This window comes from Vicia villosa, linkage group LG6 (assembly GCF_029867415.1).
Source record: "Vicia villosa cultivar HV-30 ecotype Madison, WI linkage group LG6, Vvil1.0, whole genome shotgun sequence".
In the NCBI taxonomy this organism is placed as follows: Eukaryota; Viridiplantae; Streptophyta; class Magnoliopsida; order Fabales; family Fabaceae; genus Vicia; species Vicia villosa.
In genome coordinates, this window is record NC_081185.1 from 34918057 (window position 1) to 34990145 (window position 72089).

Below are 72089 nucleotides of genomic sequence, written 5' to 3' on the forward strand. Positions count from 1 at the left end.
TAACCTCTAGTGTTGCAACAAATAGGTTGCTTAAATGGGATGAAATTAATTTTCCAGATACCTGGAACCTCCCTCGGGCCATTGAACTGGAACCTATCCTTAATAAGGATGTTGATCAAATAATCCAATCTAGTGATGGAGATCTAGAGATAAATTTTAGCTCTAAAAGAATTATTACAATACCTAGATCTATGTCTGGAAGTGCATATCTGAGGGAGTATGTGATTTTATTCTAGGAGGATTTGTTTTTTGATATATACCATGGGGAAAAACAATGAATAAAAGAAAACACTAAAAAACATCTTTAGTTTTGAAAAAACCCTCATAACTTGTTGGCATGATATAAATATACTAATATCAAGAGAAGAACCTACATACTTAGTTTCTTCTAAGTTATCTAACCTTCCACAACAAAAAATTTAGCCACTAATTGTCATAGACAAATAGTTGGATTAAGAAATATACCTTAGTTTTGTAACCAGGTGATGATACCCTTCTGCTGAAGATTTTTGGGATGCAATGATTCAATCTATGGCTCAGAAAGCAAAAGACAAAGCAAAGAGATAATAGAATCTCAAGACAAAGAGAAATGGACAAGAGAGAATATTATCTTGTCTACCATTTCAAAAAACAATAAATAATTCCAAAAGAGAAGAATCTTATCTTATTGGAAAAAACGATGCCAAAGACAAAAGCAAAGATAAGAAAGAATCTTATCTTGGAAGAAGGCCCATGCAAGCATCTTTTATTGGAATAGTGAAAGAATATTTTCTGCTTTTTGTAAGAAAGTTCGTATTATTGTGAATTATTATTGTCACGACGGGGCCCAATGTGTACCCGCCATTAATAATTCATCTTTGTTTGTTGTAACCGGCTATCATAGGTAACTCTTACCGGCTTAAATAGTAAGCCTTTGTATCCCTATATAAAGGGAATTTATTTTCTTTTGTAAGCACGCAATTTTAATAATATAACAAAGTTTTTATATACTCTAGCTTCTCTACACCCAATTCCACTAAAATACTTAAATTTCTGATCCTGCCTCCGCTGTTGTACATTTCAAGTTTCCGATGTTGTACATTTCTGGTATCAGAGCCTGGTTACAAAACTAAGGTATATTTCTTAATCCAACTATTTGTCTATGACAATTAGTGGCTAAATTTATTGTTGTGGAAGGTTAGATAGCATAGAATAAACTAAGTATGTAGGTTCTTCTCTTGATATTAGTATATTTATATCATGGCAACAAGTTATAAGGGTTTTTTCAAAACTAAATAAGTTTTTTAGTGTTTTCTTATATTCATCGTTTTTTACCATGGAAGGGAGTGTTAAGAAGATTTTAAAAAAGAAATTTTTTGCTAAAAAACATTGGACATCTTTGATTTAGGAGATATCCTTCTTTCCCTTAGGGTTGATAGTTAAACAGCGTTTTTGTTTGCAAAGATGACTTATCAGTTGTTGCCTAGATATATTTGTACTGAGAGCAAGAGTTATATTTACATACTTAATTTTACCTAAGGTAGCTAATCGTCCACAACATCCTTAGCCAGCCATATTTATGGATTCTGATGATGATAATCATCAAAATAATTTGATTAAACATGCAGAACTTATAGAATATCCAAAAAATTTGGATAAACTTAATAAATGGACAATTCCATCAGTACCTTCAAATCATATTTATAAATTTGGCAAAATAGATATATTATCTCGTTTTGCTGTAAAAAGTTTAGAGCAAACTATTCAAATTTCTGAAAGTAATCAGACAATCAAACTTTTAACAAAAAAGGATTTACTTCCTTTTAAAAATTATAATTATATCCATGTTAGTTAAATACAAGTTGCTGTTAAACCTTTGACTTTTGTAGGATTAAATACTAGCATCCTTGGATATATCAGAGATGGTAGATGTAAAGATTTTAAACAATCTTTAGCTGCTTTTATTGAGACAAGTCTGTGTCATGGACCGGTTTATTTTGATGTCTCTCCTAATATAAGCTTATCCATGTCTGATAAATATTTATTAGATGCTCTCCAATTAACCATTCATAATAATGGTTACAATTTTATACCTGGTAGTGAAATTATTGCTATATGTTATAGGGTTTATTTCAAAGTTCTTACCACTTTAAACCCCAAAGCTAAACAAATATTGTTTCCAGGAACTACTACTTTAGTTCAAACTAATCTGCTAACCTCTAGTGTTGCAACAAATAGGTTGCTTAAATGGGATGAAATTAATTTTCCAGATACCTGGAACCTCCCTCGGGCCATTGAACTGGAACCTATCCTTAATAAGGATGTTGATCAAATAATCCAATCTAGTGATGGAGATCTAGAGATAAATTTTAGCTCTAAAAGAATTATTACAATACCTAGATCTATGTCTGGAAGTGCATATCTGAGGGAGTATGTGATTTTATTCTAGGAGGATTTGTTTTTTGATATATACCATGGGGAAAAACAATGAATAAAAGAAAACACTAAAAAACATCTTTAGTTTTGAAAAAACCCTCATAACTTGTTGGCATGATATAAATATACTAATATCAAGAGAAGAACCTACATACTTAGTTTCTTCTAAGTTATCTAACCTTCCACAACAAAAAATTTAGCCACTAATTGTCATAGACAAATAGTTGGATTAAGAAATATACCTTAGTTTTGTAACCAGGTGATGATACCCTTCTGCTGAAGATTTTTGGGATGCAATGATTCAATCTATGGCTCAGAAAGCAAAAGACAAAGCAAAGAGATAATAGAATCTCAAGACAAAGAGAAATGGACAAGAGAGAATATTATCTTGTCTACCATTTCAAAAAACAATAAATAATTCCAAAAGAGAAGAATCTTATCTTATTGGAAAAAACGATGCCAAAGACAAAAGCAAAGATAAGAAAGAATCTTATCTTGGAAGAAGGCCCATGCAAGCATCTTTTATTGGAATAGTGAAAGAATATTTTCTGCTTTTTGTAAGAAAGTTCGTATTATTGTGAATTATTATTGTCACGACGGGGCCCAATGTGTACCCGCCATTAATAATTCATCTTTGTTTGTTGTAACCGGCTATCATAGGTAACTCTTACCGGCTTAAATAGTAAGCCTTTGTATCCCTATATAAAGGGAATTTATTTTCTTTTGTAAGCACGCAATTTTAATAATATAACAAAGTTTTTATATACTCTAGCTTCTCTACACCCAATTCCACTAAAATACTTAAATTTCTGATCCTGCCTCCGCTGTTGTACATTTCAAGTTTCCGATGTTGTACATTTCTGGTATCAGAGCCTGGTTACAAAACTAAGGTATATTTCTTAATCCAACTATTTGTCTATGACAATTAGTGGCTAAATTTATTGTTGTGGAAGGTTAGATAGCATAGAATAAACTAAGTATGTAGGTTCTTCTCTTGATATTAGTATATTTATATCATGGCAACAAGTTATAAGGGTTTTTTCAAAACTAAATAAGTTTTTTAGTGTTTTCTTATATTCATCGTTTTTTACCATGGAAGGGAGTGTTAAGAAGATTTTAAAAAAGAAATTTTTTGCTAAAAAACATTGGACATCTTTGATTTAGGAGATATCCTTCTTTCCCTTAGGGTTGATAGTTAAACAGCGTTTTTGTTTGCAAAGATGACTTATCAGTTGTTGCCTAGATATATTTGTACTGAGAGCAAGAGTTATATTTACATACTTAATTTTACCTAAGGTAGCTAATCGTCCACAACATCCTTAGCCAGCCATATTTATGGATTCTGATGATGATAATCATCAAAATAATTTGATTAAACATGCAGAACTTATAGAATATCCAAAAAATTTGGATAAACTTAATAAATGGACAATTCCATCAGTACCTTCAAATCATATTTATAAATTTGGCAAAATAGATATATTATCTCGTTTTGCTGTAAAAAGTTTAGAGCAAACTATTCAAATTTCTGAAAGTAATCAGACAATCAAACTTTTAACAAAAAAGGATTTACTTCCTTTTAAAAATTATAATTATATCCATGTTAGTTAAATACAAGTTGCTGTTAAACCTTTGACTTTTGTAGGATTAAATACTAGCATCCTTGGATATATCAGAGATGGTAGATGTAAAGATTTTAAACAATCTTTAGCTGCTTTTATTGAGACAAGTCTGTGTCATGGACCGGTTTATTTTGATGTCTCTCCTAATATAAGCTTATCCATGTCTGATAAATATTTATTAGATGCTCTCCAATTAACCATTCATAATAATGGTTACAATTTTATACCTGGTAGTGAAATTATTGCTATATGTTATAGGGTTTATTTCAAAGTTCTTACCACTTTAAACCCCAAAGCTAAACAAATATTGTTTCCAGGAACTACTACTTTAGTTCAAACTAATCTGCTAACCTCTAGTGTTGCAACAAATAGGTTGCTTAAATGGGATGAAATTAATTTTCCAGATACCTGGAACCTCCCTCGGGCCATTGAACTGGAACCTATCCTTAATAAGGATGTTGATCAAATAATCCAATCTAGTGATGGAGATCTAGAGATAAATTTTAGCTCTAAAAGAATTATTACAATACCTAGATCTATGTCTGGAAGTGCATATCTGAGGGAGTATGTGATTTTATTCTAGGAGGATTTGTTTTTTGATATATACCATGGGGAAAAACAATGAATAAAAGAAAACACTAAAAAACATCTTTAGTTTTGAAAAAACCCTCATAACTTGTTGGCATGATATAAATATACTAATATCAAGAGAAGAACCTACATACTTAGTTTCTTCTAAGTTATCTAACCTTCCACAACAAAAAATTTAGCCACTAATTGTCATAGACAAATAGTTGGATTAAGAAATATACCTTAGTTTTGTAACCAGGTGATGATACCCTTCTGCTGAAGATTTTTGGGATGCAATGATTCAATCTATGGCTCAGAAAGCAAAAGACAAAGCAAAGAGATAATAGAATCTCAAGACAAAGAGAAATGGACAAGAGAGAATATTATCTTGTCTACCATTTCAAAAAACAATAAATAATTCCAAAAGAGAAGAATCTTATCTTATTGGAAAAAACGATGCCAAAGACAAAAGCAAAGATAAGAAAGAATCTTATCTTGGAAGAAGGCCCATGCAAGCATCTTTTATTGGAATAGTGAAAGAATATTTTCTGCTTTTTGTAAGAAAGTTCGTATTATTGTGAATTATTATTGTCACGACGGGGCCCAATGTGTACCCGCCATTAATAATTCATCTTTGTTTGTTGTAACCGGCTATCATAGGTAACTCTTACCGGCTTAAATAGTAAGCCTTTGTATCCCTATATAAAGGGAATTTATTTTCTTTTGTAAGCACGCAATTTTAATAATATAACAAAGTTTTTATATACTCTAGCTTCTCTACACCCAATTCCACTAAAATACTTAAATTTCTGATCCTGCCTCCGCTGTTGTACATTTCAAGTTTCCGATGTTGTACATTTCTGGTATCAGAGCCTGGTTACAAAACTAAGGTATATTTCTTAATCCAACTATTTGTCTATGACAATTAGTGGCTAAATTTATTGTTGTGGAAGGTTAGATAGCATAGAATAAACTAAGTATGTAGGTTCTTCTCTTGATATTAGTATATTTATATCATGGCAACAAGTTATAAGGGTTTTTTCAAAACTAAATAAGTTTTTTAGTGTTTTCTTATATTCATCGTTTTTTACCATGGAAGGGAGTGTTAAGAAGATTTTAAAAAAGAAATTTTTTGCTAAAAAACATTGGACATCTTTGATTTAGGAGATATCCTTCTTTCCCTTAGGGTTGATAGTTAAACAGCGTTTTTGTTTGCAAAGATGACTTATCAGTTGTTGCCTAGATATATTTGTACTGAGAGCAAGAGTTATATTTACATACTTAATTTTACCTAAGGTAGCTAATCGTCCACAACATCCTTAGCCAGCCATATTTATGGATTCTGATGATGATAATCATCAAAATAATTTGATTAAACATGCAGAACTTATAGAATATCCAAAAAATTTGGATAAACTTAATAAATGGACAATTCCATCAGTACCTTCAAATCATATTTATAAATTTGGCAAAATAGATATATTATCTCGTTTTGCTGTAAAAAGTTTAGAGCAAACTATTCAAATTTCTGAAAGTAATCAGACAATCAAACTTTTAACAAAAAAGGATTTACTTCCTTTTAAAAATTATAATTATATCCATGTTAGTTAAATACAAGTTGCTGTTAAACCTTTGACTTTTGTAGGATTAAATACTAGCATCCTTGGATATATCAGAGATGGTAGATGTAAAGATTTTAAACAATCTTTAGCTGCTTTTATTGAGACAAGTCTGTGTCATGGACCGGTTTATTTTGATGTCTCTCCTAATATAAGCTTATCCATGTCTGATAAATATTTATTAGATGCTCTCCAATTAACCATTCATAATAATGGTTACAATTTTAAACCTGGTAGTGAAATTATTGCTATATGTTATAGGGTTTATTTCAAAGTTCTTACCACTTTAAACCCCAAAGCTAAACAAATATTGTTTCCAGGAACTACTACTTTAGTTCAAACTAATCTGCTAACCTCTAGTGTTGCAACAAATAGGTTGCTTAAATGGGATGAAATTAATTTTCCAGATACCTGGAACCTCCCTCGGGCCATTGAACTGGAACCTATCCTTAATAAGGATGTTGATCAAATAATCCAATCTAGTGATGGAGATCTAGAGATAAATTTTAGCTCTAAAAGAATTATTACAATACCTAGATCTATGTCTGGAAGTCCATATCTGAGGGAGTATGTGATTTTATTCTAGGAGGATTTGTTTTTTGATATATACCATGGGGAAAAACAATGAATAAAAGAAAACACTAAAAAACATCTTTAGTTTTGAAAAAACCCTCATAACTTGTTGGCATGATATAAATATACTAATATCAAGAGAAGAACCTACATACTTAGTTTCTTCTAAGTTATCTAACCTTCCACAACAAAAAATTTAGCCACTAATTGTCATAGACAAATAGTTGGATTAAGAAATATACCTTAGTTTTGTAACCAGGTGATGATACCCTTCTGCTGAAGATTTTTGGGATGCAATGATTCAATCTATGGCTCAGAAAGCAAAAGACAAAGCAAAGAGATAATAGAATCTCAAGACAAAGAGAAATGGACAAGAGAGAATATTATCTTGTCTACCATTTCAAAAAACAATAAATAATTCCAAAAGAGAAGAATCTTATCTTATTGGAAAAAACGATGCCAAAGACAAAAGCAAAGATAAGAAAGAATCTTATCTTGGAAGAAGGCCCATGCAAGCATCTTTTATTGGAATAGTGAAAGAATATTTTCTGCTTTTTGTAAGAAAGTTCGTATTATTGTGAATTATTATTGTCACGACGGGGCCCAATGTGTACCCGCCATTAATAATTCATCTTTGTTTGTTGTAACCGGCTATCATAGGTAACTCTTACCGGCTTAAATAGTAAGCCTTTGTATCCCTATATAAAGGGAATTTATTTTCTTTTGTAAGCACGCAATTTTAATAATATAACAAAGTTTTTATATACTCTAGCTTCTCTACACCCAATTCCACTAAAATACTTAAATTTCCGATCCTGCCTCCGCTGTTGTACATTTCAAGTTTCCGATGTTGTACATTTCTGGTATCAGAGCCTGGTTACAAAACTAAGGTATATTTCTTAATCCAACTATTTGTCTATGACAATTAGTGGCTAAATTTATTGTTGTGGAAGGTTAGATAACATAGAATAAACTAAGTATGTAGGTTCTTCTCTTGATATTAGTATATTTATATCATGGCAACAAGTTATAAGGGTTTTTTCAAAACTAAATAAGTTTTTTAGTGTTTTCTTATATTCATCATTTTTTCCATGGAAGGGAGTGTTAAGAAGATTTTAAAAAAGAAATTTTTGCTAAAAAACATTGGACATCTTTGATTTAGGAGATATCCTTCTTTCCCTTAGGGTTGATAGTTAAACAACATTTTTGTTTGCAAAGATGACTTATCAGTTGTTGCCTAGATATATTTGTACTGAGAGCAAGAGTTATATTTACATACTTAATTTTACCTAAGGTAGCTAATCGTCCACAACATCCTTAGCCAGCCATATTTATGGATTCTGATGATGATAATCATCAATATAATTTGATTAAACATGAAGAACTTTTGGAATATCCAAAAAAATTGGATAAACTTAATAAATGGACAATTCCATCAGTACCTTCTAATCAAATTTATAAATTTGGCAAAATAGATATATTATCTCATTTTGGTGTAAAAAGCTTAAAACAAACTATTCAAATTTCTGAAATTACTCAGACAATCAAACTTTTAACAAAAAAGGATTTACTACCTATTAAAAATTATAATTATATCCATGTTGGTTTAATACATGTTGTTGTTCAACCTTTGAATTGGTAGGATTAAATACTCGCATCCTGGGATATATCAGAGATGGTAGATGTAAATATTTTAAACAATCTTTAGCTGCTTTCATTAAGACAAGTTTGTGTCATGGACCAGTTTATTTTGATGTCTCTCCTAATATAAGCTTATCCATGTCTGATAAAAATTTATTAGACGCTCTTCAATTAACCATTCATATTAATGGTTACAATTTCAAACCTAGTAGTGAAATTATGGCTATATGTTATAGGATTTATTACAAAGTTCTTACCACTTTAAACCCCAAACCTAAACAAATATTGTTTCCAAGAACTACTACTTTAGTTCAAACTAATCTGCTAATCTCTAATGTTGCAACTAATAGGTTGCTTAAATGGGATGAAATTAATTTTCCAGAAACCTGGAACCTCCCTATGGCCATTGAACCGGAACCTATCCTTAATAAGGATGTTGATAAAATAATCCAATCTAGTGAAGGTGATCTAGAGATAAATTTTAGATCTAAAAGAATTATTAGAATACCTAGATCTATGTCTGGAAGACATTTAGTGAATTCTATAAATGAATTTTACTCTGCTCCTAGTCAATTAGCTAGACCCTCAACTTCTCGATTTAGAGAAGAAATAGAAGTCGTTGAAAATATAAGACTTAGCGAAAACAAACTTCCCCATGGTATATATCAAAAAACAATATTATTAGTCCAATGGCCAGGATTTTTTCTAAGCCTAGCATGTAATATGGCAGTGTCTTTAGCAAGATTTACATAATAATCTGCTATGTAATTAAGATTACCAAGAAATCTTTGTAATTTCTTTTTATCTGTAATAATATTGGGGAATTTTGAAGCAAATTCATATACTTCTTTGTATAGGAATTATTGTTCCTTGGTCAATTTCATGACCTAAAAATCTAACTTTTGTCTGAAAAAGTTTCATTTTAGGAGCATATATAACTAATCCATTATGTTTAATTAATACTTTAAATATTTTCAAATATTTAACATGTTGATCTATAGTTTTAGAAAAATCTAAGACATCATCAATATAAACAATTATAAATTCTGTATAAGGATTAAAAATATCATTCATAATATTTTGAAATTCAGAAGGGGCATTTTTAAGGCCAAAAGGAAGGACATTCCATTCATAATGTCCAAAAGGCACAGTAAAGGCTGTTTTATACTTATCAGATTCATTAATCTGAATTTGCCAATAACCAGATTTCATATCAAACTTAGAGAATATTAAAGCATTGTTTAATCTATCTAAAAGGTCTTTTTTATTAGGAATAGGATACCTAAACCATCTTAACACCTTATTAAGAGGCTTGTAATTAATAAAAAGTCTAGGGACCCCACGTTCCTTTTTAGCAGCATTGTTGACATAAAAAGCTGTGCAACTCCAATGAGATTTGGATTTTCTTATAAATTTTTTCTCTAAAAGATATTCTATCTCTTTTTTGCATAGCTCCAAATACTCATGGTTCATTTGAGCTGGCCTAGCTTTAGTGGGAATCTGACTTTCATTAAAGTCATCAAGATAAGGTAAAGAAATAACATGTTTCTTTCTATCCCAAAAAGCATTTGGTAAATCATTGCACACTTCTTTTTTAAATTGTTGCTCAATCAATTTGATTTGTTCTTTTATCTCATTTTAATTAAGTTGTTCATTAATATTTAATAAACTAACTTCCTCCTTAAGAAAACCTAATTGTTTTTCTTTATTTAAGAGAATACTTTTAACTTCATTAAGCATTTTAATATGAGGGTCAGTAATAAATTCAAAAGTGACCGTTTTACCATTAATCATGGTAGTGATGCCTTTAGTGTTAACATTAGTTAAAAGCATAATGCTATTTAAAAAAGGAGTTCCAAGAATAACTCTATTGTGAGATATTGGATCGAACTCTAGTATTGTCGAAGGGTAGCTTCTTGGTTCGACAGTTCGACAGAGTTAAGCATGAAGTCGAAGGATTGTTCACATGCTGGTGTCGAAGTGTGCATGCTGTAGTCGAAGATGGGTCTAGCATGCAGATGTCGAAGATGCTAGGGTTGTTAGCATGTTAAATTAGGTTTTAGTGTTTAAACCCTAATTTGTTAAGTTAGCTTGTTTATTAAGTTGGCTTGTGTAATGGGCCTTGCTGAAAAAGCCCATTAGTTAGTATGTTAGGTTTTATTATAAATAGCATACTAGTCTCTCATCATTGCTAAGCTGCAAATCCTAATTTAGGGTGAGAGAGGTTATTTGTTATTCTTGTAAACTTGTAATCTTGTTTTAAGAGAAAGTGAAAGAATAGCAGTTATAACCAATTCTTGTGTTCTTCTTATCCTCTCTAATTCCCTATTATACTTTGTTATTGGTATCGTTTTTCACAACAAATTGGTGCGGTGAGCGTGGAGAAGATGCCTTCAACAAAGTATGAGATTGAAAAGTTCACTGGAGTGAATGATTTCGGTCTGTGGCGCTTGAAGATGAAAGCCCTACTGGTTCAGCAGGGTTGTTTGGAAGCGTTGAAGGGAGAGGCAGCCATGAATGCTGCATTAACGGCAGTGGAGAAGACAACTATGATCGAGAAAGCACACAGCGCAATTCTGTTGAGCCTTGGTGATAAGGTTCTACGACAGGTATCAAAGGAGACGACAGCATCAGGGTTATGGGCGAAACTTGAAAGTTTGTATATGACCAAATCGCTGGTAAATCGACTCTACCTGAAGCAGGCTTTGTATTCATTCAAGATGGTTGAAGACAAAGTGTTGGCTGAGCAGTTGGATATGTTCAATAAGCTGATTCTTGATCTTGAAAATATCGATGTAAAGATTAATGATGAAGATCAAGCGCTGTTACTATTGTGCGCTTTGCCTCGATCACATGCTCACTTCAAAGAAACTCTCTTGTATGGAAGGGAGTCCCTGACCTTTGAAGAAGTTCAATCAGCCCTATATTCAAAGGACCTGAACGAACGAAAGGAGCATAAACCTTCGACTGTTGGTGAAGGTTTGGCCGTTAAAGGAAAATTCTTGCGAAAGAATGGTAAGTTCGACAAGAAGGGCAAAAGCCAGTCGAAGTCTTACAATGGCGAAGCATCTGGCATTCGATGCTATCATTGTAAGAAGGAGGGTCACACAAGAAAGGTGTGCCCTGAACGCCTGAAAGATCATGGAGGTAAGGATAATGGCAATGCAGCCATTGTTCAAGATGATTTCGAATCATCTGATGTTCTTGTGGTTTCAAGCAGTGACTCGAAAAGAGAGTGGATTATGGATTCAGGTTGCACTTGGCACATGACTCCAAACAAAGACTTGTTCGAGGAATTATGTGATCAAGATGGTGGATCAGTATTGCTGGGAAACAACAAGGCTTGCAAGATTGCAGGTGTTTGATCTGTGAGATTCAAGCTCCATGATGAGTCAATAAGGTTGTTGACTGAAGTCAGGTATGTTCCTGATTTGAAGAGAAATTTGTTTTCTCTTGGTGAATTCGACAAGAAAGGATATGTTTTCCAAGGAGAGAAAAGTATCCTAAGAGTCATGAAGGGGTCGAAGGAAGTCTTGAGAGGCGTGAAGAAACAAGGCTTGTATACCCTTGAGGCTGAAGTTGTAAGTGGTTCGACAAATGTTGTATCCACGAAACCTTTGTCGAAGACAGAAATCTGGCACATGAGATTGGGCCATGTCAGTGAAAGGGGTCTGGTCGAATTAGGGAAACAAAATCTGCTTGGTGGAGACAAAGTCGAAAAGCTGAAGTTTTGTGAACCCTGTGTACTTGGAAAATCTTGCAGAGTGAAGTTCAACAAAGGCAAACAAAGAACACATGGATCCCTTGATTACATCCATGCTGATCTTTGGGGGCCTGCAAGGTGTTCATCACATTCAGGAGCAAGGTATTTTCTATCCATAGTAGATGATTATTCCAGAAAATTATGGGTATTCATCCAAAAGACTAAGGATGAAACTTTTGAGAATTTCAAAGGTTGGAAGACTCTGGTTGAAAATCAGACTGGCAGGAAGGTCAAGAGGTTGAGAACCGACAATGGCCTTGAATTTTGCAATGAGGCATTCGACAGTTTTTGTGCTGCCTTTGGTATTGCAAGGCACAGAACTACTGCAGGTACTCCACAGCAAAATGGTTTGGCTGAAAGATTTAATCGAACTATTTTGGAGAGAGTCAGATGCATGTTGACTAGTGCGGGGTTAAAGAAGGTGTTCTGGGCTGAGGCTGTTTCGACAGCAACATATCTGATAAACAGATGTCCTTCGACAGTGTTAGATATGAAGACACCTAAAGAAGTTTGGTCGGGACATCCACCAGATCTCGACAAACTGAGAGTATTTGGCTGCGTAGCCTATGCTCACATTAGGCAAGACAAGGTCGAACCTAAAGCTCTGAAATGCATGTTCATGGGATACCCTGAAGGAGTCAAAGCTTATAGGCTATGGTGCCTAGAGCCTGGTCACAGGAGGTGTATCACCAGTCGAGATGTAGTTTTCAATGAAATTGAAATGGCTTTTAAGAAAACTGATGATGTTGGTCGAAGTACAGAAACATCTGACGAAGAGCTGGAACAGGTAGAGATTCCTGTTGAGGTGGAGCATGTTGACGCTGAATTGCATATCCCAGATGAAGTCGAACAAGAAGCAGAAGATGCTGAAGTTGAGGAAACTGACGATGACTACCTATTGTCGAGAGATAGGTCGAGAAGAGTCATCAATCCACCTCAGAGACTTGGATATGCAGATCTTATAGCTTATGCCTTAATCTCTGTAAGTGAGGTTCTAGACGAAGAACCTAGAGACTATAAGGAAGTTATGAGGAGTCGAAATAAGACTGAATGGCTGAAGGCCATGGATGATGAGATGAAATCTCTTCATGATAATCATACTTGGGAACTGATCAAGAAACCTGTTGGGGCAAGGTTAGTCAGCTGTAAATGGATTTTCAAAGTTAAGGAAGGAATTGAAGGAGTGACGTCGAAAAGATACAAGGCAAGGTTAGTTGCAAGGGGTTTCACTCAGAAAGAAGGTGTCGACTTCAATGATGTGTTTTCTCCTGTTGTGAAGCATAGGTCCATTCGAATGTTGCTTGCCATGGTGGCACAGTTCGATCTTGAACTGGAACAGATGGATGTGAAGACTGCGTTCTTGTATGGTGATCTAGATGAAACGATCCTGATGAGGCAACCTGAAGGGTATGTCGAAAAGGGGAAGGAAGATTATGTGTGCAAGTTAAAGAGATCTTTGTATGGGCTGAAACAATCTCCTCGACAGTGGAATAAGAGATTCGACAAGTTCATGGCACGCATAAGTTTCATTAGAAGTCAGTTCGACCACTGCGTTTACTTCAGATTTCGACCTGGTAATTCATTTGTTATTTTGTTGCTTTATGTGGATGATATTCTCATAGCAAGCAACAGTGTCGAAGATGTGATGAGGGTGAAGGATGAACTCAATAAGGAGTTCGATATGAAGGATCTGGGAGCTGCTTCCAGGATTCTTGGAATTGACATTCGAAGAGATAGAAAGAAGTCGAAGTTATGCCTATCTCAAGAGGCATATCTACGGAAGATTCTTGAAAAGTTTGGTATGTCGAATTCGAAGCCAGTTGTGACTCCAACAAACCCTCAATTCAAGCTGAGTATTGATTAGTGTCCCAGTACTGATGTCGAAAGAGCCTATATGAATAGCATCCCATATGCTAATATAGTTGGTTCTTTGGTGTATGCCATGGTCTGTACTAGACCCGACATAGCATACGCAGTAAGTCTTGTAAGCAGGTACATGGCGAATCCTGGAAAGGCTCACTGGCAAGCATTGAAGTGGATTTTAAGGTACATAAATGGATCTCTAAACAGAGTCTTAATTTATGGTGGAGCCTTGGGTGAAGATAGTAAAGCAGCAATAGAAGGATATGTCGACTCTGATTATGCAGGCTGTATGGATTCTAGAAAGTCTATTTCTGGATATGTTTTCACTATGTTTGGCACAGCAATTAGTTGGAAAGCAACTCTTTAGAAGGTTGTTGCTCTATCAACCACTGAAGCGGAATATATTGCTCTCACTGAAGCTGTGAAAGAAGCATTGTGGCTTGAAGGTTTTGCGAAGGAGCTGAAACTTCAAGGTCGAGGTATCACTGTTAAATGTGATAGTCAAAGTGCAATACACCTGTCAAAGAATTCAGCCTATCATGAGCGAACTAAGCACATTGATGTGAGGCTGCATTTCGTCAGAGGAGTAATCGAGCGTGGAGAAGTCCAAGTGCTGAAGGTTTCGACTGAAGACAATGCTGCTGATATGATCACCAAGACATTGCCGAGTTGCAAGTTTTTCCACTGTATGCAGTTGATAAAGCTGCATGAAGAAAGCTAGTCTGTTCCTTGACGTTGTAGAGTTAGGTCCAAGGTGGAGATTTGTGAGATATTGGATCGAACTCTAGTATTGTCGAAGGGTAGCTTCTTGGTTCGACAGTTCGACAGAGTTAAGCATGAAGTCGAAGGATTGTTCACATGCTGGTGTCGAAGTGTGCATGCTTTAGTCGAAGATGGGTCTAGCATGCAGATGTCGAAGATGCTAGGGTTGTTAGCATGTTAAATTAGGTTTTAGTGTTTAAACCCTAATTTGTTAAGTTAGCTTGTTTATTAAGTTGGCTTGTGTGATGGGCCTTGCTGAAAAAGCCCATTAGTTAGTATGTTAGGTTTTATTATAAATAGCATACTAGTCTCTCATCATTGCTAAGCTGCAAATCCTAATTTAGGGTGAGAGAGGTTATTTGTTATTCTTGTAAACTTGTAATCTTGTTTTAAGAGAAAGTGAAAGAATAGCAGTTATAACCAATTCTTGTGTTCTTCTTATCCTCTCTAATTCCCTATTATACTTTGTTATTGGTATCGTTTTTCACAACATCTATGAGTCATATTTTTAACTAAGATGAAATGGGTAGGTAAACAAATATCTTGATTACAAACATATGTATTAGGTAATTTATAATTAACCGTTAATTTGTCACCACTAGCCTGAGCAAGGGTTTGAGTGGTTTTGCTATAATACTTGGTAGGAACAATTCCTTCCTAAAGATAATTATGGTCAGCGCCACTATCAATATGGGAACTTCATTTTCTAAAATAAACGTTCTATTAATAACTAAAGTTATTTTAACAAACCATTTTTGAGAAATTACTCTATCAATAAGAGTAAGAAACCTATCATTAGTAGAAGGACTGCTAGAAGAAGATATTTATTCAACTTTAAGGTTACCTTTTTCAAGTAAGGATACCCTTTGAGATAATTTTTTATTATCATTCTTTATCTGAGTAATTTCATATTTCAAAAGATTAATTTCTCTATGTCAATCAGCAAGGGAAACAGGAGTTTCACGAATATTGGATTGTTGAAATCTGGATAAAACCTCACTTAATTGGTAAGGGGCTTCAATAATAATATGAGATTCTTTTTTAGAATTTTCTTGAATTAAAACTTCAAGCATTTTTCTATTAAGCTTATTATCAGAGATAGACTCAATAGCCTTTATGGCTTCATCTTGTTATGTAGTAAGAACACTAAGACCATTCATGTCAACAATAGACTTCCAGTAATAAATTTGATTACATTGACAATTATTATTGTCAGAATTATCAAAGGAATAATCTGATGATGATTCATAGATCTTAACAATATCTTCATTAGAAGAGTTAGTCTCTGAGTCAGACTTAAGTAAACACACTTTCTCAAGTTGAGAGCGTAATCTTCCTTTTCTTATTCTTTCTATAAGAATTTTTATAAATATCCTTATTATTTTTATGAGGTTTATTTCTGAGTATTTTTCCTTTCTTTCTTTTATTCTTCGAAGATCTTCCAAGATCAAAGGCAAATTGGTCGCTAAATTCACCCATTTGGTGTTTTTCATGATGTTTCTGTTTCTTAAGCTGATTTCTAAGATTAATATCATTACATAAGGTTAATCCTTCATTAACACAAGTGCTAATCATTTGACCATAAGTAAGATCAGGTTAATTAATATTTATCATATCATTTTTACTTCTTAAAGAATGTCTAACCTTTTCAGAAAAGAAATGGGCTGTACCATCAATAAATTTGGCTTTCTAGTGAATAGAATTAGGGGTTTTTAATTGGTAAACTCTAGACAAAAAGGTATCTTTATACCATCAAAAATGTGTAAGAGAAGGACATCTTAGATTCTAAAGTAGAGTTTGAAGTTTTTCTCCAATCGGGATATGGGTTTCAACAAAATGTTGAAGGATAGAGAGACACAGTGTATAAACCGCATCTTCTTCACCTGTGGTGGCAATACCACCTGCTCCGATTCCAGGAGTTTCAGACTTAACTAACTTCTTATGGTGAAGAATATCTTTTTTCTGACTTTCAGTGAGATAATGATCCCACCAGCCTCTTAATTGACCAACAAATCCAGTTGATATGAAGGAGGCAATATCGCTATCATAATTTCCGTGTTGTTTATAAACAGTTGAATACATAATTATTCTATGTATTGTATATAGGATTTGCTTGTCATTTAATCCATCAATATTCCATTCATAAATGGCTTTTCTAGAATATGAATTTTGGAAGGGTTCAGGTTCCTCAAAAAGTAAGTCTTGTGGAGAGGGACGCTAATAATAGTATTTTTCTAAGGGTTTAGAGTTATAAACAGGGTTTATCTCATTAGTATTTTGATTACTAATGTCTAAATCAGCAAACATATTTGCTAAATCATTAATGTCTTTTTCATTGGAAGAGTCTTGATTAGACATAACAGTTAGATGTAAATATTTAAGCTTTTTCTCAAGAATACGGACAAACTCATCACCATTGGTTTCCATTTTAAATCCTTCTATAGGAATAGGAGGTTAAATTATAGGAACATATAAAATATTAGATGTAGAAGCTTGTTCCTGAGGATTAGGCTTATTAATAAGGTCAATAATAATTTTTTGACGCGCTATTTGTTTGTTTAAAAGGTCTTTAATGCACAAAAGTAATTTTTCTAGAGAAATAAATTATTCTCCTAGAAAGACAAGGTAGGCATTAGTATAATTATTGGATCTAATTATGGAATTTAACTCCTTTAGAGTAATCTGATTTTGTTCAACCCTTTTGTAATTGAAGGGTAAGATAAGGTGTAGCTTCAGTATGAGAACTCAAACTTATTATTTGTTTTAGGGGAAAAGGAGATTCCATTTTTTCTCCTTGGATACTTTCCCAAGGCTTTTGTAGGACTAACAACACGTCTTATTTCATGAAAACCAATTCTTCTTTTTGCTTACTTATAAAGTAACTAATGAACCATTTGACAAAGGGAATGAAATCTTGGTTCATAGACATTTGAGTATAGTACTCATCTTTAAAACTTGCTAACATAGGATCCGAAAAAGTTTTAAAAAACCATTCTCTAAATTGGGTGTATCTTGCATGTTGAAACTCGTCATTGACAAGGTTTCTTGGACTACTATCTGGAGAATAATCTAACATTATAACGGGAAGTCCATATCTGAGGGAGTAGGTGATTCTACTCTAGGAGGATTTGTTTGTTTATATATACCATGTGGAATTTTGTTTTCACTAAGTCTTATATTTTCAACGACTTATATTTCTTCTCTTAATTGAGAAGTTGAGGGTCTAGCTAATTGACTAGGAGCCGAGTAAAATTCATTTATAGAATTCACTGAATGTTTTCCAGACATAGATATAGGTATTCTAATAATTCTTTTAGAGCTAAAACTAATTTCTAGATCTCCTTCACTAGATTGGATTATTTGACCAACATCCTTATTAAGGATAGGTTCCGGTTCAATGGCCTGAGGGAGGTTCCAGGTTTCTGGAAAATTAATTTCATCCCATTTAAGCAACCTATTAGTTGCAACATTAGAGGTTAGCAGATTAGTTTGAACTAAAGTAGTAGTTCCTTGAAACAATATTTGTTTAGCTTTGGGGTTTAAAGTGGTAGGAACTTTGTAATAAACCCTATAACATATAGCCATAATTTCACTACCAGGTTTGAAATTGTAACCAATAGTGTGAATGGTTAATTGGAGAGCGTCTAATAAATTTTTATCAGACATGGATAAGCTTATATTAGGAGAGACATCAAAAAAAACTGGTCCATGACACAGACTTGTCTCAATTAAAGCAGCTAAAGATTGTTTAAAATCTTTACATCTACCATCTCTGATATATCCCAAGATGGTAGTATTTAATCCTAGCAAAGTCAAAGGTTTAACAACAACTTGTATTAAACCAACATGGATATAATTATAATTTTTAGAAGGAAGTAAATCCTTTTTTGTAAAAAGTTTGATTGTCTGAGTACTTTTAGAAATTTGAATAGTTTGTTCTAAACTTTTAACAGCAAAACGAGATAATATATCTATTGTGCCAAATTTATAAATTTGATTTGAAGGTACTGATGGAATTGTCCATTTATTAAGTTTATCCAAATTTTTTGGATATTCCATAAGTTCTTCATGTTTAATCAAATTATTTTGATGATTATCATCATCAGAATCCATAAATATGGTTGGCTAAGGATGTTGTGGATGATTAGCTACCTTAGGTAAAACTAAGTAGGTAAATATAACTCTTGCTCTCAGTACAAATATATCTAGGCAACAATTGATAAGTCATCTTTGCAAACAAAAACGTTGTTTAACTATCAACCCTAAGGGATAGAAGGATATCTCCTAAATCAAAGATGTCCAATGTTTTTTAGAAATTTTTTTTTTAAAATCATCATAACACTCTCTTCCATGGAAAAAAACGATGAATATAAGAAAACACTATAAAACATCTTTAGTTTTGAAAAAACCCTTATAACTTGTTGCCATGATATAAATATACTAATATCAAGAGAAGAACCTACATACTTAGTTTCTTCTAAGTTATCTAACCTTCCACAAAAAAAAAATTTAGCCACTAATTGTTATAGACAAATAGTTGGATTAAGAAATATACCTTAGTTTTGTAACTAGGTGATGATACCAGAATGTACAACAGCGGAAGCAGGATCGGAAATTTAAGTATTTTAGTGGAATTGGGTAGATAGAAGGCAGAGTGTATAAAAAATTTGTTATATTATTAAAATTACGTGCTTACTAAAGAAACGAAATTTCCTTTATATAGGGATACAAAGGCTTACTATTTAAGCCGGTAAGAGCTACCTATGATAGCCGGTTACAATAAACAAAGATGAATTATTAATGTCGGATACACATTGGGCACCATCGTCACAATAATAATTTACAATAATATAAACTTTCTTACAAAAAGCAGAAAATATTCTTTCATTATTCCAAAAAAAGATGCTTGCGTGGGCCTTCTTCTAAGAAAGATTCTTTCTTATCTTTGTTTTTGTCTTTGGCATTGATTTTTCCAATAAGAAAAGATTCTTATCTTTTGGAATTATTTATTGTTTTTTGAAATGGTAGACAAGATATGATTCTCTCTTGTCCATTTCTCTTTGTCTTTAGATTCTATATCTCTTTGCTTTGTCTTTTGCTTTCTGAGCCATAGATTGAATCATTGCATCCCAAAAATCTTCAGAAGTATGGTCCTCTACTTGGGCTTCTCCAGCTAAACAATCAAAGTTGTTAAAATCCATTGATCCCAGAGAAGAGCTAGTCTTCATAGATGAATTCTCATCTTTTGATGCTTTAGTTGGAAAAGTGGAGAAGAATTGGTTTTTCATATGGTCCAAAGTTCTAACCATAATTTCTTCTTCCGATTCATTGGAATATTTTCTCTGGAAGAAGTTCTTTAAATTTCCCATAGACATTTGTTGGGAGCTTTTCTCTTTGACTTTATTATTTTGATCTTCACCTATAGCTGCTTGAATCAGAATAATTTTATTATGGATTTCTTCAGAGCTCATCTTGTTCCACCATTTATAGAAGAAATTTCTTTCTAAAATGGGTATGTTGAATTTATCTTGAGATATGGTGATAGACCATCTCCATATCCAAGGAATCTGAAATTTGGTAAAGAACCAAAAAGAACATTGTCTTGTGATTAAATTATCAGATAAAATATTTACAATAAGTGGACTATTATCACACCCGAGATTGTATAAATCAAGTAATTCTTTGTGTAATATTTCCAAAGACGGACCAAATTTAGTCCACCATTCGTAAAACCAATTTGGTACAGGTTTATTAATCATTTCTGGATTAATAGAGAAAAACCAAAAATGCTTGCTCTTAGGATTTTGATAATAAAAAGATTGAGTAAAAGCTTGGACATAGTCCTAGTAATTAAAGTAGATATACTTTCCTTCAGCAATTCTTATTGCTTTTTCACCATTTGGGTTGAGACCCCATTCTATTGGTAACAAGATTTTATTAGTATGGCATTTACTGAAGTTTATAAAACTTTCAGAATTATTGTTCTGGTAGTGGTGAGTAATTGTTACCAATTTGGTAACAGTCAAAAGAATCTCTAGGTGAGGCCTAGATTTTCCATGAAGACCTGGATATCCTCTCGATTCAAGGTATCTCGTTTTTGATAGACCATCCATCATTTGGATTTATCTTAATATCTTCTTCATCAACATACATGATTTTTTCTGTTACTAGATTTTCAAAATAATCCAGTTGTTCTTGAGATGGGTTATTAACCGCAACTTGTATTTTTATTAGAGGAGGAAGCAATATCTTCCTTTTTTGATGAAGATGCAGGTAATTGCTGCATTTTTCTCCCTTTGTAAACTGTAGTCCAATCCCCTATTAGAGGAATGTTTGGTTTGGGTTAGGGTAACATATTGTTACTTCCTCTTCAACCACGGCCTCTTCCCCTATATGGAGTCATCATTTTATCCCTCAAAAATTCATGAGTTAGGTAGTCAACAAGTGAACTATTTTCACCTTTAATGTGTTGAATATCAAATTCAAACATAGATAATTGAGATTTCCAGCTAGCAAAAATTTGCTTAGCAACAAGATTTTTAACATATTTTTCAATAATTGATTTAGCTGAGCTGCAATCAATTTTTAATAAGAATTTCTTATTAAGAAGATCAACTTGAAATTTTGAAATACATTTTATAATAGAAAACATTTCTTTCTTGATAGTAGAATATTTAGATTGAGTAGGATTCCATTTTCCCTAAGTAAATCTAACCAAAACTTCTTTTGATGTATCAGGTATAACCTGTTTAAGGATTCCTCCATAGCCTAAGTGTGAAGCATCAGTTTCAACAATTTTAAAATACTTAGGGTTAGCAAGAGATAAACAAGGCAAACATTTAACCTTAATTTTAATTCCTTGGACTGCCTGAGAATGTTCATTAGTCCAAGGGCCAGGATTTTTTCTAAGCCTAGCATGTAATATGGCAGTATCTTTAGCAAGATTTTCATAATAATCTGCTATGTAATTAAGACTACCAAGAAATCTATGTAATTGTTTTTTATCTGTAATAATATTGGGGAATTTTGAAGCAAATTCAATACTTCTTTGTATAGGAATTATTGTTCCTTGGTCAATTTCATGACCTAAAAATCTAACTTTTGTCTGAAAAAACTTCATTTTATGAGCAAATATAACTAACCCATTATGTTTAATTAATCCTTTAAATTTTTCAAATGCTTAACATGTTGATATATAGTTTTAGAAAAAACTAAGACATCATCAATATAAACAATTATAAATTATGTATAAGGATTAAAAATATCATTCATAATATTTTGAAATTCAGAAGGGGCATTTTTAAGGCCAAAAGGAAGGACATTCCATTCATAATGTCCAAAAGGCACAGTAGAGGCTATTTTATACTTATCAGATTCATTAATTTGAATTTGCTAATAACCAGATTTCATATCAAACTTAGAAAAGATTAAAGCATTGTTTAATCAATCTAAAAGGTCTCTTTTATCAAGAATTATAACAAAACCACTCAAACCCTTGTTTAGGCTAGTGGTGAAAAATTAACGGTTAATTATAAATTACCTAATACATATGTTTGTAATCAAGATATTCGTTTACCTACCCATTTCATCTTAGTTAAAAATATGACTCATAGAGTTATTCTTGGAACTCCTTTTTTAAAAATATGACTCATAGAGTTATTCTTGGAACTCCTTTAGTGTCAACATTAGTTAAAGGCATAATGCTATTTAAAAAAGGAGTTCCAAGAATAACTCTATGAGTCATATTTTTAACTAAGATGAAATGGGTAGGTAAACGAATATCTTGATTACAAACATATGTATTAGGTAATTTATAATTAACCGTTAATTTGTCACCACTAGCCTAAACAAGGGTTTGAGTGGTTTTGTTATAATTCTTGGTAGCAGAATTCCTTTCTTACTTTTATTCTCCGAAGATCTTCCAAGATCAAAGACAAATTGGTCGCAGAATTCACCCTTTTGGTGTTTTTCAGAAAGTTTCTGTTTCTTAAGCTGATTTCTAAGGTTAATATCATTACATAAGGTTAATCATTCATTAACACATGTGCTAATAATTTGACCATAAGTAATATCATGGTAATTAATATTTATCCCATCATTTTTACTTCTTAAAGAATGTCTAACCTTTTCAGAAAAGAAATGGGGTAAACCATCAATAAATTTGGCGTTCCAGTGAATAGAATTAGGGGTTTTTAATTGGTAAACTCTAGACAAAGAGGTTTCTTTATACCATCTAAAATGTGTAAGAGAATGACATCTTAGATTCTGAAATAGAGTTTGAAGTTTTTCTCCAATAGGGATATCGGTTCCAACAAAATGTTGAAGGATAGAGAGACATAGTGTATAAACCGCATCTTCTTCACCTGTGGTGGCAATACCACTTGCTCAGATTCCAGGAGTTTCGAACTTAACTAATTTCTTATGGTGAAGCATATCTTTTTTCTAAAATATTAGATGTCGGTATTCTTCTACATCTAATATTTTAGATGTTCCTATAATAGATGTTACTATTTTTATCACTCTTTCGGATTTCGTAGGTGACTACTTTCTCTCCCCCCTTGAAGCAAAACAATACTTCCCAGATACCCAACAGCTCTTGTTGATTCGTTCTTTCCATAAACCTGAAGTTCCTTGTCATTCTTAGGCTCATACAATACCAACCTTCCAGTCTCATTTTTCCATAGAAATCAATTTCTCCTTTAAAACCCGACAAACTTTGAAATCATAGGCACAGGTCCAGCGCTATATAGCTTAATCCAAGACCCTTCATCATTGTAATCTTTCATCATCCAAACATCAAAACGTTTATCTATTTCCCTTACATGATAAACAATAACACCAATAATATCAGATTCATGAAAAGGTGCTAGAGTTTTAAAATATTTTGCTCAAAAACAAGAATACTCTATTTTGGGAACTTTTATTTTCCTAAATGATTCATCAGCCATGTTGAATGCTAAAACAACATCTTCTATTCTACCACCACACTTATAAACATAACACCACCAATGACAGCAATTGTTCACATAAGTATAAACCCGAGACGACAAACCCAAAATTTCAATTGGATGAGGGAAACCTTCAGCATCAAGCTTTCTCCAAGAGTTGGAATTAAGACTGTATAACTCAGCATTCCAATATCCTCTTTGTCTCTCCTCTGTTGAATTCAACCAAAGTTCTTTTAGAACAACAATTTTATAGTCATTAGATTTATGATCAAATCCAAATCCAGCAAAATTATTGAGAGAAAGAAGTTTTATTTGAATATATTAATTATTAAATGAGATTTAGGCAAAGGGTTCATAATGAGATTTGGATTTCCTTGTAGAAAGTAAAGACCATTACATGGACCCATTATTTCAGTCCAATATTGGTGATCTGAATTGTACTCATCAGAAAGGTTTAAAAGAAGAAGAAGAAACATGTTTTTCGGGATCATTCAAATTCCAAGAAAGAAGAGAAATATAAATTTTGACACCGGAAATAAAGGGTCTGTTAATAACCAAAAGATTCTCCTCTTGATTTTGAGAGTAAATAAAATTGTCATAGAAAACATATTAATTACTAATAAAATGAGGCTGAGTTATGAGATTGAACCATGATTTGCAAACAAACTTGCATCTTAATAATTCTCTAGCCGGTAACCTGGAAAAGAATGTTGGGTAGTGATTCTTGTGGAAGATGTTATGTCCTTGTAAGTTGTAACCATAATCTCCCTTCTAGATCTTTGAATTATGCATGATAATAACAATTTGGAAAGCTGTATAAAAAATACAAAGAAGAAAACAAAGCCAAAAGCAAGCATGATTTTGTGTCTGGAGCATATGACTACCTCTTGGTTTTCACATGCCTTTATAATCAAAGTACTGTTGCTTGTATGTTTTAGTTTAATACTATTATTAGTAATAATGTTGTTTCGCATGTTAGTATATAGGAATACTTTATTAGGAATTATTACATTTTAAATTTGCGATCTTATCTCAATATTTAGTGCAAATAAACCTTATTTTTGGCACATGGTGTTTTTTTAAAATTATACTAGTCAAATATCCGTACGTTCGCATGGGGTAAAATTATTTTGTACCGCATAATTATATTTAAATGAAGATTAGTAATATTTAATTAATTTTTTTCCATAAATAACTCTTGAATTAAAAGAGAGTACTAGGGATACTCAACCCTTACAAGAGATAAGAGGTATAACCTGAACATCAACAGAAAATCAACTACATAAAAAAGGGTTTTTAAACCACTCATAGAAGTTAAGTACATTTAATTCTATCCTTGGCTACAATTGCAAGCCACCACCAAGTATACCAAAGAATCGAGTAAAAAACTTCGTCGCTGTCAAATACCGCATTATTGAATATCATGTCATTTCTCAACTTCTAAATGCACCACTAAATAGTCAACCATATGGCTGACGCCGTTTTGATTGGAAATTTGGCCGACAACAAGTTCACGTTCATCAGAAATTGACTGCAACAATCAGCAGCAAAATGGTTATCTAGCTCCAACCATAGAGTAATGTTTCGCCAAAGTGTTTGAATCTTTAGACAGCGAATGAAGAGATGATTTCGATCCACCCTATGTTGAGCACAAAAAGGGCACTGGGCTTCATGATTATGCAGAATAATTCTTCGTCGTATTAAATGGTTTCTTGTTGGCAATCTATCCAATATCAATCTCCAGCCAAAAATCTTCAATTTAGATGGCACCTGAGCCTCCCAAATCGCCTTCAGCCCTTGTAAGCTACTAGCCTCCAACTCTGCAACATCGTTTTTCTGCATAAGAAGTTTATAACAAGATCGAACCGTAAAGCTCTTTGACGTGTCAAACGGCCAAATGAGAACATCTTCAGAATTAGGATTTAGAGTAATGTCCCTCAACAGAACATGTAGCTCTTCCAATTCTGCTGTTGCCTCCAAGCCAAGCACCTCTTCCGCTCTTATAACAGTCCAGCACCATAAATCATGACGCCAATAACCCGTGTTCCTAGCCGTGTCTTCTTTGAAGGCAGTTTCCTGATACAAGCATGGGAAAAGAGCAGCCATAGGAACACTGCCCAGCCAGCAAGAGGATCAGAATTTAGCTATATTGCCATTATCAATCTGAACTTTAATATTATGACCGATACCGCGAGTAATAACACATAGAGCCAATAAGTCCCTCCACCAAAATGATTCTTTTGTGGAATATCTTCCACCATCAGTAATATAATATATAACTCCGAAAAGCAACTTTATATAATATGCATAAACAAAATCTCCCAATCAAAACAAACCCAGCCAATTACAACACTAATACAACCTCTGTATAGACAATAAAATAAAGGCCATATCTGGGGTGCCCTTGACTTACACTCACAATAGACAATAAATTGCAGGTGTTTCAGAGTTATGACATGCCAAAGTTACTATGAAGAGAGCAAGCTAACCAATATATGATAAAATTATTAACATTTGATCAATGCTATTACAAAATTTGGCTCATCTTACTAATAATTTTATGGCAAGTAACAGAAACATTGTGACTTCTGTAAATGATATTTCTTGTTTTTCATGATATAGGCACAACGGTTTGAAAAAAATGGCAACTATCTAAAAGAAGTACAAGCAATTTAAGCCTGTTAGAAACTATCCGATACTCGTATCGTGTCCGTGCTTCATAGGATTTCTTCCATCACACAGTTGACATTTAAGGGTGAAGATTTGTCGTAAAGAAAGGAAGGAGATTTGGGAACATGATAGAAAAATATTAAGGTTATGTTTGAGAGTTTGGAGGAGGAGGGAGGGGAGAACTTTAGAAAATAGAAAAAATTGGGTGAAAAGAATAAAAAGATTTTGGGTGAGAGGGTTTTGGAGGAATATGATTTTATTCACTAACACCAAAAACCCCATAAAATAGGGGAACTCAAAAATTGTATTGAAGAATGGTTTTGGAGGGCTTACATAAATTTTTCAAATATCTTTTAGATTGTTATACTATTTTGAAAATTAAAAATTTTGTAATGATAATGGCTCTTTTATAATTCTAAACAAAATCATTTTTTCAAAAAATGTCAAATATTACAATATCTTGGTATTGTTTACCAGGCCAACAGATCAATCTACAGGCTTATCTTACTATTACAATATTGGTGTTATAATTCACCCTCTTTCTGTTTGAAATCTTTCCAATTTCACTTTCTATTTCATTTCTTTTCCAATTTCATCATTTTCCTTTTAAGTTATGTCTCTAACCATGAGCTGGTGAAAACATGTTCAATATCAACTCTGCTTGAGCCATTGAATTACCACTCATTGAAACTTGCTCAAAACAATTTCTTGCAACTGGTTCACTTTTCCAAAGCTTAAACTTTTCTTCATCACTCCTCTTAGATCCACCTATAGCCAATATATTGTTAATCTCTTTAGATATCATACAAGGTCATGTTAAACTATGTTCCTATTAGAATCATCACTATGCAAATATGATCCAAGAGAATAAAAATGAGTAGAATAGTAATGTAAATGTAATGAACGAGTAAATTTATATATTTAGGATGCGTAATATAAAAAGAGGCTTAGAATTTAGATATTTATACTCTCTCTTTCTTATCTCTTCCGTTCAATCACCGTAATTCACTCTCTTTCCCTTGCCTTCTTTTTCTTTCCAAAAAGTCAACAACAAAAAAAATTAAACTACCAACTTTCACAAACTCATTCAATCAAAAACTGACATGAAGCAACCCAAAGAATATTTCTCTTCTCATTTTGGGCTTCTCCCATGAAAGATCATAGGAAACAGAAAGATCATAGGAAACAAAACCGTGTCGTTTCATGGAGCACGTTCTTTTTGTTCACCATCGTTCTTGTCTTGTCTTCCATTATCTTCACCTCTCTCATTTTCTCTTCCCTCTATTCCTCTTACATCCCTCCTTTCCACTTCCCAAAAACAGTTTTCAAATGGCGAACCCCACCGCCGCCACAAATCACAATCCGAGAAACCGTTACGATTTCGGACGAGGTTTTGATTTTCCTAAATTACCCTTTATCTTTTCGCCATCATTCCAAAAATGACCTTCAATGTGTTTACCTATCGGCTGACTTGAAGCCACGGCTTCATGAGCCGATTCAGCTTCACTCCGTTAGGCCTCATGAACAAATCGTACGGTGTCCGATGCCTCCACGTGGCGAGATTGTATCTCTTCAAATAAAATCTAACGGAACTCTTCAAATAAAAAACTCTTCAATCCATAGTTGGGACCCACTTGTTTATGAAGCTTTATTCGATCGTGATAACACCACAATAGTATTTGTTAAAGGACTTAATCTTCGACCAGAGAAACTGGCTGAACCGTCTAGATTACAATGTGTGTACGGTTGGGATTTCACAAAGCCCAAATTCTTATTTAAATCTGATGTTTTATCAGCTGCTCAAGAGATTATAAGATGCAAAACACCCGCCAGCATTTTAGCCCAAACCCAACCGGATTCTTTTATTAAAGTATCTATTCAAGTTGAAGGTAAGAAAATATTTCCCTCCATAGCAAGGCCCGGGCTTATCTCATTGCAAAAATCACCAAACCGAAAACCGCACGAGTTATGCATATGCACGATGCTCCGAAACCAAGCCCGATTCATTAAAGAATGGGTAATGTACCACTCAAAAATCGGAGTTGAAAGATGGTTTATTTACGACAACAACAGCGATGACGATATAGAGAATGTCATTGCTTTCTTGCAAAGTGCGGGTTACAACATCACGTGGCACCTATGGGCCTGGGTAAAAACACAAGAAGCAGGGTTTGCTCACTGTGCTCTACGGGCCCGGGCCTCGTGCGAGTGGGTTGGGTTTATTGACGTGGATGAATTTTTCAACGTAAAGATAAAAGTAGATTTACGACATGTGATTTGGCATTATTCGAAGCCCAAAAATAATGTTGCTGAAATAAGAACACCGTGTTACAGTTTTGGGCCTTCGGGTCTAAAGGATGTGCCAAGTGAAGGTGTGATGATGGGGTACACGTGTCGGTTGGCAGGACGTGAAAGACATAAGAGTATTGTGAGACCCGATGCACTGAATCAAACCCTTATTAATGTGGTGCATCATTTTCATCTAAGGGCACCATTTGTGGCCGTTGATGTGGATAATGGTGCGATGATGATTAATCATTATAAATATCAAGTATGGAAAGTGTTTAAAGAGAAATTTTATAGGAGGGTTGCAACATATGTGGCAGATTGGCAAAAAGAAGAAAATGTGGGGTCTAAAGATAGAGTGCCTGGTTTGGGAACTAAGGCGGTCGAACCAGCTGATTGGTCACATCGATATTGCGAGGTTAAAGATACGAGTTTGAGAAATTGGGTTTTGATACATTTTAAAGATAAAAAGACCCATCTTTTTCCATGGCAACCAGAATTTGAGCCTCACATAAAAAAGAGACTAAGGAAAAAACAAAAAGGAATTTTATGAAAGTATTTTTTACTCTCTAGAATATTCTTTTTTTCATTACTTTTTTTAATACATTATATATTTGTAGATTATAGATGGTTTTTTATTTTTATGTACATAAAATAGTCCTATCGTAAATTATTGAATTTAGAGTTATTAATATACATATTTTTGATTGCGGTGCAACATGAGATGTAAGGTTTTTTTTTTTTGATAGAAAAACAAGCTTCATTAATATTCAATCAAGCAAGAATTACAAATGTTAGGACACAATTGAAATGGAACATACTCCATACATAACCTAAAAGCACTTCTAACATAAAACACTACATAGTCATAAGAGACATTATACATATAATTTTCAAAAGCTAACGCACAACCAAACCAAATCCAACGACATATCAACGAGCAATCCACTCTCTTGCAAACACCATCAATGGCAATGTAGAAGCGAGAATCCATAGTCTTTTTCCAAATCCAATTAAGGATGATTTCTTTGACTTGTGTTTGCACATTTCGACTTTCTTTGGTCTCAAAATTGCCCCAATTTTTTAAGTGTTCACAAATTAATAGATGACTAGAGATAGTTATGGAATAGATGTTGAACTCATAAGCTTCCTCAATCACTATGAAATGCCAATAGACACACATAAACATGCTATAAGACACAAAACTCTTTTGAGGCATTTTGTCAAACGCCAAGAGTGCATCATTTACCACTAAAACACAAAAACACAAAACATAAATTAATAAACCGAAGTTAAACATCCCTGTTAGAATTTGCATATTGTATAACCATAGCGGCTTCGGTGGTGGACGACAAATTTTGGACAACAGAGTTGTATGAGCAGCTCCTTGAAGGAGAGGAGCATCCATTGTTGTTGTGTTTGAGGTGTGTAGAAAAATCACAACTAACTTGTCGTTTCTTCTTGGCGGTGGTTGTAACACCCCGTTAATTCTTGTTTATTAATTTAATTATTTTTAATTAAATTATAAGAATTAATAATTTTTGGGAATTATTTGGAAAATGATGAAATATTGGTTTGGGCTAGAGTGGTGGTTAGCAAAAGGGGGGGGTGTTAACTAAGCAAGCCCATTATAATATTTTATTTTATTTTTCATAAAATAAAAGGATTTGGGAAAAGAGGAAGTAGAAGCAAAGGAGACAGAGTCTGAGAAAGGAAGAACACGTGAAAGTGAGAAGAGCCAAAGGAGAAGAAGACCTTCGAAGATTCAACTCTGAGGTAAGGGGGGATTCTTCGGGTTAGTAATCCTTATGCGATTGTAGGTAGTAGGATTGATTAGGATTGTTATCTAGTTCAATCGTACGTGTCGGGTTTGGGAATTTGTTAGGTTTTGATGAATTTGTATTAATTACATGATTCTGTTAATACTCATGATATATGCTGTTAATACTTGGATAAAACTTGTCTGAAATGTGTGATTATGTGAAAATTGATGGTATTTGTGTGCTATGTTCGTATGTACCTGAAATTGGGGAAATGGGATAGGGTAAATGCTGTTAAAATGGTGAATTTGGTTGTGCAGGTACGTAGGAACCGGTTCCCATGTGGGACGAACCGGTTCCCCCTTATAAAAACAGAGAGGTGTGAATTCTGGGTTGCTGGGAACCGGTTCCCAGATAGGGACAACCCGGTTCCCCATAGTAAAAATCAGAGGCGTGTTTTTGGAAGCAGCCAGGAACCGGTTCCCATGTGGGACGAACCGGGTTCTGCAGCATTTTTCTAAAAAATGTTTTATTTTAAAAAACCCATAACTTTTGATCCGAGTATCCGATTTATGTGCCGTTTTGGGCGTTGTGAAGCTAATGAGATGCTTTACCTGATGAAGTAATAATACGGGCAGTGGCCGACCTTATTTTATTTGTTCGATTAAATTATTGTTGAATTGGATTATGGTGGCAATTAACATTGATATGATGTGTATGTTATTGTGTTGATGCGGTGTACATATGTGAATGATTGAATGATGCTTATACATGTACATACTTGTTGTGACGTTATTGGTAAGAGGTGATAAGCGATGTTAAGCATCGGATTGATGATGATATATGATGATATAAGTATGTGTCATGTGTGCATTATTCATAAATCATTTGCATTGGAAGGCTAATTCCCATTGTGCGGAGATTAGCGGGAAGTCATCGTGTGCCCATGTGGGGTGTGAGCGATGAGGCAGTAGTCGTGTGCCCATGTGGGGTGTGAGCGACTAGAGGGCAGTATCAAAGAGAGAAGTCCTGTGAATATGATTTCACGAATTTTGGTACCACATGCATTAGTGTCAGTCCATTCATTGCATTATAACTTGATATAACTGGATGATTGTGTGGTGTGATAGATGATGCTTATGTACTGAGGCTTGGTGGTTATAATAATTTCCGCTTATATGTATGTTGAATGGATGATGATTGCTATGAGATCTTATTGCTTATGATTGTATAATGGTTATTAATTCGAATGAAACTCACCCTTACTTTGATGATTTCAGATTAAGGATGTAGCGGCGTCTTGATTGGGTGAAGATAGCTTGTAGGCTAGCCCGTAGTTCGTGTCGAGTCATGCTCTGATTGTAACACTAGGATCGATTAGTCTTAGCGTTACTTGTTATACTTTGTTGCCATTTTGGCTATGGATTATGTATTGAGTATTTGTGTGGAGTTGTTTCCTAATACTGTTGAATTAAGTTCCGCTGTGCTAAACACATGTTTGATATTGGTTAATTTCTAATAAAGCATGACAATCGACTTGATGTTTTGTTTATTTAATAATTGTAGCATCCTTGCTGTTTATTTACTCTGATTATAATATATTTCCGCGGGGGTTTAGAAGGGTGTTACAATAGTGGTATCAGAGCATAGTCGGTCGTTAGAGTCAGAGTCTTAGTGTCAGTGTTCCCTTGTATGCGACTAGTGTAAGGTAAACACTGTCGATACTTCTATTCTGATGAGATTGTTTTGTGATTTAGCAGAACAATGGCTGGAAGAGGTGGAAGGAACGATGACGCTATTGCAGAGGCTCTAGGCATGATAGCTGGTGTGCTTGGAGGGAATGCTAATGGAGCTGTGATTGGTGCTGACAGGCAGTTGAACAGCTTTCAGAGGAACAATCCTCCACTGTTCAAAGGCACTCATGACCCTGATGGTGCTCAGAAATGGTTGAAAGAGATCGAGAGGATCTTCCGAGTGATCGATTGTGCAGAAAATCTGAAGGTGAGGTACGATACTCACATGCTATCAGAAGAAGCTGATGACTGGTGGGTTACTACTAGGACGGAGTTGGATTCTGATGGGATTGCGATTACTTGGGCCATATTCAAGAGAGAATTTCTGAGGAAGTACTTTCCTGAAGATGTGCGGGGAAGGAAGGAAATTGAGTTCTTGGAGCTGAAACAGGGTAGTATGACAGTGCCGAAATATGCTTCCAAATTTGTGGAATTGGCTAAGCATTACATACACTACACCAACGATGCAGCTGGAGAATTCTCTAAGTGTATCAAGTTTGAGAATGGTCTTCGTGATGAGATCAAGCAGGGTATCAGGTATCAAAGAATTCGCCGATTTGCTGATTTAGTGGACTGTAGCAGAATCTTTGAGGAAGACAGTCTTAAGCTGAAATCATCTCACTCTCGCGAGTTAGTTGATAAGAAGGGTAAGAAGCCTATGGACAGAGGTACACCATATGGTAGGGGAAACCCAAGAGCTGGTAATTGGAAAAGGCCTAGTGGGGGAGATTCTGGTGCTCCCTTTAGGTGCTTCAACTGTGGTGAAACAGGACATAAGAGGAATGAGTGCAAGAAAGAAGAGAAGAAGTGCTTCAAGTGTAACAGAATGGGTCATATTGTTGCTGACTGCAAAATGAGAACAGTAACTTGTTATAACTGTGGCGAAGAGGGTCATATCAGTCTGCAGTGCACCAAGCCAAAGAAGGACCAAGCTGGAGGGAAAGTCTTTGCTTTGTCCGGATCAGAAACTACTCTGGAGGATAGACTGATTAAAGGTACGTGTTTCATACATAACACACCTTTAATTGCGATTATTGATACTGGTGCGACTCACTCATTTATTTCATTGGATTGTGCTAAGAGGCTAAATTTAGAGACATCAAAGATTAGTGGAAGTATGGTTATTGACACTCCTGCGTCGGGTTCAGTGACCACTTCATCTGCATGTTTGAACTGTCCTGTTGATATATTTGGTAGGAAGTTTGGAATGGACTTAGTGTGCCTTCCGCTCAAACAACTTGACGTTATTTTGGGGATGAACTGGTTGCAATTTAACCGAGTTCATATCAACTGTTTTACGAAGACGGTCATCTTTCCTGAAGATGTTAATGTCGATGAGTTGGCAATGACTACAAGACAAGTGGGTGAAGCAATTCAAGACGGGGCAGCCGTGTTTATGCTTTTTGCGTCGATGGAAGTGAAAGGAAGAGTAGTGAGTAATGAACTACCAGTGGTACGAGAATTTCCAGAAGTTTTTCCAGAAGATGTTAGAGAGCTACCACCTGAAAGGGAAGTAGAGTTTGCCATTGAGTTAGTTCCTGGAACCAGTCCTATATCGATGGCACCTTATAGAATGTCAGCATCTGAATTGACCAAAATGAAGAGTCAATTAGAAGAATTTTTGGAGAAGGAGTTCATTCGTCCGAGCGTGTCACCGTGGGGTGCACCGGTGTTATTGGTAAAGAAGAAGGAAGGATCTATGAGGTTGTGTGTAGACTACAAACAACTGAATAAAGTTACCATCAAGAATCGGTATCCATTGCCGAGGATTGATGATTTGATGGATCAGTTGGTCGGAGCTAGTATATTCAGTAAAATTGATTTGAGGTCTGGGTATCATCAGATTCGTGTGAAGACGGACGATATTCAGAAGACTGCGTTCAGAACGAGGTATGGTCATTATGAATACACTGTGATGCCGTTTGGAGTTACTAACGCTCCTGGTGTTTTCATGGAATATATGAATAGAATTTTTCATCCTTATCTTGATAAGTTCGTCGTGGTGTTCATTGACGACATTCTGATATATTCCAAAAGTGAAGAAGAACATGCAGAGCATCTCAGAATTGTACTGGGAGTGTTGAAAGAGAAGAAGCTTTATGCCAAACTGTCGAAATGTGATTTCTGGTTAAGTGAAGTGAGTTTCCTGGGTCATGTAATCTCCAAGAACGGTATTGTCGTAGATCCAGCAAAGGTAGAAGCCGTGTCTCAGTGGGAAGCTCCGAAGTCCGTTACTGAAATTTGTAGCTTTCTGGGTCTTGCAGGTTACTATCGGAAGTTTATAGAAGGATTTTCAAAGTTAGCTCTACCATTGACGAAGTTGACTAGGAAGGGTCAAGCATTCGTTTGGGACTCGAAATGCGAAGAAGGATTCCAAGAATTAAAGAAGAGGCTGACTAGTGCTCCTATTTTAATTTTGCCGAATCCGGCAGAATCTTTTGTTGTGTATTGTGACGCTTCATTGATGGGACTTGGAGGTGTACTAATGCAGAACCAACAAGTAGTCGCTTATGCGTCGAGACAACTTAAAGTGCATGAGAAGAATTACCCAACTCATGACTTAGAGTTGGCAGCAGTGGTGTTTGTGTTGAAATTATGGAGACATTACCTTTATGGTTCACGATTCGAGGTGTTTAGTGATCATAAGAGTCTGAAGTACTTATTTGATCAGAAAGAGCTTAATATGAGACAGAGGAGGTGGTTAGAGTTCCTTAAAGATTATGATTTTGAGCTGAATTACCATCCGGGTAAGGCGAATGTTGTTGCTGACGCTTTGAGTAGGAAGTCCTTGCATATGTCGATGTTGATGGTGCGAGAACTAGATTTGATTGAGCAATTCCGGGATTTAAGTTTGGTATGTGAAGGCACTTCGAATAGTATCAAGTTAGGTATGTTAAGGTTGACAAGTGGAATTCTTGATGAAATCAGAGAAAGGCAGAAGGAAGATGTGGGACTAGTTGACAGATTGACTTTGATTAACCAAGGAAAAGGAGGTGAGTTCAGAATTGATGAGAATGGCATAATGAGATTTGGCGACCGTGTTTGTATTCCTGACGTTACTGAACTAAAGAAGAGTATCTTGGAAGAAGGACATCGTAGTGGATTGAGTATTCACCCTGGTGCTACTAAGATGTACCATGATTTGAAGAAGTTATTCTGGTGGCCTGGAATGAAAAAGGAAATAGCTGAATTTGTTTATTCTTGTTTGACTTGTCAGAAGTCAAAAATCAAACATCAGAAGCCGTATGGGACTATGCAGCCTTTATTTATTCCTGAATGGAAGTGGGATAGCATATCCATGGACTTTGTATCTGGATTGCCAAGAACAGCTAAGAACTATGAAGCCATTTGGGTTATTGTGGATAGACTGACGAAGTCTGCTCACTTCATACCGATGAGGATGGATTATTCGATGGAAAGGTTGGCACAGTTGTACATTGAGAAAATAGTAAGTTTGCATGGTATTCCTTCGAGTATCATATCAGATAGAGATCCAAGATTTACGTCCAGATTCTGGGAAGGGTTACAGAAGGCCTTGGGTACTAAATTGAGGTTGAGTTCTGCTTATCATCCACAGACTGATGGTCAGACTGAAAGGACGATTCAATCATTGGAAGATCTATTGCGTGCTTGTGTATTGGAAAAAGGTGGTACATGGGATAGTTACTTGCCGTTGATTGAATTTACTTACAACAACAGCTACCATTCGAGTATTGGTATGGCTCCATTTGAAGCTTTGTATGGTAGGAGGTGTAGGACACCACTGTGTTGGTATGAATCTGGTGAAGGTACAGTGATTGGACCAGAAATTGTTCAAGAGACGACGGAAAAGATTAAGATGATTCAAGAGAAGATGAAGGCTTCTCAAAGTCGTCAGAAGAGCTATCATGACAAGAGAAGAAGAACACTTGAATTTCAAGAGGGAGATCATGTGTTTCTGAGAGTAACTCCTACGACGGGTGTTGGTCGAGCACTGAAGTCAAAGAAGTTGACGCCGCGTTTTATTGGTCCGTTTCAGATTACGGAAAGAGTAGGAGAGGTGGCTTATCGTATTGCTTTACCAACAACACTTGCAAACCTACATGACGTATTCCATATATCTCAATTGAGGAAATATATCGCGGATCCGTCTCATGTAATCCAAGTGGATGACGTGCAAGTGAGAGATAATATGACGGTTGAGGCGTTGCCAATGAGAATTGAAGATCGGAAGTTAAGGCAACTACGTGGTAAAGAGATAGCTTTAGTCCGAGTAGCTTGGGGAGTAGCTGCAGGTGGAAATGTTACGTGGGAACTGGAGAGTCAGATGAAGGACTCCTATCCCGAACTCTTCGTTTGAGGTATGTTTTCGACGAAGAAAACTCTTTTAGTGGGGGAGAGTTGTAACACCCCATTAATTCTTGTTTATTAATTTAATTATTTTTAATTAAATTATAAGAATTAATAATTTTTGGGAATTATTTGGAAAATGATGAAATATTGGTTTGGGCTAGAGTGGTGGTTAGCAAAAGGGGGAGTGTTAACTAAGCAAGCCCATTATAATATTTTATTTTATTTTTCATAAAATAAAAGGATTTGGGAAAAGAGGAAGTAGAAGCAAAGGAGACAGAGTCTGAGAAAGGAAGAACACGTGAAAGTGAGAAGAGCCAAAGGGGAAGAAGACCTTCGAAGATTCAACTCTGAGGTAAGGGGGGATTCTTCGGGTTAGTAATCCTTATGCGATTGTAGGTAGTAGGATTGATTAGGATTGTTATCTAGTTCAATCGTACGTGTCGGGTTTGGGAATTTGTTAGGTTTTGATGAATTTGTATTAATTACATGATTCTGTTAATACTCGTGATATATGCTGTTAATACTTGGATAAAACTTGTCTGAAATGTGTGATTATGTGAAAATTGATGGTATTTGTGTGCTATGTTCGTATGTACCTGAAATTGGGGAAATGGGATAGGGTAAATGCTGTTAAAATGGTGAATTTGGTTGTGCAGGTACGTAGGAACCGGTTCCCATGTGGGACGAACCGGTTCCCCCTTATAAAAACAGAGAGGTGTGAATTCTGGGTTGCTGGGAACCGGTTCCCAGATAGGGACAACCCGGTTCCCCATAGTAAAAATCAGAGGCGTGTTTTTGGAAGCAGCCAGGAACCGGTTCCCATGTGGGACGAACCGGGTTCTGCAGCATTTTTCTAAAAAATGTTTTATTTTAAAAAACCCATAACTTTTGATCCGAGTATCCGATTTATGTGCCGTTTTGGGCGTTGTGAAGCTAATGAGATGCTTTACCAGATGAAGTAATAATACGGGTAGTGGCCGAACTTATTTTATTTGTTCGATTAAATTATTGTTGAATTGGATTATGGTGGCAATTAACATTGATATGATGTGTATGTTATTGTGTTGATGCGGTGTACATATGTGAATGATTGAATGATGCTTATACATGTACATACTTGTTGTGACGTTATTGGTAAGAGGTGATAAGCGATGTTAAGCATCAGATTGATGATGATATATGATGATATAAGTATGTGTCATGTGTGCATTATTCATAAATCATTTGCATTGGAAGGCTAATTCCCATTGTGCGGAGATTAGCGGGAAGTCATCGTGTGCCCATGTGGGGTGTGAGCGATGAGGCAGTAGTCGTGTGCCCATGTGGGGTGTGAGCGACTAGAGGGCAGTATCAAAGAGAGAAGTCCTGTGAATATGATTTCACGAATTTTGGTACCATATGCATTAGTGTCAGTCCATTCATTGCATTATAACTTGATATAACTGGATGATTGTGTGGTGTGATAGATGATGCTTATGTACTGATGCTTGGTGGTTATAATAATTTCCGCTTATATGTATGTTGAATGGATGATGATTGCTATGAGATCTTATTGCTTATGATTGTATAATGGTTATTAATTCGAATGAAACTCACCCTTACTTTGATGATTTCAGATTAAGGATGTAGCGGCGTCTTGATTGGGTGAAGATAGCTTGTAGGCTAGCCCGTAGTTCGTGTCGAGTCATGCTCTGATTGTAACACTGGGATCGATTAGTCTTAGCGTTACTTGTTATACTTTGTTGCCATTTTGGCTATGGATTATGTATTGAGTATTTGTGTGGAGTTGTTTCCTAATACTGTTGAATTAAGTTCCGCTGTGCTAAACACATGTTTGATATTGGTTAATTTCTAATAAAGCATGACAATCGACTTGATGTTTTGTTTATTTAATAATTGTAGCATCCTTGCTGTTTATTTACTCTGATTATAATATATTTCCGCGGGGGTTTAGAAGGGTGTTACAGTGGTGGTTCCGGCGGCAGCCTTAAAAGAAGAGAAGAAAACTTGGCGGTTGGTAGTGGTTGAGAGAGGGAGATTCCGGTGAAAAGTTTGGCTATGGTGAGGGAATGAGAAGGAAGAGGGATGGAGAAGAAAGTTCTCTCAAAAGAGAGGCAGGGTGCCACCATAGAGGTGGAAGGAGAGGACCACCATGGAGGTGGAGAAGAGCCACCAAACCCTAAAGGGTTGGGGAAAAATTTTCTAGAGAGAAGGAGGAGCATCTCTCTCTAGAAATTTGCCTAATAAACACCTTGGAGATGTAAGGTTAATAGAAGGTTTAGATCGTAATCTTATTTGCTCTTATTTACAAACTCGTCAAAATGTTTTCAATTCGATTTAGGTTGAAATTCTATATATGATTTTGAAAACATTCAAGCAAATGTTAAAGAACATTTGATGACACATCTTTAAGTCAACTACCAATGTCTTGTTTCAAAGGGAATGTAGTAACCATAATATGTTGATGGTCTTGATAGCTTGATAGCTTGATAGCTGACAAAATTTATTTCATGAAAGGATATTGTTGAACATTAGAGACCACAAAATCTTTTTCAAGGTATTGGTGTCTCTCTTGCTTTAAAAGAACCAACGACCACTAAATTGTTTGGATACTACGCAAGAATTTTGGTAGATTTGTATTTGTTAGAATTCTTGCTCAATTTCCTTCTTGTTGAAAATAGGGGTTTTGCTTTTAATGTTGATGTTGAGTACTAAAAACTTCCTTCATTATGTTCTTTTTGCCATCTTATTAGTTACTCATTAAAACAGTGTTAAATTAACGTGACTAAGCCAAGGAAGGAAGAGATAATAACTATTAACATTTTATGTTCCAAAAAATTTTAATCAAGTGTATAGAAAAAGTTACTACAACAATAGTATATGAGCTCTAATGTAAAGATACAATTATTATGTACAAAGATCTGCTTGTGGATGAGTTTATATAAAAAAAAATTAGATGATACTTGATGAGAACCAAAGAGAAATAGATGGAAAACAAGATAAAGGAGATGTCACATTTCTAATCTAAGAAGATGATAAATCTTATGAAAGGAAGATTACCACAAAAATATGAATTCTCTGTAAGATTAAAGTCGTTTCAATTCAGAACCAAAAAGAACAATTCTAGTAATAACTCTAAGATTGTATTTGGTTGGAGGTAAGTGGAGGGGAGGGGAAGGGAGGAAATGTTTATAATAAAATGTGTTTGGTTCAATTTTTAGGAGGGGAGATGAGGGAAGGGAAGAGGAGCAAAATCCCCCCAAATCACAATTTTTGCATCCCCGAATCGGGGGATTCATAGGGGAGGCGAGAGAATGACTATTAATATTTAATAAATTAATATATTTACTAAAATACCCTCAATTTTATTTTATTATTTCAAAATTATTATTTTCTTTCGCCTGCTTCTTCTTTTTTTTTGATTTTTCTATATTGTTTATATCGATTTATTATAATTATTTTTTACCTTTAAATTTTTATTTTTGTTTAATAAAAATTATAATCACTACAATTTTTTATTTTTTATTATTTTTTTTATATTTATTTGTATTAATTTTTTTTCTAATTTTGTTATGTATTATATATTTTTTTTATACAAAGTTTTAAACCATTCATTTATTTCATTTTTTATATATATATATATATATATATATATATATATATATATATATATATATATTTATATATATATATATATATATATATATATATATATATATATATATTATAGAGTTGACAATAAATTATTTTATGTATTCAAAAGTTCTTATCAACGGATCTATAATTTTGCGTCGAAAGTTATACTATGTATGTATTCAATTTTTTTAACGTTATGGGTTAGATGTAAATTTTTAATCACTCAATATTACAAATATTATCTCCAAAAAGTTATTTATAAAATTTTCACATTTTAATATCATATCAGTTATATAAAATCATAAAAATAAAAATGTAAATTATTAATAAAACATCTCTCCTCCCTTTCCAATGCATTAAAGACCGTGTCAATCGAACTTCTAGAACTTGTGGATATAATCAAAACAAGGCAAATTGACAAGCACGTACAAAAAATAACATTTTAAACCAAAAATAATTTCATTAACCAAAAATAATCAACTCTTTTTTATATCGAGTATATATTACAAAATAAAAACAAAAATAAAAATATTTATTTTATTTGTAGAATTTTTTTATTTTATTTCCACATGTTTAATGAATTTATGATCTCATCAATACTAATGAACATACACGGATTACTTTAATGGATTCGTGATAAAATGTTGTGAAAAATGACTATCATGAGATAGAAGGAAATTTTTTTTTGAGATTCATACTCATGAGTAACAAATTTAGAGCAAATAATCAATACAAGAAACAAGCATACTTTCAAGTTATCAATGAAGCTATCAAAACCGAAGAGATCAAGCTAGCATATTGTTATTTTGTTCTACAACTATCTAATTTACTAACTAATACTCTTTTAGGCTTTGTCAGAAAATCCAGCATTCTCTTAAGAACTGAGTTTCAAAATGAATAGAAGATTATCAAGTGTCCATGAAAAATCTAACATTTATGAAACAGAACAAAAACTTTGTTATCTTTCATTTCATTTTCTGTTTTACATAGGTTTTTGATGCACTACTAAAGTATGCAGCCATGCATCTTCATAAGAAGAATTGAGATAGAAAAACAACATTATACAAATAATCTGAAACTAAGCTACTCATCTAAAAGAACAGAAAACTACTCCCCCAAATTCAGTAGAGGATCTGGAACCAAACTACATGAAAAACATTGTCGATTTCCTCTTCGAAGCGAAACAAGACTTTCCATGTATCTAGCACCTCTTATTGAATCATACTTTCCATAAACCTCAAGACACATCATATTCCCCTTCTCAGATTCATACAACACCAACCTCTCATTGCTATCTTTCCAAAGAAACCGATTACCTCCATAAAACCCAACAAGCTTATGAATCACAGGCACAGGTCCAACACTATACACCTTAATCCAAGACCCTTCATCCCAATAATCCTTCATCAACCAAACATCAAAACATTTCTCTATTCCTTTCACAGGATAAACAATAACACCAATAGTATCAGATTCATGAAAAGGCACCAATGTTTTAAAACATTCAACTGAAAAATCAGAATCATAATACTCTATTCTAGGCACTTTTATCTTCCTAAACATTTCATCAAACATGTTGAATGCTAAAACAACATCTCCTATATTCCCATCAACAAAACCCCACCAATGACAACAGTTTCTCACAAAAGTGAAAACTCTAGAAGAGCCCCAAATATCAAACTGTAGAGGCAAATCTCCAGCTTCAATCTTCCTCCAAGAATTCGAATTCAAACTATACAACTCAACATTCCAAAACCCATTTTGTCTCTCATCTGTTTCCTTCACCCAAAGATCCTTCAACACCACAACTTTATAATCATCACTTTTAGAATCAAATCCAAAACCATAATACTCAGTGAAAGAATAAAAACCCTGAGGAGCTACAAAATGGGATTGAGGCAAAACCATGAATTCTCTCAAAGAAGGATTCATCAACACATTTGGATTACCTTCTAGAAAGTATATACCATTACAAGGACCCATTATTTCAGTCCAATATTTATGGTCAGAACTGAATTCATACGGTGGACTCAAAATCTCAGACAAAACATGTTTTTTTGGATCATCAAAATTCCATGAAAGACGAGAAATATATGTTTTGAGACCACATAGAAAAGGTCTACGAATGACTAAAAGATGTTCTTGTTCATTGTTGTGGACAACATAGTAATTTGTAATAAATTGAGGATTAGTTATGAGATCTAACCATGATTTGCAAATGCATTTGCATTTTGATAACTCTATTGCTGGTAGCTTTAAGAGGATTTTGGAGACTAAATCTTGTGGCAAACGCTCCATTTTTTTCTGAAATCTTTTGATAGTTTGTTGAGAGGGTTTTATATTTTATACATGGAAATGGAATAATTGAAGAAAATAAGAATGAAATGATGAGATAAAAAAACAAAAAGATATTGTTGTTTTTTTGTTGGTGTTGTTTATTGGAAATCGAATTTGTGGTCAAATTTGGCGATAAAGACAAGTCTTGTTTGAAAATTCTAAATCATATTTTCTAACAAGAATTTGTTATGATCACAAGAAATAATAGAAATACTAGTATAAGATAAGGATGATTACGGACTTTTCAACTCTTCCTACGTAACTAGATTGATAGCGAATGGGGTAAGAAGACCGGTGAGAACGGTGAATGAACATTTTGCGGTGGAGTCTACCAGTTGAACAAGACTTGTATTAGTTATTAGAAAATTTCTCATCCCCCTTAGAACATTCTCAAAAGATATTGAATTATGATGATAAAAAATATGTATTTTTATTTTATACATCTGAAATAATTTTTCTGAATATACTTTAAATCAGTATATAACATCAAACCAAAAAACAACACATAAATAGAAATAAAATGTTTTATGGATTTAATGAATATACACTCGTAATATAAAACAGTTTTATAATGTCAGTAAAATTATAACCCTTAATTTTTGTATAAGTTTGAATTTCTCTTTAAATCACATATAAAATATTTCTTTTTAAGAGTTGTGATGCACTGTGAAGAATTGATAAATTGGCTGGTTTATTATCAATCACATGTAACCATATTTATAATACCAGTACATCAAATATCATATCTTTAGAGATTTAAAAATTAGGAAACAATTAGACAAATATGTAAAGATACATCCTAGCGATTATTTTCCTAAATATATCTTTTCCTAAATATATCTCAATACCCCACTCAAGTTGGAGCATGGGATTCAAAAATGCCCAACTTTTCTACATATTTAGATTATTATTTTTTCACGTGTACCAGACATTTTTATAACCATTCAATTATTATTTTTTCACAGGTACCGAATATTTTTCTATATATTCAATTATTATTTTTTTCACAGGTACCATACATTTTTCTAAACATTAAATTATTATTTTTTTCACGGGTACCAGACATTTTTCTATACATTCAATTATTATTTTTTCACAGGTACCATACATTTTTCTAAACATTAAATTATTATTTTTTTCACGGGTACCAGACATTTTTCTATACATTCAATTATTATTTTTAAACAGGTACGGAAATTTTTTCTATGCATTCAATTAATATTTTTTTCACAAGTACTAGACATTTTTCTATACATTCAATTATTTTTTTTTCACGGGTACCAGACATTTTTTTAAACATTCAACTATTATTTTTTCACGGGTACCAGACATTTTTCTAAACATTCAATTATTATTATTTCACAGGTACCGAAATTTTTTCTATGCATTCAATTATTTTTTTTTTACGGGTACCAGACATTTTTCTATACATTCAATTATTATTTTTTCACGGATACCAGATATTTTTCTATACATTCAATTATTAGTTTTTCACAGGTATCGGATATTTTTATATTAAAAAATATACATCTGAAACAAATGCGCGTCCCGTAACAGAACTCGTGCGAACGCACGAGTTTGTTACTAGTTTTTGTATAAGTTTGAATTTCTCTTTAAATCACATATAAAATATTTCTTTTTAAGAGTTGTGATGCACTGTGAAGAATTGGTAAATTGGCTGGTTTATTATCAATCACAGGTAACCATATTTATAATACCAGTACATCAAATATCATATCTTTAGAGATCTAAAAATTAGGAAACAACTAGACAAATATGTAAAGATACATCCTAGCTATTTTTTTCCTAAATATATCTCAATACCCCCCTCAAGATGGAGCATGGGATTCAAAAGTGTCCAACTTTTCTATATATTTAGATTATTATTTTTTCACGTGTACCAGACATTTTTATAAACATTCAATTATAATTTTTTCACGGGTACTGAACATTTTTCTATATATTCAATTATTATTTTTTCACGGGTACCAGACATTTTTCTAAACATTCAATTATTATTTTTTTCACGGGTACCAGACATTTTACTATACATTCAATTATTATTTTTTCACGGGTACTAGAAATTTTTTTAAACATTCAATTATTATTTTTCACGGGTACCAGACATTTTTCTAAACATTCAATTATTTTTTCATAGGTACCAAAATTTTTTCTATGCATTTAATTATTATTTTTTTCAGAGGTACTAGACATTTTTCTATACATTCAATTATTATTTTTTCACGGGTACCAGACATTTTTTTAAACATTCAACTATTATTTTTTCACAGGTACCAGACATTTTTCTAAACATTCAATTATTATTTTTTCACATGCACCGAAATTTTTTGTATGCATTCAATTATTATTTTTTTCACAGGTACTAGACATTTTTCTATATATTTAATTATTATTTTTTCACAGATACCAGACATTTTTCTATACATTCAATTATTAGTTTTTCACAGGTATCAGATATTTTTATATTAAAAAATATACATCTGAAAAAAATGTGCGTCCCATAACAGAACCCGTGCGAACGCACGAGTTTGTTACTAGTTTTTGTATAAGTTTGAATTTCTCTTTAAATCACATATAAAATATTTATTTTTAAGAGTTGTGATGCACTGTGAAGAATTGGTAAATTGTCTGGTTTATTATCAATCACAGGTAACCATATTTATAATACATGTACATCAAATATCATATCTTTAGAGATCTAAAAATTAGGAAACAACTAGACAAATATGTAAAGATACATCCTAGCAATTATTTTCCTAAATATATCTTTTCCTAAAATATCTTTTCCTAAATATATCTCAATACCCCTCTCAAGTTGAAGCATGGAATTCAAAAATGCCCAACTTGGAAAGAAGAAAATCAAACTGAGCCTTCCCGAGAGCTTTTGTGAAAAGGTCCACCAATTGAGACGATGTGGAGACAAGAGATGGTGAAATCAAACCCTCATTTATTGCATCCCGAACAAAATGACAATCTATTTCAATATGTTTTGTTCGCTCGTAAAAAATTGGATTTTTCGCAATATGCAACGCAAATTCACTATCAGAAAATAATTTAATTGCCTTAGGATGATGAACACCCAAACTCAACAACAGTCCTTTTAGCCATTTTAATTCACTAGTGACCGCGGCCATAGACCTGTACTCCACTTCGGCAGAGGACCGGGAAACCGTATTTTGTTTCTTCGTCTTCCAAGAAATCAGAGACTGGCCTAAAAATACTATCCATCTAGTCAGAGAACGGCGAGTTAGGGGACAAGTTGTAACACCCCCAAATCTATACTACTCAATTAAGCATACATAAATCATAATCAGAGTAACTAATCATGCATCACATGGAGTTATTACACACTTCTTCCAAATAACATGCAATGGTCAACACTTTGCAACATGGATTAAAGAATTATCAACGCATGCAAATACCACAGCGGAATAAAAACATCTCATCAACATAAATGGCCAAACATGAATGATTCCCATAAATCATTCGCCATACCTCAACAGCTTGGCACTAAGGCTTCTCAACAACATCATCATATAAATATCATGTATCAACTCAAATATGAATATAAACGAGGCATACATAAATCCTCAAACATAAATCCAAACAAACGGATAAAAAAGCTAACCCCAACCCAAGTGTTACGTTGACCAGAGCACATGACCGACTACCTAGTCAAAGACACAAAAAGGAGAAACGCAACTCCAAGCTACTCCTCACAAAAAGCACCGCTATCCTCGGTACCTGAGCGATGTCGCATAAGAACATTATTCCAACAGAAGGGTGAAAATTCAAGTTATAATAAATAAGCATGAAATAGGAAATGCATAAGAAACATATACAGTCCCAAGAATTCTCCAAATAGCATAAACATGTATCACATCTAACACATCAAGGATCACATGTTATGGAATACGACCTAGCTCATCACATAAGTCATGTATAACATACTTATTCATCACCATCCAAATAATACACAAGTATACACATTTCAAGTATACATGATACCCACATCTATACAATTACACAAGTGTTTCCATATACAATTCATGTATAATAACTATAAACACGTCACAATTATGTACACATTACAACAAATGTACATATTCACATCACATCATCAAATTCCACATATATGCATATCATCATCAATAATCATCCACACAATCATATCACACAAATCACACAATATAAACATTCACACCGACACGTGCGACTTAAGTGTGACTCAATGCGATATGCATGTGGATCCCGTCCGTTATCATTTCCGGTCATGCCGACTGTCTTTCCTCTATAGAATAAATAACCACCTCAAAGCTCCATACGGCGTTAAGCTTTCAAACAACATTCGGCGCTAGGTTTGGGACAAGTAAATAATCTCCACGAGATTACCCAACATTGCCTCTTCCATAGACTCATGCTAGTGTAAGTGTGCAACCAAACAAGACTCATGCATATAAGACCACATATCTTACCATACTGTTTACGGTGATTTCCGGTAAACAACCGCTAGTCTTCCAAACTATAATAAATATGATTTGGTTACTCGCAGGATCGACTAGATTGATCCTAGGACATAGTCAAAAAGGTTGTTATTCATGATAGTTCGAATTATGTCTATGGTTGGCTTGTCTCGAAATAAGAAATACTTAATCAAAGAATAAAGATTAGCAATCACCTTGTTATACACGTAAATATAACATCAGCGAAGGGTAAGATAAAGATAAAATATAAGACAAAACGGTAAAGTGCAAGAATCTTAAAGTGTAGAAACTGTGAATACAAGATTACACTCAAAGATGTTTTTGATTCATGGCAAACTCAAATAAGCATTCAAACAACAAGACGGAAGCAGAAAACTTAAAGAAAAGCAAGCATTGATCACTCATAGGTCAACCCATTATGTTTATATGTTTAAAGGTTGACTCAACACAAGCAAAACAAGAAGAATGCAGAAAAGCAGCAGTTAGGTCGACCTACCATCAACCCAGGTCGACCTAAAATGGAGAAAAATTCATATACTCCTGCTAGGTCGACTCACACATCATTTAGGTCGACCTAAATTGATGAATTTTACAAACCAGCCTGTTAGGTCGACCTACACAACAACTAGGTCGACCTAATCTGTGAAAATGTCCCCAGAACGCATCAGAAGAGGATTCTGGTCGACCTACTCCTTCAACAGGTCGACCTAACTGGGAGCAAAATTCTGCAAGCTCTGCTAGGTCGACCTAAGCACTACAAGTGGTCGACCTAACTGATCAAGAATGCCAAAAATTCTGTTTCTCTCATCTCCAACTGTTATGCAATCATATATATTGTGCAAGGGTAATTATTCAAGGCAACACCAACGACTGAAAGATACACAAACGCTTCTCATCTTCGTTCTTCATCATCTCCAACACAATTACACATAATCATTCTTGCGTTGCGGGTTAGTGATGAGTTCGATAACGTCCATGGAACGGAATTGAAGATTCCTAGTGGGTGAAGGTTTGTGGGGTTTGTTGGTGAATAAAATCTGCGGGTTTTGTCCTCCACGACGGGTGGTTCTTGGGGGTTTTTATCAAGAGGCGTTCATTGAGGATTCGGCTGAGTGTAACGATTGAGGAACGGGGAGTTCAAGGAATCAAGACACTGCAGAAGGGAATCAAAGTGAAGCTCTTGGATAACCTTGATCTTGCTCAAGATTAAGGGGGAAGAAGATTCAAAGGATCGACATAATTGGTTTATCGTTTATCGCTTTGTTATCTTCTTTGTATATACTACTTTCAACATTAATGAAAGATTACCCAATTTCAATTTGGAATTGGGGGCAGACGTAGTCGTAGCGAGGACGATCGACGAACTGCCTAAACAAATATCGTGTTCTTGTCGCTTTTACTTTTTCATTTACATTCTGTTCATATTTGGTTATAATAGCAAATTGATCAACGATTCGAGTGTTAAGATTGTGAACTAAGAACGTTCATAAACATCACAATCCATCACACATTGAATTACCTTCAATTTGATCATTATCACCAAGTGTTTGTATATTTGTTTCTATCACTCTTACTGCATTGCAAACATTGTCCATCATACAAAAAGTTAATCTGGTTTTCAATAAGAGAAACGCCTTGATTCTGCAACATATACTCTTATCATTCAATTCAAGTCCTTGACTGGTTTTTTAAATACATATATAATCGTTCCGATAGTGGTTCGGAATAGACGTGAGTCGATTCAGAATCACTTCCGCTGAAAAGTCGTTTAAATCCGTAAAACTGTGAACGATCTATTCACCCCCCCCTTTAGATCCTAAGGCCAGCGTCTAACAAGTGGCATCAAGAGCTCTGGTTTATTCCGTGCTACGTGAAACACTTATTGGAAAGATGGCTTCCGGACCTAAAGGGGCTCATAATAGAGCTCCAGTTTTCAACGGCGAAAACTACGGCTATTGGAAGGATTGTATGTGTGTCCATATCAATGCAATTGATAGGAACATCTGGACAGCTATTGTCAATGGTCCATTTCAGATCACCATGACAAATGCAGCTGGTGCAGTTGTTCCAAAACCAGAAGATACTTGGAATGCTGAAGATGAAAAGAGATATGCATACGATTGGAAAGCGAGAAACATTCTAATCTCAGCTCTAGGAATTGATGAATACTATCGCATTTCCCATTGTAGATCAGCTAAAGCTATGTGGGACACATTGCAAGTTGCCCACGAGGGAACGGATGATGTCAAACTAGCTAGGATCAATACGTTAACTCAAGAGTTCGAACTCTTCCACATGGAAGATGGTGAATCCATCGAAAACATGCAGAAGAGATTCGTTCATCTGAAAAATCGATTAAATTCTCTTGATAGACCTGTTTCCAATGCAGTTGCTACTAACAAAATCTTAAGGTGTTTGAACAGGGAATGGCAACCCAAAGTTACAGCAATTAAGGAAGCAAATGATCTCAACACTTTAGACATTACCACCCTTTTTGGTAAACTAGAGGAACATGAACAGCATCTTAAATGCCTTGACATGCATGAGAAAAGGACAAAGAAAGAAAAGAACATGGAGAAAGAGGTAGAGAAGAAGTCAATAGCTCTAAAAGCTTCGAGCTCCAAGACCTCAAAACGAGAGCCAAAGGATAGTGACACAAGTGATGACGAAGACTCCGATGATGAGGAAATGGGACTGTTTGTGCAAAGATACAACAAATATCTAAAGAAAAATGGAGCAAAACATTCCGACAAAGGCTTGATCATCTATAGAAAGCAATCAAACATGTTCAAACAAGATGACGACAGCAAAGGAAAGATCAAAGGTCTTTGCTTCAATTGTGGGAAAGCCGGTCACTACAAACCGGATTGTCCATACCTTAAGAAAGAGAAGGAGAAGAACCAAAGCAAAGGTCATAACAAATCTAAAAGAGCCTACATAGCATGGGAAAGTGATTCATCTAGTGAAAGCTCATCAAGCGATGAAGAAGAATCAGCAAATCTTTGTTTCATGGCTCATCAAAACAAGAAAAAGAATGCTGTAAGTCATCTTAAACCTGAACTCGTAGATAAGGTATCTCATTCTCAACTAAAACTTGCTTTTGAAGAATTACATAGAGATGCAATTAAAGCTTTCAAACTTTTGGCCTCAAATAAGAAAATATTTTCATATCTTGAATCAAAAGTTGAGAAAACCGAAAGGGATATGGAAGCTTTAAAACAATCTATGCTAGACATTCAAAAGGACAAAGTTGAAATAGATCCTACATCATGGTTTGGTTGTGAGACATGTCACATTTGGCAAAAAGAAGTAAGAGATCTAAAAGCCAAGTTAGACAAGGCTCTACAACCAAAAGTGACTTTTGCGGTTGATCCAAATAAGTTCAAAAGATCGTATACTCCTTTATATAGCAAATACACTTTTGTACCAAAAGCATCAACTAGCAAAACTCCATATTCTCATCATATTACCTGTCATTATTGTTGCAAAAAGGGACATACCATTGAAAAATGCAAATTTAGGAGAATTTTGGTTCCTAAAGGAGTATTTCAATGGTTGCCTAAGTGCAACAAATTGTGTACTCACCATCCAGGACCCAATGAAGATTGGGGACCTTCCACTCTAATTTAATTTCGCAGGAAATGTGTCTTGACATCGCCGAAAGATGGTGGTTCCTTGACAGCTAGTGCTCAAGACACATAAAGGAAGACATACCACTCTTGGTATGTCATCTATGAAGAAAGATTGAAGAACCATACTTGGCAAAGGAAATGAGTATGGCAAACTGACAAGAAGACTCCACACAATGATGACAAAACACCTACATATTGAGAAAGCGGTAACATGTTTATTGTTCACTTCCAAAAATTTTATTGATGCTATAATATGCTATCAATTAACATGCTTATAGTGACTTCATGTGCTCTTATCTACTCTTCTCAAATACTTATGTATATGTGTTCATCATTTTCATTCATAACATACAATGGTTGTGCATTCAAGCAAATGACAAAACAAAAATACATCATATAGAAACATTTCTAAGGCATTTTCATCATTGAAGGAAACTTAGGTCGACCTACTCTGTATTTGAGTCGACCTACATAAGAAGCTTCTTTAGAAAAACTAAAAAGGTCCAGTTGCGTCGACCTACTCACAATTTAGGTCGACCTAATTTGGTCATTTGTTTTGTTACTTCTGTTAGGTCGACCCAGCTTCTCTTTAGGTCGACCTACTGCGTTAATTTTTCCATATTTGGGTCTGTTAGGTCGACCCGACCCACTCTCATTCATTCAAAACATTCCATTCTTGCATTCCCTCTCATTCTCATCTCTTTTGGTACGGCTAACCCTAATTCCTCAAACTCAAAATTGTCCAAATATCATCCCTCTCTCACTCAAAGCATCTCCAACCATGCCTCCAAAATCAAGAAAAGGAAAGGAAATTGCTTCCAGTTCATCATCTCAACCGGTAAGTGCTCTTGTTCATCCTGATTGTAGAGAAAACTTTGAGAAGTGGCAGATGAAAAGAAAAATTGTTAAGCAATATACTTATGATCCAAATCTTGTCGAAAACATGCATATCCCTGATGTCGCTGCGTTAATTGAACATCAAAATATTCATCCCTTAGTGCAATGTGATACCCCGTACTGTGAAAATACCGTTAGGGCTTTCTATGCAGGATTTACGAAAGGGGACGGTTGTAATTTCTGTTTCAAAATGGGATCTAGGTCGCATGTTGTTGACAAACGGGTCTGGATTAGTATCTTTGGTCTGACAATCGTAGGTGATGAACTCCGTATGGTAGACGGGGATGTACCGAGAAACTATGATCATGAGGCCTACATGAAGTCAATCCTCAAAGACCCTTCCGTATTTGACAGATCAAATGAAACAATAACAGCCGGTCATTTGAAGCGAGATCCTAGGCTCTTGAATTGGGTAATCTCAAGAATCATTCGACCAAGGGCAGGAGGATATTCGAGAATTGAAAGGAATGAAGTGGTGCTCATGTATCTGCTGCAAAATAGAACGCGTTTACACTGGCCTCACTTCCTAGCTGCTAAGTTTCATGAGGTCAAACAGAAAACTACAGCCCTGTGTTATGGATCAATCATTCAAACAATTGTCAATCACTTTGGTATGCGACTTGATCACTTACACTACACTCGCATACATCAATCCCAAGAATTCTCACAAACCACCTTGACTCTTATGGGATATCATTGGAATCCTGTTAGGAAAACCTATTATCTCATTCAAAAAGGAACAGGGAAGGTTATCTACAACTATGATGATCCTACGGAGTTTGGAAACAATGTAGGAAATGAGGAAGAGGGAAACGATCAAGAAATAGCAAATGATGAGGATCAAACTATGGAAGACATAGCTCATGACACGGATCCAAATTGGCAATATGTTCCGTCTCAAGAGGAAGAAATTCCTTGGGGTTACACTGCTCCACCTCCTCCTGATCAATCCAACATAATATCTATGCTTGAAGCTATGCAACTTCAACAACAGCAGAACTTTGAAACTCAACAGCTTCAATTTCAAACAATGCAGCAGCTTCAACAAGATAGATATGAGGAACAACAACGTCAATACCAATCGTTGTACGGCTTGGTTCAGGAACAAAGGAACGATTTTGAGACGTTTGCATCCAACTCCGTATTGAGGCAGAATCAGTTTGAGGAAACGGCATTGCATCGCCATGCTAACATAAGCCAAAGCTTCAACACTCTTAACATGTCTGTGCTGGATTTGTTGGAACAGGTTGAAGAAGATCGACCTCATACATTTCAAAGAGGAAGAGGAAGAAGGGGCAGGCGTTAGGACATATTGTTTATCATATCATCATTTCATTGCATTTCATGTCATTAAGCTTTTTTTTGTTAAAAACATTATATGATGTAGTACTCTCTGTTTTCTTTTATTAATCTCTTGAACTACTATGTATGGTGTTGGTTTTTCTTTCAAATATGTTTAGTTCTTATGATTTCACCATTTACATGTTATCTATCTCTATGACTACCGGTATTCTTTATTTCTCTTGTTACTCTCCTACTCTGTTTTCTTTGTTTCTCTTTTTGATGTTGTCAAAGGGGGAGATAGATACAATAGATGCTGAGTGTACGGGGGAGCTTTGTGGAGAGATTGCCTTGTTGAGAGATAGATGCTGGATGTACGGGGGAGCTCTGTTGAGTCTTTATCACTTACTACCAAAGCTTAGACGAATGGTTTGCCATCATCAAAAAGGGGGAGTATGTGAATACAAGATTACACTCAAAGATGTTTTTGATTCATGGCAAACTCAAATAAGCATTCAAACAACAAGACGGAAGCAGAAAACTTAAAGAAAAGCAAGCATTGATCACTCATAGGTCAACCCATTATGTTTATATGTTTAAAGGTTGACTCAACACAAGCAAAACAAGAAGAATGCAGAAAAGCAGCAGTTAGGTCGACCTACCATCAACCCAGGTCGACCTAAAATGGAGAAAAATTCATATACTCCTGCTAGGTCGACTCACACATCATTTAGGTCGACCTAAATTGATGAATTTTACAAACCAGCCTGTTAGGTCGACCTACACAACAACTAGGTCGACCTAATCTATGAAAATGTCCCCAGAACGCATCAGAAGAGGATTCTGGTCGACCTACTCCTTCAACAGGTCGACCTAACTGGGAGCAAAATTCTGCAAGCTCTGCTAGGTCGACCTAAGCACTACAAGTGGTCGACCTAACTGATCAAGAATGCCAAAAATTCTGTTTCTCTCATCTCCAACTGTTATGCAATCATATATATTGTGCAAGGGTAATTATTCAAGGCAACACCAACGACTGAAAGATACACAAACGCTTCTCATCTTCGTTCTTCATCATCTCCAACACAATTACACATAATCATTCTTGCGTTGCGGGTTAGTGATGAGTTCGATAACGTCCATGGAACGGAATTGAAGATTCCTAGTGGGTGAAGGTTTGTGGGGTTTGTTGGTGAATAAAATCTGCGGGTTTTGTCCTCCACGACGGGTGGTTCTTGGGGGTTTTTATCAAGAGGCGTTCATTGAGGATTCGGCTGAGTGTAACGATTGAGGAACGGGGAGTTCAAGGAATCAAGACACTGCAGAAGGGAATCAAAGTGAAGCTCTTGGATAACCTTGATCTTGCTCAAGATTAAGGGGGAAGAAGATTCAAAGGATCGACATAATTGGTTTATCGTTTATCGCTTTGTTATCTTCTTTGTATATACTACTTTCAACATTAATGAAAGATTACCCAATTTCAATTTGGAATTGGGGGCAGACGTAGTCGTAGCGAGGACGATCGACGAACTGCCTAAACAAATATCGTGTTCTTGTCGCTTTTACTTTTTCATTTACATTCTGTTCATATTTGGTTATAATAGCAAATTGATCAACGATTCGAGTGTTAAGATTGTGAACTAAGAACGTTCATAAACATCACAATCCATCACACATTGAATTACCTTCAATTTGATCATTATCACCAAGTGTTTGTATATTTGTTTCTATCACTCTTACTGCATTGCAAACATTGTCCATCATACAAAAAGTTAATCTGGTTTTCAATAAGAGAAACGCCTTGATTTTGCAACATATACTCTTATCATTCAATTCAAGTCCTTGACTGGTTTTTTAAATACATATATAATCGTTCCGATAGTGGTTCGGAATAGACGCGAGTCGATTCAGAATCACTTCCGCTGAAAAGTCGTTTAAATCCGTAAAACTGTGAACGATCTATTCACCCCCCCTCTAGATCCTAAGGCCAGCGTCTAACAGAAACTTAAATGCTTCGAAACTAAATAGAATGAAAATAAAGAGTGCAGGAACGTAAATGACAGAAAGTAAACGAAATGCAGTAATATCAAAAGGTACTTGAATAAAGAAAGATACAAATGTATTTAAAATGGTGTTGGTGTCATACGTACATTTCTCAGCGAAACTCGTTCTCTTAACACTTGATACTTGAGCAATATGTGAGTGATTTGTACAAAATGAACACACAGAATCCTAATACTAAGACCCTTATTTATACTAATTTCGACCCTAACGGTCCTACATTAATCTGATGCCACGTTACTCACGAGAATCCTTGGGATGCCATCTGTCTTTGTGCAGTTATATAAACTACTTCGAAATTCAAATCCTCCCGCCTGAATCCTCTTTCGACGCGTGGCAACGTAATCAAAATCGAGAATGCCACGAAAATACGCTAAGCTTCAGTACTTTACATATTTCGTAAAAACGTTTAAGTCCCAAAATATGATTCTTTTCGAATTTAGCTTCAGTGCTAACTGTCTCCGTTCCAACTTAAACCATTATTCTCGAACATGGCCATCAGTAGCCATTTTTCTGATCTCAAAGATGGTCATCAGTAACCATCTTCCTTCGAATTTCAAACCTTCGAAGGATATTCTTCCCAAACGAAATCTTCAGCTAACAAATTGCCCCCAATAAATGCCTGTTTCGAAAACAAGAGAAATAGGCGTTTCTTGTTATAACGAGATTTCGTTTTACTTACTTCTTAGAGTTCCAAGACTATTGACTGACGTCATAATCATTTATGACCCTGTTTCCAAAACGTCTTGTCATTTTCAAAGATGTCTTCTCATAACTTACATTCCCACGTTCTGGTCTTACTTCATGATCATTACTCCTATCTACTAGGAGTAAAGCTAATAATTATTTGACCGCCGTTGGATTAAATCAACGCCTGCCGCGTGTCTCTTGGCTTTTACCCAAAAGATTTGAAAGGGTTTCCGTTAAACCTTTAAATACTTGAACTTCTATCCTTGCATAACTTCCGCTTCCATTTCCTTATTCTCTCCACAGAAAAGAACATCTTCAGTTACATTCAAACCCATTTCCCAAATCAAACTTATCCATGGCGTCTTCTTCAAATGTTCTTCAACCCGTTCTAAAACTTCAAAACCCTATGCGGACAGGAAATCAAGAACATATACCAAGCCCAAATACTGCAGAGGCGCGCACCATCTATGCTTCTCAGGTAATCATTCCCTTTGAACTTTCTGGAAAAATTCATGCCTTCATGGGTCCTTTACCAGGAGAAAATAACTCCTCTTTGAATAAATTCTTTCCTGCTTATTATAAAACTAGGCCCTTAGTTAGCAAGAATAAGATAGACGATGAAGGTCACCCAGTCTCAGCTAACCCTGATAGCCCAAAAAAGACCTCAACTGAAACTCCTTTGGCCTTAGAGAAAATTAGGTTAAACTATGTAACCAATTTTGTGAAAGTCTTTAGGTCAATCCCTTTAGCAAAGGATCCTGAACTGTATTATGCTTAGCTAACGAAGGTAGAAAAGCAAAAAGCGCCTTTCTGGAAACAACTAGGGATTTATGATTTAATCCAATTATCCAAAACAGGTTTAGAATATAACCAAACCATGTTGGTAGCGTCAGTTTACTTCTGGGATGCTTCTCACATTACTTTTCACCTTCCATGCGGGATGGTTACCCCTACCCTCTTTGATGTAGCTGCCATTACAGGGCTTCGACCAACTGGGGAAACCTTCGACCCTAATTTCATGGATACTGACACCAACAATTTTAATGAAGCAACAGTCACCTATACTGCCTTCATTCAACAATACCACAACGAAACGGACCCAAACATTTCTGACGAAGAACACATAGCATTTCTAGCACTTTGGCTCTCGAGATGCGTCTTTTGCTCTAGGTCCATACAAGTAGCAAAAAGATATCTTTGCATGGCTAACCAGCTAAATGCTGGGATAAAGTTAAACCTAGGCCAGTTAATTCTAGGATTTCTTTATGAGAATCTTGGTGAAGCAACGGACCTTGTTAAGAACTACAAAACAGGATCTCTTCTTTTCGCTGGTCCTTTTTGGCTGTTGCAACTATGGCTTAATGCCACTTTCGAGGCTCACCTCCCATATAAAAATGTCGTGGATGAAGAAAGTGCAGACATAAAGAATCGAACAGTGGAAGGAACCAGATTGGCTTACCTAACTCCCAAGGAAGAAAGTGGCAAAATTCGTGAAACCTTCCTGGCATTCATAATGATGTTCGTTGAACGTCATCATTTCACTCCTTCGATGGCTCCATTCGTACAACGCAAGGTGGGTCCCGAATGGTTTACTCGAGAGTTTCCAGCAACTTCTCCTGATCAACAAGCTGAAGCTATGGCCATCTGGGAAGCTTTCCTCACCCCAAAGTTGTTATATCACCGACTTCGATCTTCAAAAAGTCATTGATGTCTCCTTTGTTATCAACCCAATCTGGTTTCAAGACAATTTGGGCTGGTTCAACTCAAACCAAAGTGTTTGTATGACAAAAGGAATCACATATGTCTACACACTTCGCATCTGGCAGAAGATGATTATGAATCAAAAATCTCCCGATATGTTGGCATCAACACTTTGTCTCCCGTTTCTTTCGAGCCTGCTTTTTATTCTACCATAGATTTTCATCAATGGTGGACAGAATATTATTCTGCACAAATCTTCGATGCTGAAAGCCTTACTCGGGAACTAACTGAAGCTTTTGCTGATGTGCAGGAGAATTTCCAGAAAGGTACTTCGACTCATATTAAATAAATTCAAGCATTTCAAAAGTTCTTTGAAACTATCTACAGGCCTGATGACCTTAGTCGGACCGTTCGTGAGGTTGCGGTTATTTTACGTGAAAAGTTTTCTGCTAAGCTGGATAAGTTGAAATTGCCTACGTCTGTTCGACCTGAACTACGTTATAAAGTGGCTTTTGAAATTCATCCTCCAAAATTTCCTCCACTTCCTAGTGCTGATTTCGGGGTGGCCTTAAGCCCTCCTTTTCCAGACTGGTTTGTGTGTGGGAATCTCATAAAAATTCTTCAGGAAGAATCTAAAAAACGCGCTGAACGAGTGGTCCCGACTAAGCATACCTTGGATACTTTCAAAGGACATCTTCATATAGACCTTGAGCACGTTCGCATTTTGACTCCAATACCTAAAGGTTGGGGTTTAGACAATCCTTCGACTAATTTTTCCTTTTTCATTGAAATACTGATTTATATTTTGTTCACAGCTGTTGCTCGAAAGAGGCAAATCAAGGAAGCCCCTGTACAAAAGGGTTCTGGAACTTCGAGGAACACCAGGGCGAGTGGGAGTGACTCTGTCACCACTAGCAAGAAGCCTACAGTACATGGATACCTTATATTTTAGCTTGTGAAACTTAATGAGTGTCACTCACTTGGTTTTAATATGTACTTCAGAGCTCGAAACCTCCAGCGCCTTCGAAGCGAAAAGTTCCTTCAATAGACGACTCGGACGATGAAGATAAATCTCCTCCTCGCACCAGACAAACAATAAAGAAAAGACAAAAAGCTGCCACCCCTTCAGCCAAAGGAAAGGGATCTGGGACTTCGAAGCTCACCTCTTCGAGTGACAAGGTATCTTCTGAGGACTCACCCTTGAAGGCTGCTAGCACTATCCCCATTATGGAGAGTCATAACTCCAGTCCAGACAACATTCCGACCAAGGTATTTTGGGTTTCACCATTTAACCATTTCTTTACATTCTAATTCTAATGATTAAGCTCACATTTTACCTTGTAAATGTAGGATGATGCTGGTACTGCTACTTCTGATCTCAAAGCCTCAAGTTTACACATTGACCTTGACAACCTTCGAGGTAAATGTCCACTCTTTTGAATGAAAGATGGACTTTTATGCCCTTTCCTCCATTTTGATCGACTCTAACTGTCCATCGCAGGTGTTTCTCAACACAAATCTTATGTGCTTTCTCCCGTTCTCGAAGACACTCAACCTCTTGCAACCATTATTCCGACTGCGTCTGTTGAAGGAAGCCATTCAAATGATGAGTCTCCACCCATTCATCAGGATGAAACTATGGAGGAAAATCCGCAATGTTCGAATAGTGGTAACGCAGCTGGACAACCAACTGGCAGCGAAGACACTATATCTGAACAAGATGCTACAGAAGAAACTTCCAAACTGGCTACACCCGGTTCTAATGAAACTTTGAACCTTGGGACTATAGTCACTCTTGTGACTACTTCGAATCAAGCCCCTGCGATGCCTACTCCCTCAGAACTAGAGCAACTCAAGAAGACTGATCCTGTGAGCTTCCTCAAGACCATGATGAGTATCGATAGCGCTTCGTCCCTTGGAACTTCTTCGACTGTCTTGGCAGGTGCTGGTGACAAGGATGATATTCCTAAACTCCTTCGTCAGATAAGAGAGAGGTTCTTCGAAACCAACCTCGTCGAAGCTCTCAGCAAGGATTCCACCAAATATTATGGTCTAAACAACCTTTTGAAGAAAGTGGATTTACTTCTTGTTCCAGTGGAAGTCTCAGAAGTAATTGTTTTATTGAGTTCTCTGATTGAACAACTCCAATCTAATCTCCTTCAAAAACGGGATGTTGACGGACAGCTCACAGCAAAAATGACTTCTCACAGTTCTTCATGGGAAGCTGCTAACGATGCAACGAAGAAGGTTGAAACCCTTAAGCTCGAGCGTTCGAAGAGCCAACGAGAATATGAAGAATGTGAGACAAATATCAAAGCCTGGAAAAAATAAATTGAGCAACTCAAAGGGAAGATAAAGGATGCCCAATCTCGTCAGGTAGAAATCCAAAAAACCAATCAAGATGAATTAACTGAAGTGGCGCAGTCGGAGATTCGACACTTCGAGACGGCACATAAGCTAGTGCTAGAGATCGAAGAACTGAAAAGACAACAGGCATTGATCGAATGTCATATGTCCTTATGGGAGACCCAATACTCGAAGATAAAAGATAATCTTCCCAGGGATTTTAATTAGTTGCTTCGAACCTTGTACTCCCTTTTGTGCTGCGTACTTATTTTGTTTTGTAATCAAATTTCTCCAAGAATATATATATATATATATATATATATATATATATATATATATATATATATATATATATATATGCAACTTTATCTTTCAATCTCCCCACATATTTTATTTTGCAGTTGTCATAAGTAATGCCCTAGCAATTCTCTAAAACTTGCCAAAATATACTTTTTCACTGTCACAGTAATTTTAATAAATGTAAACCACGTGACATGATTACCCTTCGCAGCCCTTTGAGCCTAGACTTGACGTTTCTACTACCCTTAGCCGTAACCATCATTGAAAGCTGACGTCACCTTTTTCAAAACGTCTATTTGAGACGTGCGTGCATCAGTTCTCATCATGATTACACTTCAACTTTCAAGGGCGGGAAACGGCGGAAGCCATAACTTCTCTTTGGAATACCAAACGCAGTCCAATCAAACATTAAAAATGAACCGTTCCTTTACTGCCAACTTATTCTATATAAAGGGTTGGCATTCCACTTCTTCCTTCACACTTTCTTCAAACTCTTGCCCAAAATTTCGTTTCTTCCAGCATTCTCTCAAATACAGAGTCAGATAAAACCTTTTCCAACCTTTCTTCTCCAAATGGCACTACCCCTAACTTACGCTAACATCAGGGCTTGCATCAAGAAAGAATTCAAACTCTCTGAAGAAGAACTTGATGAAAACTGTGGTGTCGTTTTTTTTACCTCCCCGTTTCACTTGGGAGGACGGCACGCTAGACCTTTCACACGAAATTTGGAAGGAGAATGCGCCCGTGGTGGGATGAATTTTATTTCAGTTCTTCCTACGATATCACACGAACTTTCTTATTTGTCCTACGAGTAGGAAAGGGGAAAAAAGATCTCAACTAAACCCTAGGAGTTTGCTAAGTGTGGGGATTTCACCTAGACTAGAAATTCTGGAGTCCGGGAGGTCGGTTATACATAAGGAAGTGTTTAAACACCCTACATATCTGTAGTACTCTACAGGAACCTTCTCTGTGTCATTGTGATTGTGTTTATTGCTAATGATTGGGAAAGTTTCTCCTTTGTGTTAGGAGAAGGAATTGAATTGATTAAAGAAAGACAGACAGACAGACAGACAAACTGACTATTTTTTGGTATTTTATTAGCTCGCTGAGATTCCTTGTGAACCTCATGCCTACATATCCCTAGCGGAAGTCAGAGCTTAATGTAGTTCGGGGAACTATTTGATTATTAAGGATTTTTGGGTGCCTTGCTTGAAGCTCAAGGTTGAAGCTTTGAATTAAATCTCTGTTTACAGTAAAGAGACATGAAATCATCTTTACAGAGAGGTATTTGTACTATTCTACCACAAACATTTTTGAAAGAGTGACAGAATAACTGGATTCATTTCATTCAAGAGGGGGACCTTACTTGTTTGTTTGCAAGTATGCCAGTCAGATGCCTCTTAAATGAAAGGAAGATGCTCATCCGAATTAGGGAAAGTGTACAAGTCTGGGGATGTGCCAGAGCATGTCTTTCAGAGTCCTAAATGGGAGACTTTGATTGAAATTGAAATTGAAATGTTTGTTTGAATGTGGTAGAGTAGTAAAAATATCTCTCTATAGAGATAAGCTATGTCTATCTACTGTATAAAAGATTTGACTTTAGCTGGCTTAAATGAGGCCCAAGCTTGAGGCTTTTTGATTGATTTATTAAGATTATTTATTGACTCTGGGAGATGACTCCATTGAGGATTGATTACAGGGTATTTTTGTGTTCTGTACAAAGCCCAGAATTGAGGCTGACTCTACTTAGGGAAAATCTATTTTGATGGGTTTTATTTGGTGTTCTGTACAAAGCCCAGAATTGAGGCTGACTCTAACTAGGAAAACATTATTTTCTGCCTTGTATGAAGCCCAAGGTTGTGGCGGACTCTTAAATAAACTGAGTATGGAGGACTTTATGGGGAAAAGATCCTAGGTATTAGGAATCTTTGACTCATGAAATATGGTTTATCTGCCTTGTACAAAGCCCAAGGTTGTGGCTACTGAAAGATGAAGAACTCACTGGGGAGACTCTATTATCTGCCTTGTACAATGCCCAAGGTTGAGGCTAACTCTTGACAGGGGAGTTTTATTGTTTGGTGCCTTGTATGAAGCCCAAGGTTGAGGCTAACTGTTTTTGTTGGTTTTGACTCTATTGAGGAGATTTATTTATTAAAAGACTGTTTTTCTTTGGAAGCTAACCCTTTCCAGGGATTTTGACTCAGCTGGTGAATTTGTCTGTTAAAAGACTGACTTTATCATGTTTTTGGAGGCTGGCCCTTTCCAGGGGTTTTGACTCTTTTGGGGAAATTATCTCCTAAGAGGATGAATCTCTTGGTTTTTTGAAGAAGTGATTTTGGAGGCTGACCCTTTCCAGGGGTTTTTATTAAAATGAAAGAATGTATTGGAGGCTAACCCTTTCCAGGGAATTTTGTTAAAATGAAGGAATGTATGGAGGCTAACCCTTTCCAGGGGTTTTGCTAAAATGAAGGAATGTATGGAGGCTAACCCTTTCCAGGGGTTTTGCTAAAATGAAGGAATGTATGGAGGCTAACCCTTTCCATGGATTTTTGTTAAAATGAAGGAATGTATGGAGGCTAACCCTTTCCAGGGGTTTTGCTAAAATGAAGGAATGTATGGAGGCTAACCCTTTCCAGGGATTTTGCTAAAATGAAAGCAGAAAGATTATCTATGGGAGACTTCTTGTTTAAAGCCCAAGATGAAGGCTGACACTTTGAGGATAAGCACACATAGATCCTAGACTCTACTAAGGAAGATTGATGAAGATAAGGGTGACAGAGACTGTCCATGTCTCTCATTCCAAGAGGTGTACTCAATGTGAAATTGAGACAAACTTAGCTTGTTTGAAGTCTGGTTTAAATTGGAAGAAACTCACCAGGGTATGTTAAGAGGTGACTAAAGACCTGTTCCTATGTTTATAAGAAACCTGATGGGTCCTTGTATACAAGCTCAAGAGGAAGCTGGAAATGCTTTTAAGAAGCCTGTGGGTCCTTGTACAAAGCCCAAGAGGAGGCTAATCGAGGGTCCTTGTTATAGCACAAGAGAAAGCTATGTAGTTTTGAACTTATTTTGGCTCTAAGCAAATGGGTAAGAGGTTTCACCGGGAATAATTCCTCTTTGGGTGGATGTGTCCTATTTTTTTTGGATTCTAAGGTTTTTGCCAAGATGTTTCACCGGGAATAATTCATCTTGGGGGTTTGAACTACAGATCTCTAATTAGGAAAGAGCCTTCACCGGGAAGACATTCTCAATCCTAGGTCATATTCCTATAATATATAGTTTAACTGTCCTAGGGTTTACACTCAAACGTAGTTCTAAACTAATATATATGCACAGTTTATATTTGACAGTAATTTAAATAAAGACTGTAAATTGAAAGCTTGTAAAGCCTAACCTGGATGGAGTGGAGGCCTTTGGAGAAGTATGTACAGAGCCTCAACAGTAATTGGTGGATAACAGTTGAATATATATATGATAAACAGTTAATGGTTTTTGAAAACAGAAGAAGTGAAGATGGACAAAGGTCACATAGGTATCTGAAGAGTTTCACCGGGAATAATGCCCTTCAAATACCAGAAGAATGTTTTGAAAACAGAAAGAAGATTTTGAAAATACAGTTTTGAAAACAAGCTAAGAAGAGAAAGTGTTTGGGACTTACACTCTATTAGAGGCCCAGTACTTTACAGTACTGGTTACAAAAGCAGTTTGAAAATGATTTGAAATGGTATAAGGTTTTGTTGTTTGAAAACCTTAATCATCCGTTTAATCGGAGATTGAAAACAGTTTTGCAAATTGACAAAAGTCAACTTAATTAAGGCAAAGATGAAATCTATACCTAATTAAGACCTAAATAATTAGGGTTTTATCATAAAATTATTCACAAAGTAATTAGGTTAAAACAAAATGAAAATATATATTTTAAAGTATTTAAGAAAACATTTAAAACATACTATTTTAAACCTAATTAAAATACATGAAATAAATAATATTTTTATGATTTTTTTGATTATTCATAAAATAGGTATATTAAATGACAAGTGTGTGAAAAATGAGGTGAAAATAAATTAATTTGATAGGTTAAATAATTGGTTGAAGTTGTGAAGAAATCAAATGGAAAAAAGTGGTAAAAAATAGGGTTTTGTCACCAACCAGGTTTGAACCCACGCCCTTTATGTTACCAGCCCAAAACAACACCACTGAGCCAACGCGCGCTTAGTGACAATGACACACACCCATTTGGTTATGTTTCAAAACAAGTGGTAAATCATTGAAAAATAAAAGAATCAAAAAGTCTGGGGCGAGGGGGATTCGAACCCCAGACTTGAGGCATGAGGAGACTAAGGGCGTATGTGAGGCCACTAGGGCAAACGATGAATTCGTTTGTAAAACGCGTACTACTCAAAATAAAATAAACCCTGCCCTTGGATTTTGAATTTTGCGCGCCACAGCCATGGTCGTCTTCTTCCTCAAGCTCTCAAATTCTCAAATTTCTAACTCTCTGGTTTCTCAACTAAATGGCATGATGTAAACATCAATTTTGCTCTAAATTTCCTCACGAACTCAGATATGTAACTAACATTTATTTATATTAGCTATAACTACCTAATTTCTCAGAGAACTCTAAGAACACATGAACCCTAAATTTGAAATTAAATGACAAACAAGATGAATAAATGAATGATGATAGAGGGTTTTCAATCCTCTGATGATGCTGAACAAGATAGAATCGAGCTATATCATAAAGAGTGCTTAAATTAAAGAGGTGGAGTTCAGAAACTTACCTCTGAAAATGGAGGTCGTGAGGATGATAGAGAGCAACTGGGCTTGTATGAATAATCCCAAAAGCTTCCTTGGGACTCAGTGATGCTAACTGAATGCTTGTTGTAACCTCAATCCTTCTGAATTGTTCTATGGACCTCCCTCGATTTGAGCTTCAAGTGAACATGGAGAGTGATGATTCTTGAGTTACAGATGAGCTGCAGCCATCTGAACAGCTTCACTACCTCCTATGGAACGTGCCTGGATGCTTGGCTCGATTGGAAACCTTCTGAATTGCACTATGGACCTTCAACTGCAACAGCTTCAAAGTGAGAGCAGCAATGGTGTTCCTCCACTTACAGAAATGATCCAGGTGCTTGGATCACCTCAAATGACCTCCCTTGAGATGTTAGAATACTTACTTTCCAAAGATAAGCTCTGGTTTGAAGAAAACGATTCTTCTTGCCAAAGAACTTTGAAAAACAATAAGCATGAGAAGAGAAAGAGAAAGCAAGGAATATGGTTGCTTTGGTGTGATTTTCTACTGAAGTATGCCCTCCTATTTATAGGCAAATGAATGCAGATCAATTGGCTGTGGTGAGCTTGCTTAATGAAAGAAGTTTGGTTTCTTAGCCAAGAAGAAATTTTGAAAAGATCCTAAATGCAATGATGCATTTTCGGGCTAGCTTCCCCTATCCATTGATTCTATTTGATCTTGGGGAACATTTCAGATGCAAAGTGAGCTCTAATTGGTTGGTGAGAAGATTCCTTGGGTGATTCATCAATTTGCCATAAATTCACAAATGTAATCATTACATAATCACATGTTCTTGTTTTAGGAATCTTCTTCAATTATCATGGCATGGTGAAAATGAATGCATGGCATGTTTTCAGATGTGTTATGGGTCGTGTAGCATCCATATTTGAGGTCATGTGCACAAAATTTCAAAGTTCCAAAATGATGCATGACCTATAATTTCACTTCATGAGGCCAACTTTGAACAAGCATAACTCTTAGCTCAAAATGAATTTGGAGAAGGTTGAACACAATTTGGAAAGCCCTAAACATCTACTTCAAATCATTAGTTTGGAGTTTCTTCAAAATCCTTTGGCAAATTTGTGAAAAATGAGGCCAAAGTTGGAAGAAAACTAGGTTAAAACACTTAGAAAAATTTCTAAGTGTTTATGACCTAAAACTCCAAAATTTCCAAAACTCTTAAATGATTGATCTTTTGAGAAAAGTTCCATTGTAAGATGTTATTTTATTTTGCAAGATCTACAACTTTCATGTTGGAAGTTTTTTGAGTTGTGTAGGTGAAATTTTGAGTTCCCACAATGCCCTCAAAAACCCTAATTCCCGACTTTTTGCTCCTTGGTGAATCTCTTTGAATTTCTTTGGTCAAATGACTTTAATATCCATATATTGATGATATTGATCTTTGAAAGTCATGGTTTAACCAAAAATCTTAAAAGTCAAAGGTGAACCCATATAGTTGACTTTTTCCTGATAAAGTGAAAATTTGGACTTTTGTGTAGAATCAAGATCTTCTCCTCAAATGAATGATGTAAATGGATTATATTGAGGTAGTAGAGGTTCTTGAATCATGTCTTGAGTTTTGGATCGATGCCTTTGATTAAAAGTCAACTATCCTGGTGAATTAGGTCAAAAAACCCTAATTGTCGACCATATGAAAATAATGACTGTAGACTTTGAATTGAGGTGTGATGTCCAGTGGATCTTGTCATATGAGCTATTTGAAGATGATTGATGTCTTTGAATGATCCCCTGGGACTTTTTAGGGTTTCCCAAAGGTGATCCCTGATTTTAGTCCTTGATAGGCTAAAAAACCCTAGTCTGGTGACCTGAGTAAACCTGTACTCAGATGACTGGGTGTCTAATCAATCATAGGTGAAATAATGAAGCTCTTGAGTCTTATGATTGTATTAGAGACTAATCCTTCTATTGATTGATCCTTTGCCTGAGTTTTCTTGCTTTTGAGCATCCTCGATTAAATGCCAGATGAAGAAGTGACTGCTCTGGGTACTTGCTTTGATCTGATGAAAATCCTAAAGATATGTCATCTCAGGGGGGTCAAAAATTAGGGTATGACAGATGCCCCTATTTAAGTTTCTTTTATCTGGAGGGAGAGAGATTGATATCTCGATCTCTCCTGCGTAAAAGAGACTTAAATATCGAGGAATGCCCGAATTTTGGGCGCTCCTGAGATGTTGTAATTGATAAAATCTTTGCATGACTTTGATCCCATTGTCGCACTCGGCGGGGATGAGGAGACAAACTCTTGTAGAAATACTTGATGTGGACTCTGGCGAATGGATGGCAGCGTAGGATGCGCAATCCATCTTCTTTAACTAAGTGTTGACACTTAGAAAAAGGCAAGCAACCTCCTCTTGTTTCGGATGTCTGTATCTCGAAACTGGTCTTAGTTGCGTTTGGACAATATCTCAGATAAAGAGAAAATTTCCAAAGGTTTGTTTCCTCATCAAACTTCTCATCAGCACTTGGAGATGAGACGCCATTTGATGGTAATAAAGAAACTTCAAAGGTTTGTTTCCTCGTCAAACTTCTTACCAGCGCTTGGAGGTAAGATGCCATTTGACGGTAGTAAAGAAACTTCAAAGGTTTGTTTCCTCATCAAACTTCTTACCAGCGCTTGGAGGTAAGATGCCATTTGACGGTAGTAAAGAAACTTCACCATCTTCCCTTTTGACTTGACGTCTTTGAAAGAATGTCATATGGCCTCATGATCTTTTGAGGGGCTAATGACTTTGTTTGAAGGCGGACGAACTGTTTTCGGGGTGAAAACTGCCATTCGTCGACTGATGCCGGGGAATCAACAAACTGTTTTCCTAAGAGGAAAACTGCCATTCATCGACTCTGTGGGGAACTAAACATCCCAGAAACAGACAAACTGTTTGAAGAAACTGCCATTTGTCGATTGCTAGGGGAACAAACTGTCTTCTACCGGGAGACTGCCATTTGTTGACCCTGTCGTGAAAGAAAGTGAGCAAACTGTCTTCTGCTGAAAGAGACTGCCATTTGCTGACTTTGTTGTGAAAGAAAGTGAGCAAACTGTCTTCTGCTGAAAGAGACTGCCATTTGCTGACTTTGTCGTGAAAGAAAGTGAGCAAACTGTCTTCTGCTGAAAGAGACTGCCATTTGCTGACTTTGTTGTGAAAGAAAGTGAGCAAACAGTCTTCTGCTGAAAGAGACTGCCATTTGCTGACTTTGTTGTGAAAGAAAGTGAGCAAACTGTCTTCTGCTGAAAGAGACTGCCATTTGCTGACTTTGTTGTGAAAGAAAGTGAGCAAACTATCTTCTGCTGAAAGAGACTGCCATTTGCTGACTTTGTCGAGGAATATTTGAGCGAAACGAACTGTCTTCATGAAGAAAGCTGCCATTCGTTACTTCTGCTCGAAAAAGTAAGTGATCTGTCTCTCGCTGAAAGAGACTACTATTCACTAACTTTGCTGGAGAATCTGAACTATCTTCTGGACGAAGACTACCATTCACTGACTCCGCTGGAGAATTAATTGTCGATCTGCTGGGAGATTCTCTTTGACGAAAAGTGGCATCTCTTGACACTGCTGGGGAAATACCAAACTGAAGAAGATTGTCGAGCGTCGCTCTGCGGGAGAATATCAGTTGGGGAATTCTAAAAGTGAACAAACTATCTCTTTGAGGGAGACTACCATTTGTTGACTTGCTTGGGGAATTTGGGTGTATGAACCTTCTTCATGAAGAAGAAAAACCCTTTTGCAACTTTGCAGGGGAATCTTGAGTATATGCTTTAACGACTCGGGCATTCACATGATCAAAGCCTGACTCGACTATGTAGTTATGATGTAATGTATGCATGAATATTATGACAATTATAAAATGTAAAGTGAATGTGAATAGAATTGTCGCGGATGTAAAATCCTAAGATACGACTTGAATCTTGTTGATCAGAAGAGGTCTTCTTCTTGCAGTTCGAACTCTGCCGGGAATACCTGGTTATCAGTTGTCTGCTGTCCGAAGTGAATAATATGAATTGAAGTAAAGATCCGTCATCGGGAGATGTTCGCAAAGCGACCTCATGGGGAAATTTTAATTCCCGAAGTCTCAACCGTTCTCGGAGTAGCTGTTTGCATTCTTCCTATTGTTTGTAAACCTTAGAAAGAAAATTTCACCTCTATTTTTTTTTTTGCAAGTAAATTCATTTTTATTTTATGAAAACATTTGTTTTAAGAAAATGACTGTTTAAACTTAAAATGCATTTCAAGAAACTGAATAAGACTCGATTTGCAAAGAAAGCACAAGGCTCAAATTATTATATATGGAATGGTAATCAGCCAAATGCTTGATTCCATGGAGTATTTACAAAGTTGGAAATTGGTAATTTTCGGGAAATAGGCTACGATGAAACGTGACTACCGTTATCTTTCCCTTCCACTCAGAGTTGCGCTGTATTCGTGCTTCGTAGAAGATGACCCACTGCTGATGAATACTCCGCTATGGATTTTTGAATGATCAAGTTTGTCCTGAACACAGTTACTTGCCATATATCCCTAACTTTTGCGTAAACTACCCCTTTCGGGTTTTAAGTCTACCGGGATTGATTATTTATTTTTTATGTCTCTAACTTTTGCCTGAATCGCCCTTTCGGGTTTTCGATTCACCGAGACGCTCTTTTTTGCCTAAGTTGCTCTTTGCGAGTTTTCAACTTAGCGAGCTGTTCTTTTGTTTATTTAGGCGAAGTATTTCTTGACTGCGTCGACGTTCACAGGACGGGTGAATTCTTCTCCATCCATAGTCGTGAGTATTAAGGCTCCTCCTGAGAAAGCTCTCTTGACCACGTAGGGGGCGTCATAATTGGGAGTCCATTTCCCTCTTGAATCTGTGAGAAAAGATTGAATCTTTTTGAGTACAAGGTCGCCTTCTTTGATTGTGCGAGGTCGAACCTTTTTGTCGAAAGCTTTCTTCATTCTTTGTTGATATAGCTGTCCGTGGCATAAAGCTGTCATGCGCTTTTCTTCGATTAAGTTCAACTCATCGAATCTGCTTTGACACCACTCGGCTTCTGTTAATTTTGCCTCCATCAAGACTCTCATTGATGGGATTTCAACCTCTATAGGTAGGACTGCCTCCATGCCATATACAAGGGAGAAAGGAGTTGCTCCAGTCGAAGTACGTACTGATGTACGGTAACCATGAAGAGCATACGGGAGCATTTCATGCCAATCTTTGTAAGTGATGACCATCTTTGAACGATTTTCTTGATGTTTTTGTTAGCTGCTTCTACAGCTCCATTCATCTTTGGTCTGTAAGGAGATGAGTTGTGATGTTCAATCTTGAATTCTTCACAAAGCTCCTTCATCATTTTGTTATTCAAATTTGACCCATTGTCAGTGATTATCCTGCTAGGAATGCCGTAGCGACAGATGATGTGATTCTTGATAAACCTGACGACAACTTGTCTTGTAACGTTTGCATATGAAGCTGCTTCAACCCATTTGGTGAAATAGTCTATAGCTACCAAGATGAAGCGATGTCCGTTGGACGCTTTTGGCTCGATCATTCCAATCATGTCGATTCCCCACATGGAGAAAGGCCAAGGGGAAGAGAGTATGTTGAGAAGAGATGGTGGCACATGAATTCTATCGGCGTAGATCTGACATTTGTGACACCTCTTTGCGTACTGGTAGCAAATCTGACTCCATCGTCAGCCAATAATATCCTGCTCTCAGTATTTTCCTTGTCATGGTATGTCCATTGGTGTGAGTACCAAAGGAACCTTCATGTATTTCTCTCATGAGTACTTCTGCTTCTTTTCTGTCAACGCATCTGAGCAGAATCATGTCGAAGTTTCTCTTGTACAGGACATCTTCATTCAGGAAGAAACTACAAGCTAACTGTCATACCCTAATTTTTGACCCCCCTGAGATGGCATATCTTCAGGATTTTTCATCAGGTCAAGACAAGTACCCAGAGCAGTCATTTCTCCATCTGGTACCTAATCGAGGATGCTCAAAGACAAGAAAGCTCAGGCAAAGGATCAATCAATACAAAGATTAGTCTCTAATACAATCATGGGGCTCAAAAACTTCACTTTTCTCATCTATGATTGATTAGACATCAATCATATGAGTACAGGTTTACTCAGGTCACCAGACTAGGGTTTTGAGCCTATCAAGGACTAAAATCAGGGATCACATTTGGGAAACCCTAAAAAACCTCAGAGGGTCATTCAAAGACATCAATCATCTTCAAATAACTCATATGACAAGATCTACTAGACATCACACTTCAATTCAAAGTCTACAGTCATTATTTTCACATGGTCGACAAATTAGGGTTTTGACCTAATTCACCAAGATAGTTGACTTCTGATCAGGGCATGAATCCAAAACTCAAGACATGATTCAAGGATCTCTACTACCTCAATATAATCCATTTACATCATTCATTTGAGGAAAAGATATTGTTTCTACACAAAAGCCCAAAAATTCACTTTGTTAGGAAAAAGTCAACTGTGAAGGATCATCATTGACTTTTAAGGTTTTTGGTCAAAAAATGACTTTCAAAGATCAATATCATCAATATATGGATGTCAAAGTCATTTGACCAAAGAAATTCAAAGAAATTCATCAAGGAGCGAAAAGTCGGGAATTAGGGTTTTTGAAGGCATGGTGAGATCTCAAAATTTCACCTACACAACTCAAAAAACTTCCAACATGAAAGTTGTAGATCTTGCCAAATAAAACAACATCTTACAAGGGAACTTTTTTCAAAAGATCAACCATTTATGAAGTTTTGGAAATTTTGAAGTTTAGGTCATAAACACTTAGAAACTTTTCTAAGTGTTTTAACCTAGTTTTCTTCCAACTTTGGCCTCATTTTTCACAAATTTCCCAAAGGATTCTGAAGAAGACATAAACTAATGATTTAAAGTAGATGTTTAGGGCTTTCCAAATTGTGTTCAACCTTCTCAAAATTCAATTTGAGCTAAGAGTTATGCTTGTTCAAAGTTGGCCTCATGAAGTGAAATTATAGGTCATGCATCATTTTGGAACTTTGAAGTTTTGTGCACATGACCTCAAATACAGATGCTACATGACCCATAATACATCTGCAAACATGCCATGCATTCATTTTCACCATGCCATGATAATTGAAGAAGATTCCTAAAACAAGAACATGTGATTATGTAATGATTACATTTGAGAATTTATGGCAAATTGATGAATCACCCAAGGAATCTTCTCACCAACCAATTAGAGCTCACTTTGCATCTGAATTGTCCCCTAAGATCAGATAGAATCAATGG

The 72089-nt window shown here is 35.6% G+C and overlaps 2 protein-coding genes and 1 pseudogene across 2 annotated transcripts; 1 reads left to right on the plus strand and 2 right to left on the minus strand.

Annotated features, from left to right (window-relative positions):
- Positions 1-23344: 23344 nt before the first annotated feature.
- LOC131613517 (uncharacterized) lies at positions 23345-25882 on the minus strand (annotated as a pseudogene).
- A 1589-nt stretch (positions 25883-27471) lies between these two features.
- LOC131611438 (glycosyltransferase family 92 protein RCOM_0530710-like) lies at positions 27472-29432 on the plus strand. Its single transcript, XM_058883461.1, has one exon. It carries the CDS (start codon positions 27597-27599, stop codon positions 29283-29285), a length of 1689 nt encoding a protein of 562 aa, XP_058739444.1. The 5' UTR covers positions 27472-27596; the 3' UTR covers positions 29286-29432.
- An 11765-nt stretch (positions 29433-41197) lies between these two features.
- On the minus strand, positions 41198-42733 carry LOC131611440 (F-box protein CPR1-like). Its single transcript, XM_058883462.1, has one exon. It carries the CDS (start codon positions 42549-42551, stop codon positions 41361-41363), a length of 1191 nt encoding a protein of 396 aa, XP_058739445.1. The 5' UTR covers positions 42552-42733; the 3' UTR covers positions 41198-41360.
- Positions 42734-72089: the final 29356 nt, after the last annotated feature.

Coding starts and splice junctions, on each gene's coding strand:
- LOC131611440 (XM_058883462.1), bottom strand. CDS start 42,551: ATGGAGCGTTTGCCACAAGATTTAGTCTCCAAAATCCTCTTAAAGCTA.
- LOC131611438 (XM_058883461.1), top strand. CDS start 27,597: ATGAAAGATCATAGGAAACAGAAAGATCATAGGAAACAAAACCGTGTC.